At 40.3% G+C, this 71,670-nt stretch overlaps 4 protein-coding genes and 1 pseudogene across 8 annotated transcripts; 2 read left to right on the plus strand and 3 right to left on the minus strand.

Annotated features, from left to right (window-relative positions):
• Positions 1–11,381: 11,381 nt before the first annotated feature.
• LOC122004031 lies at positions 11,382–12,322 on the minus strand (annotated as a pseudogene).
• Positions 12,323–16,137: 3,815 nt separating this feature from the next.
• LOC122006751 (protein YIPF1 homolog) lies at positions 16,138–20,540 on the plus strand. Its single transcript, XM_042562361.1, has 6 exons — positions 16,138–16,305; positions 16,387–16,429; positions 16,513–16,593; positions 16,681–16,870; positions 18,689–18,956; positions 20,219–20,540. The coding sequence occupies exons 1-6, from the start codon at positions 16,234–16,236 to the stop codon at positions 20,423–20,425; spliced, it is 861 nt and encodes a 286-aa protein (XP_042418295.1). The 5' UTR covers positions 16,138–16,233; the 3' UTR covers positions 20,426–20,540.
• Positions 20,541–24,025: 3,485 nt separating this feature from the next.
• On the plus strand, positions 24,026–30,530 carry LOC122006752 (ABC transporter G family member 36-like). 3 transcript variants are annotated; one of them, XM_042562363.1, is made up of 23 exons: positions 24,026–24,434; positions 24,511–24,631; positions 24,747–24,835; positions 24,954–25,038; positions 25,138–25,297; positions 25,385–25,461; positions 25,558–25,611; positions 25,734–25,824; positions 25,892–26,193; positions 26,279–26,560; positions 26,647–26,963; positions 27,047–27,207; positions 27,315–27,418; positions 27,507–27,663; positions 27,739–27,971; positions 28,046–28,378; positions 28,442–28,732; positions 28,813–28,896; positions 28,967–29,115; positions 29,200–29,427; positions 29,508–29,679; positions 29,748–30,002; positions 30,094–30,530. In XM_042562363.1, the coding sequence occupies exons 1-23, from the start codon at positions 24,094–24,096 to the stop codon at positions 30,349–30,351; spliced, it is 4,344 nt and encodes a 1,447-aa protein (XP_042418297.1). In that variant the 5' UTR covers positions 24,026–24,093; the 3' UTR covers positions 30,352–30,530. The 3 variants fall into 3 exon arrangements, with proteins under 3 accessions (XP_042418297.1, XP_042418298.1, XP_042418296.1); XM_042562364.1 differs by having other exon boundaries at positions 28,982–29,115; XM_042562362.1 differs by having other exon boundaries at positions 28,046–28,732; positions 28,982–29,115.
• A 149-nt stretch (positions 30,531–30,679) lies between these two features.
• Positions 30,680–39,730, minus strand: LOC122006753 (serine/threonine protein phosphatase 2A 57 kDa regulatory subunit B' kappa isoform-like). 3 transcript variants are annotated; one of them, XM_042562367.1, is made up of 4 exons: positions 39,595–39,711; positions 39,450–39,495; positions 38,066–39,357; positions 30,680–31,192 (listed from the first exon to the last, which is right to left on the minus strand). In XM_042562367.1, the coding sequence occupies exons 3-4, from the start codon at positions 39,230–39,232 to the stop codon at positions 30,824–30,826; spliced, it is 1,536 nt and encodes a 511-aa protein (XP_042418301.1). In that variant the 5' UTR covers positions 39,233–39,357; positions 39,450–39,495; positions 39,595–39,711; the 3' UTR covers positions 30,680–30,823. The 3 variants fall into 3 exon arrangements, with proteins under 3 accessions (XP_042418301.1, XP_042418300.1, XP_042418299.1); XM_042562366.1 differs by having other exon boundaries at positions 39,442–39,495; XM_042562365.1 differs by having other exon boundaries at positions 39,450–39,730.
• A 4,524-nt stretch (positions 39,731–44,254) lies between these two features.
• Positions 44,255–49,004, minus strand: LOC122006755 (protein NRT1/ PTR FAMILY 8.3-like). Its single transcript, XM_042562368.1, has 5 exons — positions 48,834–49,004; positions 46,793–46,883; positions 46,342–46,559; positions 45,717–46,252; positions 44,255–45,238 (listed from the first exon to the last, which is right to left on the minus strand). The coding sequence occupies exons 1-5, from the start codon at positions 48,891–48,893 to the stop codon at positions 44,431–44,433; spliced, it is 1,713 nt and encodes a 570-aa protein (XP_042418302.1). The 5' UTR covers positions 48,894–49,004; the 3' UTR covers positions 44,255–44,430.
• Positions 49,005–71,670: the final 22,666 nt, after the last annotated feature.

A 71,670-nucleotide genomic window follows, 5' to 3' on the forward strand; every position in this document is an offset into this window, starting at 1 on the left:
ATTCACTGATTTAAAACTGATACAAAAACCAATGCAAGCTTCATTGAACATCGACAGCAGATGTGATTACATCATTCTTTACAGCATGCACAAACTGAAATCAGCAACTTCCACAGTTTCCAATCTGTCATGCAATGTAGATCATTTTGACTTCCAAGTTCAAACTCTTCAATCACATTCCATCAGCTACATTTCTAAACAATCTACCTTAAAACCTGCTACGAGTTAAGCATGCATGAACTATGGAAGAGATTGCTGGAATTCAACATTGCCTATGCAAACTCAGCATTACAATTCCAAGATCCCAATTGCCTTTTTTAAATCTGTTGCTTGAGATTTCTTCACTAATTAACCACCATTTGTTATATAAATCAATTCAGCATTATTTTGTTGCTTCTTTTGTCAAATTCCTGAAAGCATTCCAGAACTTTGATAATAGAATCTTAACAAGTCACTGATTTCAGCATTAAAGTGTAACTACCAATTCCAAATTCTGCATTCCTTAAGTGACAAAGATGAACAGATTCAGTCCTTCAAGATCTGGATTCTGATATTGTTGCACATATGCAAGAAGCAAAACAAAATTCATAGTCCCACCAGGCGTGCCATCAAGTACTTAGCTACTCAATTCCAGAATTACAGCAGCTAGTAGCAAGACAGAATTCCAACATTTCTAAATCCATTTCAGCAGCTCCATACGTATGCATTTCTGTTTAAAAAATTAGCTCCACATTTTTGTTCACTTACAGCAACAGATTTCATCAATTCTTGCTTCCAAACCAAACTTCTGATTTTGATACCAATTTGATACATCATATTGAGCATGGACTAATCATCAGATATACCATTCTTACTTGTCAATTTCTGAACACCATCTCAATCCAGCAACTTTTCTATATTCATCACAGTAGACTTTCAGAAATCACATTTCAATTTCAACTCAATTGTGATTTCAGTTCTACTCACCACATTTGACATATCTACTACACTTGATTTCAACCTCACAGTTACTGGATTTCTCAACTTTTGTTAATTCTATCTTCAGCTCTGCACTTCAATATCCCTGCATTAGCACAAAAAATTCAGCTTGAATTTTACTTCCCTGTTACTGCAATACCAGTCCAAGATCAAAGCTGCAGTTTCGGTTAATCTTCAGTTTTTCAGCTTAATTCTCCTAATTGATATCCATTTTCTTGCCTTAAAGTCTTGAAAACTCTGGAGAAGAAAGTTAACCATTTATTAAAACTAACTTAGCAACTGGATTTCAAGTTTTTCTAAGAACCAATAGCTTTGAACTCCATTCTGTGCAGTAAGCTACAGATTCCAATTTCTTCTCCCCATTCTGAACTTTGTATCAATTTATCACTGTTTAGCCACAAGAATTTTCAATACTTCTTCATCTTGTCTCTTAAGACCCTTTACAATGCATAATTGAGAAGCTTACCATATTCCAGCAGCTCTTGCTCATCTCAATCCTCTTCTCAAATTGGCACAGAATTACCAAATTACTTGTGCTGTAAAATTCTGCAATTTCCGAATTTCCAAAGATTTATCTGATTCAGAGGTTCAGAATTCAGTTTCAAAACCTCACTGTTGTACTTTCATTTCAATATCATTCTATTGGCTATTTAATCTGAGAATATGAATTAGCAACGCTTGTTTCAAACAAATCACACAAATTATGAATTCAGATTCAAATTCAAGCTTAAGAAATCCATGTATATCTAGCTCCAGAAATTCATATTCACAGATACTCAAACTCCACTTGTGCATTTCTGTTTAAAAGCTCAGCTTCACACTTTTATTCACTTTCAGCAACTTGATCACAGAATTCAATTTTGTTTTCTGACCAACAAATGGGTTGAAAATTGGCACTAATTCCTTGAAACTCCAAATTCCTTGATAACAGAAAATAACTTCACAAATCTGCATCCATGATCTCAGTTTGCAATTCTGTTAAATTCCAGCACTTTTATTCCAGAATTCAGATACAACCAAAAATGCCTCCAGAAACTTGGTTCACAAGCTTGGTACAAAACAACTTAACTCATTGTCATAGTTTACTCCTTTAAGCAAACCAATTATAACTCTTTGGATTAAATTCCATAACTAAGAGTTGAGGTAATTCAACTAGCTTGTGAAATAAGCTTGTGTGATGAAAAACTCAGCTAGCTGATACTCTCATTAAACAATGAATTGAAGAACTCCTGTCACTACCATATCGTGCTCAAAAATCAAAGATCAATCTTCATGAAGTCCTCAAAAATATTCAAGACCTCTGATTAAATCCAAATCCTTCCCCCACACTTGAAATTTATCCATCTCGAACAATCCACTCATCAAGTAAATCAACCAAAGCTCTCAATTAAAGAATGACAAGCAAAGATGATCAAAGATTAAAGTACTAGATGAGAATGTTTAAAGAAAATTGTGAGGAAAGAAATTAGAATTTGTGATGGCACAAGAATGACAAAATCCTTCATTACCACATATACATATGCTATTGTGATTTTGAAAAAAAAAAACTAAGCAAGTTCTAGAGTTTCAATTGCTATGAGTGCATGACACACAAAAATATAATAGTGATTAGGCTTAAGGTGGTTCTCTCTAGGTAATATTTATGCAACAAGCTCAATCAATCAAAATGGAATTCACCACCAAATTAACCAATATCATGCAAGAAAAGTATCCAATCATGTAAAATGACCTAAAGTTGATGATCAAATTTAAGAGACTTTTACCGTCTTAAAAATATTACTTAGAAAATTCCCATGGAGACTTTTATTCAAATGAAATGCTATATACTAAACAAAATGTAAAATTTGGAAGCAAAGTGTGGAAGTAAAATGCAAATGCAAAGTATGAAACTAAAGAAAGTTGCACAAAAAGAATTTATTAACAAAACATGAATTAAAAATTGCAAAAGCAAGTGAAATTGGAACCAACTCCCCTTTCATTCCGGTGGTCGAAGAAGATTGAGAAGAATAATCCATGTCGGAAGTGGAGTATCTTTGTCTGCGATTAACTTCTTTTTATTGATCATTTTTCCATTGCAAATTCTCTCTGGAGGTCTGAGGCGGTTCAGTGTAATCATCCACTCCGGAAGCTTATGTTCTCCTACAACATTAATCAAAGAAAACCTCTCCCACACGCATGTGGGGTAAAAAGAAGATAGGCGAACATTAGTGTGGGTATAAAATATATCAATGAATGAATCACATCTAATAAAGTCTACAATTGGTACCTCTATTGAATTTTCTGATGAATCACAAAAAATACTCACCTTGTCATTTTGAACGGTACCTAGAGTGGTGATTGTTACCTCCTTTTCATCATGATATAGCTCAAGCTCTTGTTCTTGTGAATGTTCATCCTCATGTAGTGATTCTTGGGTACTTGGCTCCGTAGCACAAGTCCCTACACTTACATCTTCAGTTCTTGGTGGTTCTTGAGGTAATGCTTCCAGTAAGCACTCCCCTACACTTAAATCATCTTCCACAATTAAATTTTCACTTCCTGCATTATTCACAATATCTAGAGCAACATCATTAGTAGAATCAAAAATATTTTCAACTACATCATCACAACAATAAAAAGTACTTAAAGAATCAAATGAAGAAGTAGATGCAGTGTCAGGCCTGACAAGATCTCCACAATCCATCTCTTCATTGGCATTTTGTGTTTGTAACTGATGAATAGATGATGTAATCTGATCTAACTGACTCTGTATATTCTGTATCCTTGAGAATTGCTGCTCTTGATACTCATTCATTTGTTGCATAATCTCCTTGAGTCTCCATGTTGATTCATCCATCTGGGGATTGTTTTGTTGAAAAGATTGTGGCATAAACGATGTTGAAACTTCTTGGAACCCATATGAACTCTGGAAAGCTGTATATGGCTCAATAAATGGTCCTTGTGCATTTTCATACCTGAAACATGAATTATCCACCCAATTAGTATTAAAACCATTAGAAAATGATTCATACCTATTTTGTTGATCCATGTTTGGGTAAAACTGATACTCAGGTTGAAAACACTGATAATTCTCCATTCCACCTCCAAAATTCTGAAAGTATGAATTCATGCTAAAGAAATCTCCTGTTCTTCACTACAACACTAAAACTCAATGTTAGAAGACTCTAGAGCATAAAGTTTCAAACACATGATAATATGAACAGTAAAAGCACTTAAAAATTCAAGAATAAACCAACATGAAAATACAAAAAGAAAATAAGCAATCAAATCAATCAACATGCTAACAAATAAAATCACTCAATGATCAATCTAAAATAAACACACATTGCTAGTTATGTTCCCCGGCAACGGCGCCAAAATTTGGTGTTAATCATTTTCATGTCACTTGGCACATCAAATTAATTAAAATTGAAACTCATTTAACATAAAGATAAGCGTTGTAGCAACGAGTCCCAAGTCGTATTTTTTTCCAAGGGCAACTAGTAAGTGTGTTTGTGAATTCTTGTCTTGGTTCCAATCAAAAATCTAATTTCAGTAACAATAGATATAATCACCAATCAAACGTGTAGAAACTAAAATAGCATTCCATTCACCTTTATAATCAACATCATCAATTAAACTCACATGCTCAAACCAAAGAATGTTGAATAATAGTAACAATCAAAACTTAAACCAAGCATACAAAACCTTAAACAACATATTCCAGTGATAACAGATCTAGTGTAGATATCAAAGTCAAGCTAACTAATTAACCTCTACTAAACTAACTAATGTTAATCAGATCTCCTACTTCAAATCAGAAACTAATTTGCAAACCAATTGAAAAGTTTAACAAGATTCGGATTGCAAATACTAAACAATATTAGAACCGGGATTTCAAGTAAGAAAATCAAACAAAAATGAGATTGCAAGAAAACGTATCAGATCTGAAGATCTGATAATGAACATGAACAATTCAAAAGCAAAGATAAGTAAATCTAAAACCTAAACATTCCACAAACCCAATCCGGAACCTAAACCCTCTACTCTGTTGTGAAAACAGAGTTGCCATCGGAACCTCCCATCAAGCACTCAACAACAAATCTATAACCTCCAGCTATTACCAGGGAATGATCACAGCTCCAAGAAACCTCCCTTAAAGCTCTCACTCGTCTGATAACCTCACCAACCACAGAACAAAGCTCAGGATCTGTGAATTGCAAATCAAATCGAGCGGCCACGTCGATCCAATGTAGCTGCGGAATGGATTGCGGAAAAGAATCTGTGACTCAAAGAAACCTCCCTCTGAGCTCAGTTGGATACGGAAAATCACTAATCGGAAACCTCCCCGATCAGGATTGCGGCGGTGAAACAAAACCCGAATCGTGGCTGAAGAAATCTCCCTTCCGCCATCCTCTGATCACTGGATGATGAACGCCGGCAGCTGAATCGCCTTCGGAGAAGAATCTAAGCTCATCGGATCTGGAAAGATGGAATGGGAACTCGGCGTCGCGGCGGAGAAGAAGACAGTACTGTAGCTAAAATCGCGAGGAAGCCGAGCCCAGGAACACTGTAGTTCCTCACTGCCTTTTAAACCACTTCAGTTCTGATCGGACGGCTGAAGATTCTCGGTGCTTGATCAACGGTGGAAAACATCTCAGATCTGGATCAAAAGGTACTGATCTTCATCTATGGTCCAGATCTACTCCTCATTAGGTTGGATGAGCCGGATCTTCAACGGATGGCTCAGATCTGCTTGATCTTCAATGGACGGTCCAAAACACTTCAAGGCTTGATCGCTTCGTTTAGCCTTAGATTTGAGCCCAAATGTGGCCTGATCTGATCGGGCCCATGACCCTTTTGATGCCTACAAAATAAGAATCAAATATTAGCACCAAATACCATAAAAATTAGCTAATTTGCAATTAGGTCCAAAATCAAATGCGATATTGAGATATGATGCTAATGTGAGATTAAACTATGAATAAACCAATAAAAACATGCATTATGATTTAAAATAATATAGCCAAAATCATGGTTATCACTGGGCCAGATAAATTAGTACTTAACTTCAAATATGTTTGTAAGTTGCTTAGGACGGTTGCTCGGGAGGTCCGATCAGCTCTTAACATCTGACCAACGATACAAAGCCCACTCGGCCAACCTAACAGGGTCACCGTTCTAGCTCTGGCCAACCATATGACTTAACTACTTGACTTCGACCTTTATATTAACTGATTCTCCTTAATTTAACTCTCGTTTTAGAGGATTATCTTTATCACCGTATCATTCTCCTTTCTACCCATCTCCTCCTAAACCTAAGGGAAAGAAGGTCCTCCTCCTAAACACAAGGTAAAGAAAATAACTCGTTCAACCTCGTGAAATGGAGAAAGTTAGGGTGCGTTTGGTTTGAAAAATATTTTCTATTTTCTGTTTTCCTATTTTCTGGCTCTGTTTTCAGAAAACAGAAAATGTGTTTGGTATGATATACTGGAATTCTATTTTCTGGAAAAGAAAACTGGAAAATGCGTTTGGTACGTTTATATTGAAAACAATATGCAAAACAATGAGAACCCAAAACAAATTGAATATTTCAGACATCATGTTTCAATAAAACGTTTTTCTCATTGACAATCTTATACGTGCCGTAATCGATTATCACATACCGTAATCACAGAGAACGAGGTAATCGATCACCTGATCGATTACCAAACTCTCTGTGCCATTTCCAGAATCATAGAGAACTTGGTAATCGATCACCTGATCGATTACCAAACTCTCTGTATCGCAAAAGAGGACCTTAATCTACTAGAGAGTTCAGTTAACTCATAAGTCAAGTGAAGAGTTCAAATAGTGCATGAACAACACTAATCAGAATAGAACAAACAGTTCAAATAGTTCAATACATAACATTAAAGCAAAGGCATGCATAATTTACAATAATAATGTGATAGATGTTTCTTCCACGTGATGTAATCAAAAAATAAAAATTATACCAAGGAAATGGTATTGAACAATGAAATTATAAAACAGATATAGAACATATTGTAACACAATATTCAATGGTAACAAAAACTATCTTTTGTATTCCTTCACAAAAATCAAGAGCCACAGATTGTAACAAAAAGCTTTCCATCTGAGCTAATTACAGATTGTAACAAAAAGCTTCCCAACCAAAATTCAAAAACAAAAAACAGCCAATTATAACAGTCATTCATAACAAAATCAAGAGCCATAAAAGGCTGAACCCAGACATTAGCTAATTACGGATGATGCTCCACATAATCATTCCACATATGGCTTGCAATGTCATCACGAATGTGTCCCATCTGAGCTGTTTGGCTTAGATCAATTGGAATAGGCTCTTGATCACCAAAACTATCTTCAACTCCAGACATGAGCATATCTTCAGATGAATACTCCATAAATAAATTATCCATTGCATGATGCCGACGTATGAAATTATGCACCGCACAACATGCAAGTGGAATTAATCTTTGGCTAGTAATTGGATAGTTTGGCATATCTTTTAAAATTCGAAATCTTGCCTTAAGCACCCTAATGCATCGCTCAATAATATTACGACATGTGTTATGCCTATAATTGAACAACTCTTCCTTCCCCCTTGGTCTGCCTTGCCGTCGATAATCTCTCAAGTGATACCGTTGACCTCGATACGGAGCAAGAAACCCCGGCATATTTGGGTAACCAGAATCAACCAAATAAAATTGATCTGTGATAGTATTTTTATATTAATTAATAATATAAAATACCAACATAAATGAATATATATAGAGAATTTTTTCTATTACTTACCATCGCAAGGTTTAGGAAAATGATTTTCATGCCTAGTCAAAGCGTCTATGAACACCCTTGAATCATTTGCTGTCCCCTCCCAGCCCGTATGCACAAATGTAAAAAGCATATCGAAATCGTATACAAGCATCACATTTTGTGTGATAATAACCTTTCTACCACGAAAAGATGTTTGAATTGATGTCGGTGCCCATGCCGATACGTGAGTTCCATCGATAGCTCCAAGATAATTCTAAAATACACAATGTCTTAGTAAAGATATGTTGTTAATGTAACTAGATACATTAGGGTAAAATATATACCTTAAAATATAGAAACCACTTTGGATTATGCAATATGTGAGGATGGACGCCATTGTGTTCATATGGTCGAATAATATGTGTGCCCAATGTACAAACAGCTCGTAAAACTCGTTTGAACCACTTGCTACAAGTGTACAATGAATGTTGAAATCGATCTGCACATATTCGATGTCGTGTGTTGTGCCCGATGATTAGTAAGAACATAGGGACACCTTCTTCAACAATAACTTTCTTTCCATCTTGTAATAGATTCATCTTTTTTAATGTCCTACAAAAATTCACGAACACATGTTTCGACATACGAAAATTATCAAAGCAAACTTGAGGGTGCCCATCAAGTATTTCTTGAATATACATCCTCCCAGTAAGAGATGACGTTCGACAAGGCATCCGATCAATAGATCTATGAAACTGAGTCATTTCATGAAAAAATCATTTGCATGGCTCAAAATAAGAAGCAAATTGATATCTGGGTCTAATTCATCATATTCATCATCAGAGTTTGAGATGATCTGCAATAAATCGATATTAAACTCAGCACACATGTATAAAATTAATTATGAATTGAGGCAAACCAATAAATAATTAAAATTTAAAAAGCATGACATAGTCATCAACATTAAATTTCAAAATATCAAATATGTCTTAAACATTCAATCCACAAAATAGCAAACATGTCTTACACATTCAAGTCACAAAATCAAAAACCATCATTACATAAAAAGTCTCCGGCTAGGTAATAAAAGCAATCCCCATGAACTTGTCAACATATGACCCTACACATGGTCGAGATTGATGCAATCCAACCATTCAACTCTCCTATTTGATGGAATTTTTATGAAAACCTCTTGTAGCCAAGGTTTACCGAAAGCTTCTGTAGCTTTTGTGTAAACTTGAGTAGATAAGTCATCCATCTGATTTAAAATCTGCATGCACATGTCTATAGAGTAAGGATCACTGAACCCGCTCGTTCCAGTAGAGGAAGAAATTTCTTGTTCGCGTTCTAACTTAGCAGCCCTCAAATCCAGGTATTTTTGCCTAGCAATAGATTCTTGACTCAGGTGTTGCAAGGTATCACTCCACTTGTCCATATAAGCATCATATTTTTCAATTTTTGAACGCTTAGGATCTTTACGTCGATGACTCTCAGTTGATTCTATACTACGATGTCGCCGATTGTTAGGTTCCCCTCCAACGTCCTCATTCTCGTCATCGACAACTTCAACATATGAGCTGACACCTCTATTAATGAATGCTTCTTCGAGCTCTCTCTCTTCATCAGATGTGGGAAGTAATTGAGTAGAAGCTCTATGCATATCACCAGTTGCAGTTGTCCTGCCGAAAATTTCACTAAGAATGTGAAAATGATCACATCCTTCCTTTCGTATTGACTTATACTCCTTTCTATTTTTCTGTTCCATTGATTACAAAAAAATGCATTTTATTATACATAAACATACAATAAAATTATATATTTGATTAAATATAAGTATTTACCAGATAAAATTCTGCCCACACTTCCTCTGGAGCATTCACTTTATCGGTGTCAGGATCTATTGTCACACCAGTATGCGCAAGCAATGCTGCAAAAAGACGTTGTCTTGTGCGTAGACGATTCCATTTACCTTTGAGCCTTTCTACACCATAATTCTTGTTCGTAACCTGATATAATTCTTTGTTGATCTCCTCCCAAACCGTATTAGTGAAGGTAGATGTTTGTAACTTATTGTGCTTCACTTTTTCATAAATGATATCGACAAACATGACAACATTTGTCTTTGACCAATCATACTTCTCAATTTCGATACTTGGATTATGCCCTCCCATAATGTAATCTCTAAAAATTGCCAATATTAAAGCCGACATAAAAATGTGTTTGGTAACATATATTAGAAAATGTAATACCCAAAGCAATACCCTAAGCAAGTTACATGCATGTAGAGAAAAAAAATTGGTATGTACATCCAAGTTTTAACCTTTTCATCTAGTAAGTTGATGCCCCAATGTAGAGAAAACAAGGCCTTGAGATTGAGTTGCAATAGACAATGGTACTTGTGATATGCATTGTTAGATATAAAGTAGATAAGCAATACTACTGAAAAAGATAAGCAGTATTTAAATGTGAGAGAATTTAGTTTATAATCACTTGCTCTTCACTTGGTACTCTCCTTCCATCTCAAAATATTGTTGCATGCCTGTTCTAGTTTGTGTGCTACTTGGTAAAACGTTTCCCTTTATTAAATTAATAATTTGATACCTTTTTGGGTGTATTAGGAATTTAACATTGAAAAACTGCAACTTCTTGAGGCTGATAAAAAGAAGATCAGGCAAGAATATGAATGAAAGCAGAAGCAAATTGAGATTCGTAAGAAAATGTAATGTGCCTTGCATCTTCATCCCAAACCTAGAATTTTGGGATCAAAATAGGAGAATGAATCCCAGCGAACAGAAAGAGTCCGTTTGCACAAGAACAAAAAGAAAATAAAGGAAGCAAATAGAAGAACAAAAAGAAAAATTTTCCTTAAAGAAGAACCAAAAGAAAACAAAGGAAATCATGTGAAGAAGCTTACGCCAAGGGAACGAAGAGGCCGAGTCACAGTGAAGTGGGCACGAATCGGCGAACTCAGATTGGTTTGGAAAAGCATGGAGCAGGAAGCAGCGAAGAGGAGGAGAAGACGACGAAGAACATGAGCACGAACCGGAGAAGACGGTGGAACGGGCTTGAGCACGAAGCAGCGAAATCATGAATGAGGAGCTGGATCGGCTCGAGCGTCGCCGGCGCCGCGATGAAGAAGGGGAAAGGGTAATCGACGTCGCGAGAGAGGGGAGAAAGAAATAAAGAAAAGGAAATAAGGGAAAATGGTAACGGGGGCAGCGCGTTTTCTCATGGAGGCAGCGCGTTTTCTTATTTTCCATATTTCAGCGTCTTTTCCCATTTTCGTTAGAAAATGATAAAATATCGTTTTCTATTTTTCTAGAAAATGATTTTTCATTTTCCAGAAAACGAAAATAGAAAACACACAACAAACAGCTATTTCTAGAAAAAAAAAAGATAATGAAAATGAGAAAATATTAAACCAAACGCACCCTAAATTATATTGATCGAGTGGCTTTTTAGAGAAGAGTAATTTTATTTTTCAACAGATTATTCCATAAAAATTCGATCTTAATTCACATGGAACCTACCATCTAAGTATCAACTGACTATGCCAGCGGGGCTATAACGAAGGTTTATGAATCAGTTTCTTCGAGTTGTCAACATTATTTGGTGACAATATTTGTCAATTTTGAAGATTAAAAATCACTCAATTATATATATTATTAAATCTTAGCACAGGAGGAGTTATCGAATAAGTCCCTGGAACTAACCATAATTAACTATTAACGGTTACAAGAGATCTCTGTCATCGGAGAATCGACCTGCTCCTCATCTTCCTCGTCGTCGCCGGTGATCTGGTCGAGGACGACGACGAGACCCATCGCGAACGCGGAATCGCAGTGCGGCTGAAGGTACAGCGAGAACACGTCCCTCCCCAACACCACGTGCGACAAAGCGTCCACCTTGCGCTTGATCTCAGCCACCACCACCGCTCTTCCTCCTCCGCTGCCCTCGTAGAGAAGCCGGCAGCAGCGCTGCGAGAAGGACCCCTCGATCCGGTACTCGTACGATTCCACCTCCACCGCGAAGCCGCCCCTGTCACCGCCGAAGATGGAGGAACGCCGCACCGCAAAAAGGGGGCCGCTGTCCCTCTTTCCTCTCCCCGAGGAAAGCCTCCCACCGCTGATGCAAGCTCGGCAACTGCAGGAGGAGGAACGAAAGTAGGGAAACAATTAAGGATCGATTTGAATCTCAAATCTAAACCAATCGATATATCGGACCTTGCGGCGGAGGGTGACGATGGGCTTGCCGGAAGGATCCATGAGCAGAATCTGGCGGTCGGCGAAAGCAGGGGAGCCACTGCGGTCATAGGTGTCGACTCGGAAGACCATATCTCCGGTTGCGTGGTCGTAGGCTGCAAAACCATCGCCGCGGAAGAAGAGGGAGGTCTTTCGGATCGTCAGCTCCCGCTCCGCCTGGCTACAAAATCTCTCTCCGACGACCGCCGCCACCTCAGACGCTCCCAAATCGGCCTCCATTCCGAAGATCGGGTGATCACAGGAACAGAAAGATGGATCAAGAGTGAGTTGGAAGGCAGAGAGGGGAGATGCAGACACGCAGTGGTAATATGAGGCTGTGAAGCCATGGCTACTCTCCGGATACTGTGACGCAGTGTGAACAAAACTTTAGGTAAATGGCCTGCACGTGAAATCACGTGAAGGTCCCTAAGCTAGTCGTGGGATCCCATGGATAGAATTATATAGTTTTTAAAGGATAAAAATAAAAAAGTGGTTTTTATTTTCAGATATTTTATTTTTTAAATTTAAAAGATTGTGTTATTTTATTTTTTATTCAGAAATTTTTTTTATGCAATCATTATTATAATAACTTTAGCCAACATTAATACAATTGAAACAGTGTGAACCAAAATTACTCTAAATAAATTTAGTAATTGTTCTATATTACCATAATTTTAAATAAAACTATTGTAAGTATAATCATTTTTAGTATAATAGTTTTGATTAAAATTTATAATATTATTTGATCAATTCTAATTTTAACTAATTTTAACTAAAATTATTTGCAAGAATGTTCTATTATTTTTAGAGATAAAAATTAAGATAGATGCCCCTTTTTTAAATATAAATCGTGGTTTTAATAAAAAAATAAGGTACATTAAAAAGTTATTGGATTATATTGTAAATATTATCCAATTATATTGAGAAAATTAAAAGGAGGCTTCATAAATCATCAAAAAGTATTTTTTAAAAAAAAAAAAAACAAATTGCCTCTCATCTGGTAATTTTATCATGAAATTATCCCTTAATCTAAGATTGTTATATAAGCCATCAAGTAACTTCTACTGCAATATTAACAGATTTAGCAATTAATATTTTGGTTATTAATCTGTCGTTAACTGTCATTAGTGATTGATTAACGACCAAAAACTTAGATTACTAAATATTTGATCGTCCAATAGTGGAGCTAGCCAAGATTATCTATCTGAGTTGATCCAAATTGTGGGCAATCAGCGCCAACGCAATCATCTCGGATTACCTTCCTCTTTCTCTGATGTTTTTATTTCCACTGTAAATATGAGTTTTTCTTCTACTCGATACCATTGGTGTCGAGCTACAACCTAGGTAAGCCATTACCTAGCTTTGCTCGTGCGATCGCCAACCGGGTTTAGCGACGGAAGTTGATTTTCGTCACTAAAGTAGCGATGACAAATTTATTTCCATCGCTAACAAAAACATTACAAATACTAACACAGTTAGAAACTAACAAACCAAACACATATCAACAAGCCAACATAATTACAAATTAACGATACATTCAACATTCATTATATCAATAAATCATCCTATATGATTTAAAAACATTCCAAATATTTCCATCATAAAAACAAACACAGAGTTCAAATACAATATATGATCATGATAAAAAACTAATACATTCATCATCGTCGCATCTCATCATTCGATCATGCAGCAAGTACAATAAAATAGATTATTATAAAATATAAGCACATAGTGACATGTTCACTACATTTTTCTATTTTGAACCAAACTTTACTCATATATGAATCTAAAGTTAAACTAAATATACATTAATCTAAAGTTAAGTTATACACAAAGTCAGGGGCGGATCTAGAATTTTAAATTTAGGGGGGCCGTATGCTAAGTGACAAAAATAATTATCGTCAAAAATTTGTACACCCTTGAACAACCTCCGAATTCTCAATTTATCACTGAAATCGAGGTCAAAATTTACCTAGAAATCACTGTCCTAGGTTATCGTGGTTGACAAGACAACAATAACGAACAAGTTCAAATGTAGCTCCGACACGAAACAAGGGCCAACGACCCTTCTCAAGTTGCGATATTACTTCAAGATTTTGATATCAAACTACCAATAGAAAATTTAGGTTGCGGACTTTCTAAATATATAATCAATTTTGAATTCTGGCGATCGATGATGCTACAATTGATAATGAAAGCAACAATAATGATTTTGGTGTGTATTGGAAAAGATCGAGATATCTAGCCATAGGAGAGAAAATGCCTATATCATAAATTAGAAAAGATTTCTATATAGTAATAAACTAATAATATTATTACTAATAATATTTGTATATAATTAATGATCAGTAGTTTCCTTTTGTTAAATTTTATTTTTTTTTCAACATAATTCATACCCGGTAAATTAGTTTCCTTTTGTTAAATTTTATTTTTTTCCAACATAATTCCTATCAGGTAAATTAAAAAACACCCCAGAAAAATATTTTTCTCTAAAATTATATAGCATATTTAATAAGTATATCATCATTATATTAAAATATATTAAAAAGGAAGATTAATTTCATCATCTTGTACTCCTTCACCATTCTAATTATATCTGTATACTATATATATATATCCTAGTATATAGAATATAACCATGTATATATATCCATATATAGGGAGGATTTACATGGAGACTTGGGGGGCCATGGCCCCCCCAAGCCCCCTTGTAAATCCGCCACTGCACAAAGTCCAAACTATTTATAGAAAATACAAAAACTAATAAACATAAGTTTAACATATTTTAAAAAATATATATCTTAATGAAAGTTTGGATATCTGATAGTGATAGAATATATCTTTATCTATATTATTCCTTAAAAAATATAATACAATTAGAGATATATATAGTATCAAAAATAACAAAATTATTTTATATTTTTTATGAATTATAAACAAAAAAGCTAAGTCAGCATAGTTCATTAAGCTACTTATCAGTAGTGTTCAAGTTCTGAGTCTCCTGAGAGTTAAAATCATACGGTGTTGTAAAAGTAGAAGGACTCATTAATGAAATGCAAACGAAGAATTCTTGTACATGTCCCTCTACTGTCGTCTTGACTTGATTATCAATCGACTCCTCTATTGTTGTGACTTGATCCTTCAATTTTTTATTTTTTTTTCTTAAATCTTCCACTCCAGTAGTTGATGAAGAGCTGGGGCAACCCTTAACCCTAGGAGGCATCACAATATCATATACAACTTTTGCTAAGAGCCAATGTAGATGAAGTGTCTTTTCAACCTCGTAATAAATATCATTTAAAACATCGATGGATAGAGTAGAGTCTATAACTCCTCTCCTTATATAGCATGTTGAGACATATGTACAATGTATAGTAATTACTGGATAACTTTCATACATGTAGAAACTATTTGATAATTGCTACAATGTATAGAAACTATTTAGTAACTACTTACAATGAGTTTAGGATTTATGATTTTGATTTAGGATATCTGAATATTATTATATCAAAAATAATTTATACAATTATTTTAAAATTATTTTGATGAAGTTTAAATAATTTTAATTAAATTGGTAAAATATATTTTAATATAATAGCATTCAAATATCCTAAACCCTAAGTCATAAATTCACACTAAATATGTTTGTAGTAGTTACTAGGCAACTTTTATACGTTGTGACAACTATCGACTATCTTCTTCATGTTATAGTAGCTATCGGGTAACTTTTATAGGGTATAAATTTTAAATCATAAACTCATTCTAAATACATTAGTGTAACTACTAGTAGCTTCTATACTTTGTATCCGCTATCGAGTCATGTTTATACTTTGCACAGTATAAATTTTAAACTCATTTAATATATATATATATATTTTGGTAGTATTAAGTAGTTTCTATAAACTACGTATAGTTGATACACGTTGCTCTCCCATAGCTAATACTCAAACAAGAGATAATTTTTGAAAAAAATCTTGAGATTGACACTCATTTGATTTTATAAGAAGAAAAAAACTCATATTATGTTTCTTTTAATTTAGAGCACCTGTTTATTTTTGCTCAATTATATTTAAATGCGGTATTGATTGATGGACACCGGTTTGGTCTGATTCGAGCGAGATATTTATAGGTCTCGTATAGTCGGGTCAACTCCGACTCGGTCTATTTCTTTTCGAGTCTTCTCCTCGTCGTTGGCTCGTTTCTGGACTGGATCTGGAAAGCTTTCCTTCGAGGGCGAGTTCTCCGAAGAAGAGCGAAGATGATGTCGAGCGGCGGATACACCTCCATCGGCAACGACAACAGCGGTGGGAATATCTCCGGATCCGTTCCGGTACAGTATGTCTTTCCTCTTCAATTCCTCTCCTCTTATCCTCCCGGATCTGATTCGATCTCGTTTGATCTCCTTTGCCAGGCCGTTGTCTCCGGTCCGGATCACGTCGCCCTCAAGTTCAAAGGTACAATTGACCCTAAGAATGACAATCTTCTGTCAAATTACTATCTCAAATCGCTATCCTCTTGCTTGGTTTCTGTGCTGCAGAGTCTAATTTACAGACCTTTCCACCGACTTCGGATTCTCAGGGCAAGATTCCTGTCTTCCGTCCCCCTTCCGATGCTGACGGTACCTTTTCTTTCGTATTCGATCGTGTTGTTTCTGGAAGTGCTTTCTCTTGGATTCTCATTAGGAACCGGGGTTTTGATTTGGTAGATACATTCTCGAAGCCTGCGCATGGGAGCTCCGATGAACCTCAGCAGTCGGGATGGATGCATGCGTTCACTGTGGGTGCTTACAAACCTTATTTCGATGTCGATACTGCTGACGTTCTGGAAAGGATTAAAGATTCCCTTTTCCCGTTCAGAGGGACTTTCACTGAGAAGACATCTGATAATCCGGATCTGTATGTGCATTGTTTTCATTATATGACTTTCCTCTAATATGCTGGTTCAATATTTAGTTACTAGCTATTCCTGCCTTCTCACGCTAAATGTGGCAAATTCGTCCAGTTAACTACTTTCATGTGAAACCTTTAGGTTCGTTTCATTATGAATTTTTCAACCATCATCTCGTTATCATTTTGTAACATAGGTCTTATCATTTCTTAGGCTTATGTTTCCTTTATGCAACTTGGATGTTTGAAAAACAATAGTCATTGCATAGCTCTACTTCACTGAATGAATTGAATTCTGGTTAAACTTTATGGCATATGGAAAGGTTAGAGCTTAGCCCATGGTATTCAAATATACAGAAGTTATGTTTACAATTGTCACTGCGAGACTAGTAGGCTTTGGATGATGGTGACTTATGTTTGACCATTGAGGATATCATGCCAATTCATGTCAACGAAGTGGTCCACAAACTTCCTTAGAGATGTTCTGCCAATGTTCTCTAATATGCTCTAGTTTATACACCTATGTCGAGGTTCCCAATCAGATAGATGAATTACTCATAAACTGGCACATTTCACATGCCACCAGCAAACCATGAATTATTCATAAACTGGCTCATTTCACATGCCATCAGGAAACCTTCTATCCTGCCTTGGAGTTGGGGCTTGTCAGCATATTCCCATGGAGCTTTTTTTTTTTAGATTGATGGTGCTGGATAACATGTGTCAGGAAGATAACAGATACCAACACTTCCCTCCTATTGCACTTTGGTAACTTGTTGAAGGGATTGGGAACATTAAAGTATTTCAGCTTCTAATTCAACCTCTCATTTTGTCATCCAATAATTTTAACTTGGAAGTCAATCACTATTAGAAAATTGGTCAATGGATAAAGCAAGATCCAAAGAGAAGAATTTGCCAACTAATAAAGCTATATTTAACTATATAGAGTTTCATATTGATTTACTTTTGTATTAGGATTATCTAGCCAGTCGGGACAGTTGTAGTGAATATCATGTAAGTGCCTATGCAAGCAGAGTTGTAGTCCCAAGAGACAAAACAAATTCAATTGCTTCTTTGAAATAATAAAGTATTTAGATTTTTGGGCATTTGCCCTCAAATTTGACAGGTATTCTGTTAGAAATGTCAAGAAAACTTAACCAAGCGGTATAGCACATATTTTTGAAATGTGATGCAAGTATTTTCCATATAATAAGCTAACCGACTATTGAAAATGATACTGTAGTATAACCAGGAAGAGTTTCAGTTCCCCTCCCAAACTTGCCAAAAATTTCATTAGAATTCAAAAACTATCAAAATATCCCCAAATGCTTATCCTTTAGTAAATGTTGAATGCCCTCTGAAATTCAACATTTCCAGACCACCCTTGGACAGGAACATTCTACATAATTAAGGTAAATTCTAAGGTCATTTTGTAGTATTGCATCTCTGAGGTTGACCACAAAGGAACACTTTGGGGGAAGCAAAATGTGCTTTTGATCTAGAAATACATGAACTTCAATGTAAAAGAATTTTCATTTCATTTGAGATTCATTTGTAGAATTGAATCGGATATACTGGGGTTTGTGGTCTTTGGATTGTGTATTAGATCCTGATTGTCATTGTAATTTTCAATCCATCAAAAACCATCTTGTTAGTTCTAAATCTGACGCTTTTTAAGTTTCTACTTTCTATATTTGAGAATATTTCATCTCATTGTTTGTGAACATACACCCTTCTTTGTTCTTGAAGCCTTTCAGCCTAGATGAGATGACCCAGTTGCAATACCAATAAGTCTGTGGTTTTAACTACTTTTGCTACCTTTTGCAGATATGGTCCATTCTGGATATGCACCACTTTGATCTTTGTGGCAGCTGCCATTGGCACATTTGTCACATATTTAGCACACAAGTTGCAGCATAAAGAGTGGGACTATGATATCAATTTGGTCACTTGGTCTGCTGGTTTATTCTATGGCTATGTCACCTTTGTCCCCCTTGGTTTATTCATCATACTTAAATACTTCTCAACACCATCTGGTCTTGTTCAACTTTGGTGTTTATATGGCTATTCCTTGTTTGTATTCATTCCTGCTCTGGTAAGCTATATGTTTCATTTATTTATTGTTTCTTCTTTGTGTATTTATCATGATTTAGACTAAGGATCATTCATATTATTTGATTTTAGAACTTCTTTGCATCATTGCCATAGCTTACATCTCAAGTAGAGACGAGCAGAAATACCCAACTTTTCTGATTCAACCTGAAAATAAATCGACTTTAAACTCCAGTTTTTTTTTGTTTTTGAGAATTTCAGTGTGATTTTCAGGTTTGTGTATGAACATCAAAACCTAGTACACAGCCTGGTTCACTTCAGTATCATAATATATACACTATATGTCATGTATATCATAAACCATGTCATATATATCATATATGATATATCCTATTGTATGTACCATGGTCCATACATACACAATATACTATATAAATATGTGTGAGGATATTCTTTGGTTCTTGCACTGAATAACACAAACATCTGACCCAAATTGAACCCAAAAAATTGTTTTTTTTAAAAAAAAAATGGTTCCATCGTGAGTTTTTCTTTTTCTTCTTTTTTGTTTTTGGCAATCTGAATCCTTTGTGGTTTGGTTTTGCCAAACTGAACTGAAAAAATAGGCTTGTTCTTTTTTGTTTCTTTCCCCATCAATATTTTTTTTGTTTGGATATTGAGATAGGGTTTCTTTCTGTTACTTGAATTGTTTTGATCCAACTTGATTCAGTTTCACCCCTATTGTCAACCTCTCTCGAGTTATGTGAAGGTTCTCTTTCCTTGCTATTGCTATCTTAAAGCTCTGATTGGGTTTCAAGTAACTGATACTCTATCCTTGATCGTTAAAATAGATCAATCTGGTCCATGTTTATAACCTTTTCTGTGAGCACAACCGAGATCATCGACAAGATACTCAAGGAATTGAAAGCTCAGTAGTACCCCTCTCGTTAATATTTTGAGGAAGCAATCTATTAGTAGCTACAATTCTCTTTTCTATATGTGTTGTTCCATATAATGCCGTAGATGCTTAAACTTGGATAGGTCTTCTTAGTCACAACCATTGGATAGTGTTCCAGATCGATTCGTTAAAATTTATACATCTAAAGTATTTAGATTTTTCATATGTTCTCAATCAAAGGATATATGCCCTTGTGTGAGGTTATTGTAGCCATAGCTCCTATTATTACATCAGTCTTAATGTTGCTCTATTAGTCATTAGTGTATACTAATAACAGATTTGTTTGATTACATTAGAATAAAAGTTAGCTCATGACTATTTTGTTCATCTGTCATTATTGTGCATTGCAGTGCCTCTCCATTGTACCCGTGGAAATCTTCAGATGGGTGATCGTCGGCATTGCAGGATTCATGTCTGCAACCTTTGTCGCACTTAATCTTCGCACACACATTATGTCATCTGGAGATAGGTGGTTCCTAATCGTCGCCGGAATATTTCTGCTGCAGTTGGCCCTTGCTGTCGTCTTGAAGCTCTACTTCTTTACAATCACCGTATGAACAAGTTAACATGGTAGTAAATATTGATACTTCAGTCTATGGTAGGATGATTGCAACAATCATTTTGTTCGACCATTTTCATATATGTTATTCAGTCTCATTCATTTCAATTTCAGCTTCCTAATCCAAGCTCATATGTTCTATTGATTAAACGTAAAAAAAAATAATAAAAGAATTTTGATTCCTAATTGTTCTTTTCTAGCATAACTTAGATTTTTTTAATAAATAAATAAATTCAAGCATGATGTTTTTCATGGAATGCAATTGACTTCTAGTCCCCATCCAAGAGGGGATAAGTGTGTCTAGCTTACCTTGTCCCCATTTTGACTCGAGTCTCATGTAATGCAATTGACTTACCTAGTCCAACTAGTGTTAGCCCATCCAAATTGCCTAATTTATCGATTTGTCCAACTCCCTTATCTTGTTGTGCCCACTAAATTGGCTCACCCATGTCACTAAGCACATCCAACATGTATAGCTCTCCTAGTCCCTTATCTAATGTGTTTGATCACCTAATTTGACAAACTCAACTTCTATGTGCATTTCAGATTTAAATGTATATTTTTATTTAGAAAAAAATAAGAACTAACATTATTTGAATACATAAATAAAAAATTATTTTTACTAAATATGAAACCATATCCCTATTTATATTTTTAATTTATTTTTCCAACTAAATAAAAAGCTACTTATTATATTTAACCGAACAAGACAATTATTATTATTATTATTATTAACCAAATCCCCGAAATCCCATTTATTTGGTTGACAAGTTGTAACACATTCTAGAGGATTAATTTAATGATATAACTAGCGGGTCACGTCCGGCACGTTTTTAGTTAAAGCTTATGCCTTGATTAACTATTAATCTTCTTAAAGATATTATCATTAACTTCCATTTTTTTTTATTTTTGAAAATAATTTTTTTGATATTTAAAATTTTGGATCTTGTATTTTTTTGACAAACTTATCCAACATATATTATTACGCTAGACCACTGGACGATTCTTTGTCATCTCATCTAGCATGCCCATACAATTAAGCTACCTGATTTTTTATTTCAATCGTCACACCTACTTGATTTCTTGACCAATTTGACAAACCCATTTAATTTGACTATCTCAGATTACCCTAATCAACCAATTTGACCAATCTAGTGCGAGCAACTGATACAACTCATCGTTCAACTCAACTAGTTCATCTAGCCAATCTAGCCCAATTTGATCAATATAGTCTAACCAATTGATGCAACTCATTTGGTTCATTCAATTCAACTAGTCCATCTTGCCAACCTAGCTCAAACTAACCATTTGACACGTCAACTCAACTAGCCCATCCAATGCGACAAGTGTGTCTAGCTCACCTTGTCCCCACTCATTCTATTCGACTCAACAAACTCAAGCAATGCAATTGATTTATCTAGTTGAATTAGTATTGGCCGTCCAAATTATCCAATCCATCAATTTGTCGAACTCGTTTACCTTATTGTGCCGACTCGATTGGCTCATTGATGTCACTTAACACCCCTGATTTGATCGAATCCTCCAACAAGCATAACTCACTTAATCCATTGTGTATCTTAATCTAATTATTTTTTTAAATTAATTCAAGTATCCAGCTATTCAAACTAACTAATTCTAAAGATGATTCATCCGATTCTATGAAATTTTTTCATAACTACACGAATAAATCAGAAAAATGCTATGTCCCCTTTTAACTAATTGATTTGATTGATAATGTATTAGATATCAATTTAGCAAACTCAACTCTTAAACATTAAAAAAAACTAAAAATATACATTATTTGAATATAATAATAAAGAAAGAAAAATTATTTTTACTAAATACAAAACCATATTCCTTATACAACAAATATTTCAAATTTATTTTTGCAATTATATATAAAACTTCTCAACAAGATTTCATTTATTTAGTTGACGAATGGTAACACATTCTAGACGATTAATTTAATAATGTTTCATGCATTAATTGTTTAATGCATAAATTTAATATGATCCTTCAGTTTTGTCCAATTAAGATTCCTTGACTGATACATTCAAGGAATTCATTAGTACATTTTGCTACAATTAGTACATGCTTAATCCATTAATTTTAAGCAGATCAAATTTTCTGTCCTTAAATTTCTCTGTTCCCGTGTCCCGTCGATCGGACGAATCAGATTACATCTTAAGACATCATGACATCTTTAAGATGTATACAATATCCTCGTGATCTGTAAGGTATCCTTGAGATGTAATATGGTCCGTCCGATCGGCAAGGGGACACGGGGACAGAAGAATTTGGGGACAGAAGATTTGATCTCAATTTTAAGATATGTAGCAATAATTTCTAAGAATAAATTGGAATAACCATATTTTCTCAAAATAAAATTCACTAAAATGAAAACGAAAGAAAAATAAAAAAGACCTCTCTTATTTTTCATATGCTAATAAGGCTTTATTCAATATTATTATACCAATTTTAGTGAAAGTTGTTTTAAGACACTCAAATTTATTAGTTAAAAATAGTTTAATATTAATGAAATTTATTTAAATATGAATTTCAAATCACTCCAAATTATATCCACACCTTCATTTTTGAATTGGACGGGATCAGCAAATTTTGAACAGATTAAGAAATTTTTAAATGTGAAAATAAAAATTTGAAGGTAGAAAATAAAATTTACGTTTTCTCCTCTCTGAACCGGAAGGTTGAGAGAACATCTCCATTTTTATGACCAGAAGATGGAACATTCATATGATCGGATCATGACCGTAATGATTTCTTCTTGTGTTCACCATCCCCTCTAGGTTATAGTTTGATTTAGAAAGGGTGATCGGAGGCCACCAATGGTGGACAAGTGGGCAGGTTGTTGGGCGAGCGGGGGTGACTTCCGACCGTCCTCTCTGAACCAAACTATAACATGGAGGAGACGATGAACCTAGGAAGGGATCATAATCAATTACGATCGGATCGCGATCACGATCTGCCCACAATTATGAGTGGTCAATCCCCTGTTCTATAAAAAAATGATCAGATAATTGATTGTGTTCCCTTCCTGAGTTCACCGTCTCCTCTATGTTATAATTTAGTTTAAGGCGGCCGGACGCCACCAGTGGTGGACAAGTGGTCAGATTACTGAGTACCAAGCGGGGTACCCTCCGTGCGGCCTCTGATTTTTTTCTTCAAACCAAACTATAATTTAAAGGGGATAATAAACTCAGAAAAAGATCACAATTAATTACAATCAAATTACGATCACGATTCCATCATAATTATGAGTTATGAGTGGTCCATCCCTAATTAAAAAAAAAAAACTCTCAAGAAGGTTAGCCCCTGGTACAGTGGTGGCGGTTCCAACATCAATCTACCTGACCTGACGTGGATCCTTCTCTACGTGTTTTATATTTTAATGCAATGTGATGCTTCGTCAATCACCAAATCTGAATCTTCTCTAAAAGCGCACGCTTGCCATTGTTAGCCACTGGTTCTGATCTCAGCTCTGACCATGGCCGGAAGCTTCATCCACGGCAGCTTCTCCTCCACTCTTTCATCTGTAGCCCACGCGATAATAAATGCTCCATTGGGCCCTTATAAGTTCGACTTCCAAGTTGCAATCTTTGTCAGGGGCCAGGCTTCACCAAAAAGGCGTCGTTTTGGGAAGAGGAGATGGAGACGAGCGAGGTGCACCGGCTGGGGAGCATGCGGCGGAGCAGCTCGGTGTGGCGGAGAACCGAGGAGTCGGTGTTCTCGCGGTCGTCGAGGGAGCGGTCGGCGGAGGACGACGAGGAGGCGCTCCGGTGGGCGGCGCTGGAGAAGCTGCCCACCTTCGACCGCGTGCGCCGCGGCATCCTCTCGCTTCCTGACGAGGGCGGCGTCGCCGGGCTTCGGGAAGTCGACGTAGGGAAGCTTGGGTTCCAGGAGCGGCGTGCTCTCCTCGAGCGCCTCCTCCACGTGGCCGAGGAGGACAACGAGCTCTTCTTGCTCAAGCTCAAGGACCGCATCCAACGGTCAGGAATCTCTCTCTCTCTCTCCTGGTGTTGCTTTTTGTCTGCTTCTAATTTTGTCCTGTTCTGTTGATTCCAGGGTGGGGCTCGACCTGCCGGACATCGAAGTGAGGTACGAGAACCTCACCGTCGAAGCGGAGACCTACGTCGGCGAGGGAGGATTGCCGACCATCTTCAATTCCACCATCAACCTGCTCGAGGTATAAAGATTCACCTAAAAAACACTTGCATCTTAACTTTCAAGAGGAAGAGCGATTTGCCACTAACCCTTGCGCTGGTTCTTGCTCTTGTAACATTTGTTTTGAAAAAAAAAAGGGTTATGCAAATCTTTTGCGAATACTTCCAAGTCGAAAGAGACCTTTGTCGATCCTTCACAATGTCAGTGGAATCATCAAGCCTCGCAGGTAATTTCTTCTACTTTCATCTCTCATCACAAAAAACAGAACAAAAAAAAACCTTTTTTTAACTATGATTCTTTCTGAATTCTGACCAAGACGCTTGATTGTACTTGATGATGACCAGGATGACATTGCTCTTAGGTCCTCCTGGATCAGGAAAAACCATATTGTTGTTGGCATTGGCCGGAAAGCTCGACTCTGAACTCAAGGTAAAAGGAGGTTTATATGTTGTTCTTCCATTTACACATTACTGCATCAGTCTTTCTTATTAGCTTGTAACTGAATTGTTAACCAAACAATAATGGTAGACGACGGGAAAGGTGACCTACAATGGCCATGAAATGCATGAATTTGTCCCTGAACGAACTGCTGCCTACATCAGCCAGTATGATCTTCACATTGGTGAGATGACAGTTCGTGAGACGTTAGCCTTTTCCGCTAGGTGTCAAGGAGTTGGCACTCGGCATGGTAAGCGCCGCCTAATTCAAGGGGTTGATGCCAAGGAATTGGTACTCAGCTAGTTTCGAATGAACTTTTTCTGTCAATAACTTGCAGACATGTTAATTGAGTTGGCTAGGCGAGAGAAAGAAGCAAACATTAAGCCAGATCCTGACCTAGATGTTTTCATGAAGGTTAAGACTTCCTACCTGTCAGTATATATTGCTTCTCTATATCGATTGAACTAAGAGAATTTAATTGATGATGAAATCTCTATAATTAATGATCAGGCATCTTCAATAGAAGGACAAGAAACCAATGTGATTACAGATTATGTGCTCAAGGTACATTACTGCCTAATATAGTAATGTTCTTTGAGATATTTGATTCTGAACACCTAAGATAATTCGTGCGAGAGCAAAATAGTTTAGCAATTGTCACACTTGTTTGTTCTTTGAACTTGTAGATACTAGGTTTGGAGGTTTGTGCTGACACCATGGTTGGAGACGAAATGTTGAGAGGCATTTCTGGCGGGCAAAGGAAGCGTGTTACGACAGGTAGAACAAGTGCAGATTGAATTAATGTCTGCATTTGTTTGGTGCTTCCTGATATTGTTTGATTTAGGTGAAATGCTTGTTGGACCTGCAAGAGCTCTATTCATGGATGAGATATCAACCGGTTTGGACAGCTCAACAACTTATCAGATAGTAAACTCCCTCAGGCAATCTATTCACATTCTTAGTGGAACCGCCGTTATATCTCTACTTCAACCGGCACCGGAGACCTATGACCTCTTCGACGACATCATTCTTCTCTCTGACGGGCAAGTTGTGTATCATGGCCCGCGGGAGAATGTACTCGAATTCTTTGAGTCTATGGGCTTCAAATGCCCGGAGAGGAAGGGTGTTGCAGATTTCCTACAAGAAGTAGGTTTGCGGTCAAATGGTTCGATTCAATTGATTTATTTTCCTTCATATCTAAAGTTAATAGTGAATTTCATTTGGTGCAAAGGTAACATCGAGGAAGGATCAACAGCAATACTGGGCACGCCATGATGAGCCTTACAGATACGTTCCTGTAAGAGTATTTTCTGAAGCATTCCAATCGTTCCATGTCGGTTGTGCCATTGCAGAGGAAATTGCTTCCCCATATGATAAGAGTAAGAGCCATCCTGCTGCTCTTACAGTCACAAAATACGGGGTTAGCAACAAGGAATTGTTAAAAGCCAACATTGACAGAGAATTATTGCTAATGAAGAGAAACTCATTCGTCTACATCTTCAAAGCAATTCAAGTGGGTTTAGTTTTTCCCTACTTCATTGAATAGCTTCTTCAGTTTGATGATTAGCATTTTTATATAATTTTGTAACTTTTCTACAGATTTCCATCATGGCGCTGATTGCAATGACAGTCTTCTTCCGTACTAAAATGCACCGTGATTCAGTGGACGATGGTGGAATATATATGGGAGCACTTTTCTTTGGAGTGGTCATGGTCATGTTTAATGGTTTCTCCGAACTCGCCATGACCATTTTAAAGCTTCCTGTTTTTTTCAAGCAAAGGGATCTCCTATTTTATCCGGCATGGGCATATGCAATACCGACATGGATTCTTAAGATTCCCATTTCCTTCGTCGAAGTTGCAGTGTGGGTTTTCACAACGTATTATGTCACAGGATTCGATCCAAATGTCGGAAGGTAAGAACTTGAAAGATGAACTCTGAAAAAAGATCCATTTTATTCTCAACAAAGTAACATATCTAGAATGCCTCTCCTGTAAGGTTGTTTAAGCAGTATCTGCTGCTACTGGCAGCAAATCAGATGGCATCTGGTCTCTTCCGTGCCATTGCTGCAGTATCTAGGAATTTGATTATTGCAAATACCTTTGGATCCTTTGTGTTGCTCATTCTTCTTGTGCTTGGTGGTTTCATTCTTTCTCGACGTGAGTGATGATTCCTTAATTTTTCTACTTTTTGCATATCTATTTGCGCGCGTACATTAGTATCATGGCTCAGAAACTACTAATTGATATTATCCCATCTGCTATAGATCAAGTGAAGAAATGGTGGATTTGGGGTTATTGGATCTCACCGCTAATGTACTCGCATAATGCAATATCGACAAATGAATTCTTAGGACATAGCTGGAGTCATGTGAGCACGCTTCTACTAACGGTATCCGAGAAGTCTGTAACTTCGTTGAAACCTTTAGCTAATAAATGTGTCTTGTGTTTCGATGCAGAAACTTCCACAGGCAACAGAGTCACTCGGAGTAATAGTTTTGAAATCCCGTGGAGTTTTTACCGAAGCAAAATGGTATTGGATTGGATTTGCGGCTCTAGTTGGTTATATTTTTGTGTTCAATGCTCTTTTCACTGTGGCACTTGCTTATCTAAAACGTGAGTACATTCTCCTTCATTCAATGTGCTCTATGACTTCAAGTTGAATTCTAATCGACTATCTCACATTTGCAGCATATGGGAAATCTCAACCATCTCTGTCTGAAGAATCATTAAATGAAAAGAATGCCAATCTGACCGGGGAAGTTGTAGAACGATCATCTAGAGAAAGGAATTCTTCTAGTCATTCTTTGGAAAACATCAATACAATTGCATCTCTTAATCGAAACAAGAAGGGAATGGTGCTTCCGTTCACTCCGCTCGCTCTCACGTTTGAAAATATAAGATATTCCGTCGACATGCCACAAGTATTTATTCATTTAGAAAAGTAGTTTATCAACTGTTTCATTTGAAACCTTTTACAATTTTGTTTAAACTTTAGGAAATGAAAGCTCAAGGGGTGGTAGAAGACCGTTTGGAACTTTTGAAGGGTGTAAGTGGTTCTTTTAGGCCCGGAGTCCTGACTGCTCTAATGGGTGTGAGTGGTGCCGGCAAAACAACACTAATGGATGTACTAGCCGGTCGCAAAACTGGTGGATACATAGAAGGAAACATTACTATATCTGGTTATCCTAAGAAACAAGACACGTTTGCTCGCATATCAGGTTACTGTGAGCAAAATGACATCCATTCTCCCCATGTGACGGTTTACGAGTCTCTTTTTTATTCAGCATGGCTTAGGTTATCTGCTGATGTTGATTCTACAACTCGGAAGGTTTGTCCTCGACTAAACAGACAAGCCAATATTAGAAGTCTAATTGAACATGAACTCTTGCAGATGTTTGTCGAAGAGGTGATGGAGCTTGTAGAGTTGACACCGCTCAGAAATGCACTTGTTGGACTGCCCGGAGTAGATGGATTATCAACCGAGCAACGGAAGAGGCTCACTATTGCAGTGGAGCTTGTTGCCAACCCGTCCATTATATTCATGGATGAACCGACCTCAGGGCTCGACGCAAGGGCTGCAGCCATTGTCATGAGAACTGTTAGGAACACTGTGGATACGGGGAGGACTGTCGTGTGTACTATCCACCAGCCCAGTATCGACATATTCGAAGCTTTTGATGAGGTGATTAGTCCTCAATATTTTGCACAGTTTGTTTGGTAGATCCTAAGACTTATCTGTTTCTCTGCTTTTTCAAATTGTAGCTCTTCCTAATGAAGCGAGGCGGAGAAGAAATATATGTTGGTCCACTCGGCCGCCATTCGTGTGATCTTATAAGCTACTTTGAGGTAGGTACTGGAAGAAACATACTTAACTTAGTAAAAGATTGACAGGGCAGCAACAATTGGCAATGATAAGTTGATCGTTCGCAAGGGAATTAATGGCGTGACGAAGATAAAAGACGGTTATAATCCCGCAACTTGGATGTTAGAAGTGACTACACAGATGCAAGAAAATGTACTAGGTGTTAATTTCAGTGAAGTATACAAGAGCTCAGAGTTGTACCAGTGAGTTTTCTTCTTGCCCCCAATTACATTTTCAAAAATTCTCGATTTGAGTATGTTGTATGTGAATTGTCTTGCCTGGTATAGGAGAAACAAGAATCTGATAAAGGAGTTGAGTTCGCCTTCCCCAGGTTCAAGTGATCTCTACTTTCCGACTCAGTACTCTCAGTCTTTTATTGGGCAATGCTCGGCGTGCCTTTGGAAGCAACACTTATCGTATTGGCGGAATCCTCCATACACTGCAATGCGGTTTTTCTTTACGGCCATCATAGCTTTGTTGTTCGGCTCTATATTTTGGGACCTTGGCACCAAAAGGTAAATCCTTTTTCGCAATGTGAGATACCTAACAAAAAGATTGCAAGGTTATGAATTTGGACAAAACTTCACAATTGCAGGTCTAGGCAACAGGATCTATTCAATGCAATGGGTTCGATGTATGCTGCTGTCCTATTCATCGGGGTACAAAATGCTTCGTCAGTTCAACCGGTTGTGGCCGTTGAACGAACAGTGTTTTATAGGGAAAGAGCCGCAGGGATGTACTCGGCTTTGCCATACGCCTTTGGGCAAGTGAGTATCTCTGAGAGTATTCTCTATTGCAAATATAATTGGTTGAGTTAGTAGTCTTTCATTCGCAGGTTACAATTGAAATTCCATATGTTTTGGTACAAGCATTGATATACGGTGTGATAGTCTACTCGATGATTGGATTCGAGTGGACGGCCGCAAAGTTCTTCTGGTACCTGTTCTTCATGTACTTCACACTCCTCTACTTCACATTTTATGGAATGATGGCGGTCGGGTTAACTCCCAACCACCACATTGCATCCATTGTTTCTGCTGCCTTTTACGCGATATGGAACCTCTTCTCTGGGTTCCTTATCCCTCGCCCGGTAAGTTAGAAACTTCAATCACTTATCCGTTGGGTATGTCTTCAAAGTATGAAGTAAACTCTCACATTTGTTTCTTCTTTGTTTTTTACAGCAAATTCCGATATGGTGGAGGTGGTATTACTGGATGTGTCCGGTTGCTTGGACCTTGTATGGATTGGTCGTGTCGCAGTTTGGAGATGTGCACGAGAATCTTGAAGATGGTCCCTCTGTGTCAGAGTTTGTGAGAAGTTATTTTGGGTTTAGGCATAACTTTCTAGGCGTGGTAGCAACAGTCATCGTCGCATTTCCTGTGCTTTTCGCGTTCCTCTTTGGCTTTTCGATCAAGATGCTCAACTTCCAGAGGAGATGAAAAGTTATACATATATCTGAGAACCAACACCTTGGAGATTATAAAGATCAGTCTTTCCTCTATGCATGTATCTATAGGTATTTTGCTCTTTTGTAATAAATGTAGAGATATGAGAATTCGCCCACAAAAATTGTTTATTAGAAACAAATGAATCCTAAATAAACAAGTATCTTCTTGAACTTTCATGAACAACCATTTTAAATCATCATAAAAGTCTCCATTGAAACCCTCTTTAGAAATGAACAAGAAAACCTCAAAACAACAGAAGTAACTAAATTTTAAAACTGAAATGATCGAGCATATCTACAGAGAGAAATAAATCAGCAAATGCTCTTCAACGACACCAAGCACATAGAAAGGTTTCAATTACTTACAAGCATTACCATCAGTGAGGATTTCTGACTAGTGATATGAAAACAAATCCCAACACTGGGATACATTAAAGCCACTTTCTTCTGGTTTTCTAATATTTTCACGAAAGAACAGCAGCTATCGAAGGGGTGATTGTAGGTCTTACCAGGACCGGCGTGTTCCCAGTCACTGACTGGAAGGATGCAATAGTCTCCAGACGCTCCCAGATCATCCTCCGCGTCTCCTCTGTTACCTTTCGCTTCTCTTCGTCCTGATTATGTTGTCTTTCACATGCTGTAAAGAGTTCTGGATCCATCTCTGATAACATTTTCTTCACGTTTTGTGTTAGGTTAAGAACAGCTTGATTCCAGTGACATTGGATGTTCCTCTCTAGGGCAGGTAAAATAAGTGGCATGATTGCTTGCCTATTTTGCGAAACCAGATTAATGACATGGTCATTGTTCCACAAGAATAGGGCTCTCTCAGCGACCTAAAAAATGTTTACAAGTGATTAGATAAGTTATTCTAAAGAAATGAAATAATAATAAAAGTGGGTGCTGATCTTATGAATGATGACTTGGGTTATTTAGAACATTTTCAGGCTACTTTTTTCCAAACCAAGCAATGTTTCCACTAATGATATAAACTTCACTGTAAAGATAAAGGTGAGTAGAGACTTTTCTAAGAAAACAAGAAAATTACTGGAGAACACATGATATAAAAGAACAAACAAGTTAAAACCCAGGCAGTATAACAAACAAATTTAACAAGTAAAAAAACCTAAAGAAGAACTCCAAGTAAATATGTTTAGGTCGGTCGAGAAATTTGAATAAGACAGTAAGCTTCAGTCCCATCTTGTGGTTGTCTTATACATTTTCATGAGGCTGAAAGGTAACCTCTAAGCATATGCATAAATTCTCTCAAGAACATGTTATTTACCATTAAACCAAATTCACTTACTGCTATTTAACTAGTGCGATGATTCTGTCAACCGAAATGATTGAAGGAAATAGAGATGAGGACAGAATCTTTCCATCTGTTTTCTCTTATTTTATTTCAGGAATAAATGGAGGAAAATTAAATTTACAGATCTCATAAAGACAAATAGACAGTAAGTATCTCTCTCCATTCAATTAAGTCTAAGTAAACTGTACAAAGTAAAATCTAAAATCTCGTGTATTCGGGAACCACGAGTTAGGCCTTTATATAGAAAAGAGCAAATTAACCAAAAGACCAAACTACCCCTATACTTATTCTAACACTCCCCCTCAAGCTTGAGAATATAGATCATATACACCAAACTTGTTACATATGTAGTCAATCCGAGGACCTCTAAGTGATTTAGTGAATATATCTGCTAGTTGATTATTTGAGTTGACAAAGCTAGTAGATATTTCTCCAGATATGACTTTCTCTCTGACAAAGTGACAGTCAACTTCAATATGCTTTATTCTCTCATGGAAGACTGGATTTGAGGCAATATGCATAGCGGCCTGGTTGTCACATATGAGTGACATTTGTGTAACCTCTCCAAACCTTAATTCCTGAAGCAACTGTTTTAACCATATAAGTTCTTGACTAGCAATAGTCATAGCTCGATATTCTGCCTCTGCACTGGATCTTGCCACAACATTATGTTTTTTGCTTTTCCAAGAAACAAGGTTACCTCCGACAAATATACAAAATCCAGAAGTGGATCTTCTATCAGAGGGAGATCCTGCCCAATCTGCATCAGAATATCCCACGACTTGAGTATGTCCTTTGTCTTCATATAGAAGACCCTTTCCTGGTGCACCCCTGATATATCGAACAATGCGAGTCACTGCATCCCAGTGTTCTTTGCATGGAGAGCTAAGAAACTGACTTACTACACTCACTGCAAATGAGATATCTGGACGAGTGACAGTAAGGTAGCTTAGTTTCCCTACCAATCGCCTATACCGTTCAGGATCTGAAAAAGGCTCCCCCTGATTTGGTAGGAGCTTGACATTAGGATCCATGGGATTGTCGACTATCTTTGAGTTTAACATTCCCGTTTCTTCCAAAATATCCATCGCATACTTCCTTTGGGATATAATGATCCCATCTTTAGACTGTGTCACTTCTATCCCTAGAAAATATTTGAGTTTGCCAAGATCCTTTGTCTGGAAATGTTTGAAAAGATATTGTTTTACTTGTGAAATTTCAAGATGATCATTACCTGTGATGACAATATCATCAACATAAACCACTACATAGATGCAACCAGTAGACGAGTGGCGATAAAAAACAGAATGATCAGCCTCGCTTCGAGTCATGCCAAACTGCTGAATTACGGTACTAAATCTACTGAACCATGCTCTGGGTGACTGCTTGAGACCATATAAAGATTTCCGCAAGCGACATACAAGACCAGAAGATCCCCCTGAGCAACAAAACACGAAGGTTGCTCCATGTAGACTTCCTCGAGCAGGTCACCATGTAAGAATGCATTCTTGATGTCCAATTGATGAAGAGGCTAATGGTGAATTGCAGCAATAGACAGAAAAAGACGCACAGAAGACATCTTGGCAACAGGAGAAAAGGTGTCTCCATAATCCAATCCAAATACCTGAGTATAGCCTTTAGCAACAAGACGAGCCTTAAGCCGATCAACCGTGCCGTCTACACTAATTTTTACCGTAAACACCCATCGACAACCAACCACTGACTTCCCAGGAGGTAGAGGAACGAGATCCCAAGTCCCACTGCTCTGTAAGACACTCATTTCATCAAGCATAGCTTGTTTCCATCCTGGATGAGCAAAGGCATCACCTGCAGTCTTTGGAAGAGAAACAGACGACAGGGAAGACAGACAATAATAATAGGATGGGGAAAGACGATGATAGCTTAAAGAAACATAGTGAGGAGAAGGATTACGAGTGGAACGCATACCCTTTCGAAGTGCAATAGGAACATCAGAGTCAGGAGATGGGACCGGAGGAAACGACGAAGGACTTGGCTCCAAAGATGTGCCCACAACAGTGTCAGTGTTGGTCGGCGGCAAAGCAGAACGAGGACGACGCTGATAAACCTACAAAGGAGGAGACGAGGCCGGAGGTGATAGAGGCGCCTCCGGAGGGTAAAAGATAGTCACTGGTGCAGGTGGAGAGGGAGAAACCTCAGCCTGTGAAGCAGAAGGACCAAAAAAGGAAACCGACTCAAAGAATGTGACGTCAGCAGAGATGAAGTATCGACGAAGAGTAGGGGAATAACACTTGTACCCTTTCTGAGACCGTGGGTACCCAAGGAAGACACACTTATGAGATCGGGGAGAGAGTTTGTCAATGCCGGGATCAAGAGCATGAGCAAAACAAATAGAACCAAAGACCCGAGGTGGTAGAGGATGAAGGGACTGGTGTGGATAAAGTACCTGATGAGGTATTTTACCCTGGAGAGTGGAAGAAGGCATGCGATTGATGAGATAACATGCAGTAAGTACGACATCACCCCAAAACTGATTAGGGACATGAGAATGGAGAAGAAGAGTTCGAGTGGTTTCAAGGAGATGACGATTCTTGCGTTCAGCAACCCCATTCTGTTGAGAGGTATGAGGGCAAGACGTGCGATGCAACACACAATGAGATGTCAAGAAAGTACGAAATTGAGTAGATAAATACTCGCGTGCATTATCACTTTGCAAAGTTCGAAGGGAAATACCAAATAGAGTTTTTATTTCTAGAAAAAAGGATTCAAAAATAAAAAATAATTCTGAACGATCCTTCATCAGATATAACCGTGTACAACGGAAAAAATCGTCTATAAAAGTAACAAAATACCTTGACCCCATTGTAGAAGAAACACGACTCGGACCCCAAATATCAGAATAAACCAAAGCAAAAGGAGGCATAGCCCGACTCTCAATACGAGGAGAAAAAGAACTACGAACATGCTTACCTAATTGACACGGCGCACAAGATAAAGACTCTAAGTGAGAAAGGCTAGGATGTAACTGTTTCAACTTATTAAGACCTGGATGTCCTAACTGAGCATGAATAAGAAGTGGAGATGCCGCCGCCGAACCAACAAAAGAGTGTTGTTGAAGCCGATATAGGCCATGAGATTCACATCCGAAGCCAATCATCCTCCCCGTACTCCGGTCCTGTAAGGAAACAGACGTGTTAGTAAAAGAAATGACACAATCAAGAGATCGGGTAAGTTGACTTATCGACAATAAATTAAAAGGAGCGCCGGGAACATAAAGAACATTATGAATTGAAAGAAATGAAGAAGGATGAACAATACCAATACCCTGGGATTGAGTTTGGGAACCATTGGCCATAGTGACCATTGGTAAATTATCAGAAGTAGTGAGAGAGGAAAAAAGGAATTTATTACCAGTGATATGATCGGTGGCCCCCGAATCAAGAACCCAAGGACCCGAAGAACGAGATATGCCAGCAAAGGAAGTACCAGCGTCTGCAATGGTAGCAGTGGAACCCGAAGTCTGTCGATCCTCAAACCATTTCAGAAAGTCAGTATAAGAAGATATTGAAGTCGAATCAGGTGTTAACTGTGAAGTGGAAGCTGAAGGAGCAACAGAGCTCCGAACAATCTGAGCAGCACGAGGAGGACGACCATGTAAACTCCAGCATTTATCAATCGTGTGTCCCGGTCGGTGGCAATGATCACACCAAGGGCGTCCTTTGCCACCCTTGCAAGGTGGAGGTCCTTTGTGTCGAGAGACCAAAGCTGACGAGTCAACAGGAACAGAAGAAGGCATCGTCAAAACTTTGGCCGGGACACGGAGAAGAGTCGCCCAGGTATTTTCCATGGTAGCTTCTGTGGGGCTGCCCAGGATCTGGTCACGGACATGAGAATAATCTGTGGGCAGACCATATAAAGCCAAAGACATAAAAAATTTCTTCCGATTTTCAAGCTCTTCAACAGGATCGGCCGCAGGTGGGAGCGGTTCATTGAAGTCACAAAGAAGGCTAGACACTGAACCCAGATAAGTCGACATTGAATCCAATCTGATGGGCGCTGAGGATGATCATGAGATCTTCACAAACTTGATAGAGTCGTCGAGAGGTGTTTGTAAAGAGTTGTTGAGCTTGTGTCCAAACAGCTTTGCAAGTTTTGTGAGTACGGAAGACATTCCTAAGAGATGAATGGATGGTGGCTCGGATAATACAACATAACTGAGCGTCAACCTTCTTCCACAGAGGACGATCGGCGACTTGAACATCTTCTTCAGTTTGAGTGAGATGTGTCTCATAACCCTGTCCAACAAGCCAAAGCTCAATGTGAGATGCCCAAGAGATATAATTTTTACCATCCAACTGTTCGGAAGAAAGAGGTGCAGTTATATGGTTGGTAAAGATTGAGGTATCTGGCTTTGGGGCGCCAGATGCAGCCATGAATAGAGCTGTGAACCAGACGGATCTGTTTTGGAAAGGCTTTTGTCAGGAGAACCAACAACGGCAGACAGCCAGGTAGGAGGGCTGGAAAACAGGGCAACCAACAACTTAAATCTCCTTCAATCGCAGAATGTTTTTCAGCAACCTCATGAGCCAACTGGGTAATCACATGCTCCAGTTTTGTGCCAATAGCAAGCAGCAGAATCAGAGGGATGAATGATATCCAAAAGTATGTGTGCCAACCATTAACATTCAGCAACAAGAAAATGAAGACAAACACCCAGAGATACCAACTTATACCAGCGGCAGAGTACTGGTTGGAGGAGAACCAGCGGCGGATCGCCAAAAGATCGCGTTTTTCTCCCTGCGCAGCGCAACTCGCGAGAGAGCGAGAGAGCAGAAGAAGCCTCCGGCCGGAGAGAAGAAAGAAAGAGGAGGTGGCGCAGGGAAAGCTCGCGGGCGGGCCCTAGCTTCGTGTGAGAGCAGAAGGCGGCGACGTCGCAGAGAACAGAAGGCGGCGGCGGCGTCGCAGAGAACAGAAGGCGGCGTCGGCGGCGCAGAGAACAGAAGGCGGCGGCGGCGCAGAGGTGCTGCGAGAGAGGCGCGACGAGGGAAAGCTCGCGCCGTCGTGAGGTTGCGTCGTGAGGCAGCGACACAGCGGCGCAAAGAAAGGAAGTTAGGGTTGGCTCGGGAGGGATAAGGAAATTAGGTTTAGGGTTTTAACCTCGCTCTGATACCATGTACAAAGCAAAACCTAAAATCTCGTGTATTTGGGAACCACGAGTTAGGCCTTTATATAGAAAAGAGCAAATTAACCAAAAGACCAAACTACCCCTATACTTATTCTAACATAAACAATAAAAATGAAATAAAGTGGATATGAGATAATATAGTTCATTGTTTTCGTTTTTCTTCACTTACCTATTTCATTTTCCTTATATTTGCTCCCCTCCAAATAAACACAACATACGAGAGATTCTGGACTCCCTCTCTATTTTCCTTCGGGATGCATAAGTAATCCATCCAACATCTGACAATACTTGGCATACAATATAATGCAAAACTCAAACACAGATGTATGGGGAAAAAAACTCCTTGCTCAACAGATTGAAGGAGCAATAAAGACTGTTTATTTGAATATGACATATAACATTGGCTGACATCCTATACTTGTTATGCTCTTTAATATCAACTATTTTTTAAATGCTAATTAAGCTTCTAAATTAATTGCTAGACTCTCATGGTGAGACAATGTGGATATCTCCTCCTTTAATATAGCAGAATTATCTGATGGGGTGACATGTGCGAGTTCCTACCAAATAATGTAACCCAGAAGAGTATGTGCACAACTTATAGCCAAAAAAAAATATAATTGGTGTTGCAAGGCTGTCATTGGCACACATTATCTGAAGCAGTATAATTTGCTCAATGCTAGACAAAGAATTTTATGCAAGTCCCAGAAACTTGTATGAAGAACTTAGGTTTAGCAAGATCCCAATTTACATTTCATATCCATGACTCAATCTCAAAATTGACCAGTCACACAGAAGAGACAACTCTAAAGAAAACTGTGGACAAGAAAATACCACACAATGATTTTGTTTGTCTCAGAAATTGCTGACAATGAGCACGGAAGGTTCTAGCTAGAATTATAAATGTTATCCACTAACAGATCTACTGTTTGAGACATACATGAAACTTCACACGATCGTTGGAGAAACTGGTAGACAATCATTTGGTTTGAAGAACATGGATAAGACTACCATGGAGATGTACGTACAAACAGATTACTTGAGCTCATTCTACTTTTAAATTCCTCACATGTGATCATTACCAATAAAACCAAAAGTTTAGGGGTAAAAAGTAGACCTTTTGAAATGTACTGTAAGCTCATGCAACCTAGAAGAAATCATAAAATATAGATAACAGATATTTATGTAGAAAAGGAAAGTAACAACAGAATTTGGGGACAAAGTTTTTATCACCTGGAAGTGGGAGTTGGTGACACATAAAGCAATTCTCTGGAACAATGGAACCACACAATCCAGGGACTCCACCGTGTTGGTAGCCTCCAATACTTCCTCCAACTCACTCAAAAACATAACTTCCTTCTGACTACTTGTTATTGGCCAATACTTCAATAGGCCCTTTATCACCAAATTTATCAATTTAGGCTCTTTCTCCACAAACTGTGCCACACAGCACGTTAGCTGCTGAAGATAAACCCCTAATGTCTTTGGTTTATGAAGAGGTAGCAGAGCCTTCACCAAAAAGATTTTGTGCTCCTCTTTCAGTGGCAGTGCAAACCCACTGATAACACTACCAAAAACCTCTAGTAATTCTGCAATTCCATTATGCTTTTCTGTTTCAAACACAAACCGGTAAAATACATTGCTGACTGCTTTTCGGATGAAAGGGCGATGCACCATAAATTTTCCATAGATTCTGTGCAAGATGGTTTTCAAGCAATCCCTTTCTCTGGGGTCCTCAGAATCAAATAGATCAAGCAATTTCACGATGAAGAAATGATCCACATATTTCTTACCTATCTTAGCATCAAATGATGAGGACTCTATGAACTTCAGTAACAAATCATAAACAAGTTGCAAGTGGGGCCATGCAGGATCGAACATTGGTTCTTCCTCTTCAGTCTCCCCACCGCTAGTGCTGGTTCGTGAATTTGGAGGGAAGGCCCTAAACAAGTTAGCAGCAAACATTTTACAGCTAGCAGAGATAACAGGTTCAATGAACTTAGACGTCCCGGCATCAACATAGTCGATGAGGTCTAGTAGCGCCTGCCGTTTCATTTCCTTCTCCGAGGAATTCTTGTTTGGATCTGAGAAATCAAAGATAGCATTACAAAGGTTCAACTTGCTGAGGAAAAGGTTCTGTTTTTCTGCAGCAGGAACATCTCTGAATGTAAGAAGAGGTTCGATGCTGGTGACAACACTGGAAGGGAAGATAGCGGAAGCTGTCCTCTTCGTTGTGGTTGCCCGGGAGGGAAGCACACTACCACTGCCTGTCCGCTGGATCTGGTTCCCGTCACCCGAAGGCACACCATCATTGCCTCCATGTCCACGAATCGAACCCGAAGAAGTATCAGATTTGGAGGATTTTCGAGGTATTTTACTGAGGAGTTGCTTCCACATCATGCCAGAATGGGGACGGCAGTCAGTTCCAAGTACACAAAATCAGGGATTTCGATGGTTGACAAACCCAGTGAACCCTCACTCAATTCGGCAACAACTACACTGATCGGAACAACTTCCACTTTTCACTGAAATGTCGAGACAAAAGGCACAATGGCTAATATTTGAGATCAAAAGAAAGCATAAATTTCGAAGCTAAACACAAACAACACCTGCCTACCAACGGAGATCGCAAACCCTAAACAAATCCAAGCCCAGATCTGCACCTAGAAGCACGTCCAGAAAAAGTGGCGCAGATTACAGTCCAACCAGCAGTGGAATCTCCGGAGACAGCAGCACTACGAATTTTCCGGGACGAAATTTACCGATCTGGCGAGGAAGTCTCGATGCGAAGAAGAATTCGAAGCTCCGGAGACGGATTCTCACTCGAAACGAACAGATTGGAGCCGCCTTCGATCTCCGCCGCTCCCCGAAGACGAAGCCAGAACTAGGCACTGGAAGCCAGAAATAGGCACTGGCGGAGTGAGAAGCAAGTGCCGCCGTCTCAAATGGACGGCAACGATGAATCTCCCGTATGCTCGTATGCTACGAAAAGCATCTGAACCGTTGGCAAAATATCAATTTGTTACATTTGGGGTCCAATAATTAAAATAATTAATAAATCATTTTATTAAAAACTTTTGAGTATTTTATTAACGCAGAGGGAAGGGAAGTGAAGGGTCAAAAAAGGGGAAGGAAAATTTAAAACTTTGTTTCCCCCTGAATTACGGAAAAAAACAGATAAGGAAAGATAAGTTTAATCTTCCGAAAGAATTTCTTACGTTTCGATTTAGGAGGGTGTAAGGAAGGATAAAGAAAATTAAAAATAGTTGTGTTCTAATTTTATCCTTATTTTGTTATATTAATTATAAAATTATTATTTTAGATATTTTTTATGTCGTGGCGAAAAACATTCGCACCGCTCGACTTGTATCGTCCAACGCTTGTACTCCGTCGACATCGACTTTCATGCCAACACCAACTTCAACGTCGACTTCGATGCCAACTTTGATGCTGACTTCGATGCCAACTTTGATGTCGACTTCGATGTCGATGTTGACATTGACTTCGACGCCAACACTAACTCCGACGCCGATGCCGACTTTAAAAAATAAGTATAAATGTTTGAATGTGTAAGTCTTAACCAATAAATATATATAAGATGTACTAATTTTTTACGCGTAAGCTTTTAACAAAAATGAGGATAATTTTAAAACTTTATATATTTAACTTTCATTGTCCTCACTTTCCTCCCAAACATGATAACACGTGTTACGTTATGAACTTTCCCTCCCTCCCAACAACAACAACTAAGTCTTTTCCCACTAAGTGGGGACCGTATGAATCCTTTTACGCCATTGAGCTCTATCTCCTATTATATCATCATCTATATTTAAATAAATTTTATCTTGTTTTATTGTTGCTAACCAAGTCTTTTTTAGTCTTCCTCTTCCTCGTTTGATATGCATGTTTATCATAGTTTCACATCGCCTAACTGGAGCATTTATTGGTCGTCTAAGTACATGTCCGTACAATCTTAAACGTGTCTCTCGGAGTTTGTCCTCAATAGATGCAACTCCGACTTTCTCTCTAATGCTCTCATTCCTTATTTTGTCCATCTTCGTATGTCCACACATCCACCTTAACATCCTCATCTCTGCAACTCTCATCTTATGTTTATGTGCTCGAGTAATAACCCAACATTCAGCTCCATATAACATAGCAGATCTAACAGCAGTTTTATAGAACTTACATTTAAGTTTAAGACGTACTTTACGGTCACATAAAACACCCGACGCTCCCCTCCATTTCATCCATCCTGCTTGTATTCTATGTAAGACGTCTCTCTCAATCCCTCCATCATTTTGTAAAAATGATCCTAAATATTTAAATCTCTCGGTTCCGGGCAACTCGTCCTCTCCTATCTTAACAATTGTTTCATTACTTCTAATATTGCTAAACTTAAATTCCATATATTCTGTCTTTAATCTACTAAGCTTAAAACCTTTTCCTTCTAGTGTTTCCCTCCAAGATTCTAGCTTAGCATTTACTTATTCACGTGTCTCATCTACCAAAATAATATCATCTGCAAACAACATGCACCACGATACTGTGTCTTGCATGTGCGCAGTGAGTTCGTCCATAATTAGTGCAAAAAGATAGGGACTTAGGGATGATCCTTGATGCAACTCTATCTTTATTGGAAATGCTTCAGTTACTCCGCCTGAAGTCTTTACTCTGGTCGTTATATCCTCATACATATCCTTAATTAGTTCAATATATGTTACGCTAACACCTCTCTTTTCTAAAATTCTCCATATAATTTCTCTTGGAACTCTATTATAAGCTTTTTCTAAGTCAATGAATACCATGTGTAGATCTTATTTTTGCTCCCGATATTTTTCAATTAATTGTCTAAGGAGATGTATAGCTTCTATTGTCGATCTTCCAGGCATGAATCCAAATTGATTTTTTGTCACTGTAGTCTCCTTCCTTAATCTTTTTTCTATTACTTTTTATCAAAGTTTCATAGTATAACTCATTAGTTTAATACCTTTATAGTTTACACAATTCTGTATGTCTCCCTTGTTCTTATATAAAGTAACTAGAACACTTATCCTCCATTGATTAAACATTCTTTTCCCTCCCTCCCAAATAAGAAAAATATAAATACTTTATTTTCTCTTTCTTTTTCACCCTTCCCTTTCATTCCCCTTTCGTTAATGAACTTTAGCTCACCCCATCTAAATAAAGGGTAAGGATTTTCTTAAAAGTGGTACTCTATTTTTATTTTTACTGAAGATAGGAGTAATCCTATAATAATTTTTCCATCTATTTTAACTCTAAATTAAAATTAAAAATATTATGCTAAATTTTTTTTTTAATTTTCTGATAAAATAAAAAAAATATTATTTAATTATCAATTTTTATATTTATTTAAAAAATATCATTTTATGAAAAAAAATATAGAATATTTAAAAGTCATTTCTAAAAAAGAAAAAAAATACATATTTAAAAAAAAAAATCAAACAGGACCTCAACTTTTTTATTTAAATTGAATCAACTTGAACCTAATCAAATTGATCATGAAAAAAAATAATTAATCTATTAAAGAAGTTTTTAATGATCTTTTTTTTAAAATACCTCATTAAATTTCTAATGACCTTTAAATTTATTTATATTTATAATTTTAAATTTTTAATAATTTTTTTTTTAAAATACAACATACTTCATTCTAGAATTTATTTTATTTTTTATTTTCATAATCCAAGTATCTCATCTAATCCTAAGGTAATCAACTTACTTCCACAAAAAATTTTCACCTACTAAAATATATATATATATATATACACACACACGATCTAATGCGGCCAAAACATATTTTTTATTCTCTTTCATCTGCATACAATTCTCTTCTGCCTCTTGTATGCAAGGTGATGTTTGTTTATAAAAATCAATATCAACGTGATACTGATTTCTACAAACTAGCACCAACAATAAATGAAACCAACACCAACGTTGGTGCAGGTTTCAATAAACCAGCACTAACAACAAAAGAAACCAGTATAAATGTTGGTGTTGGTTTCTACAAATAACACCAACAACAAATAAAATCAAGTGGGGCTTAATTTTACAAACCAGCACCAAAGTGGAGCTAGCCTTTAAATATCAATTTCAATATGCTGGTATTTAAACACCAACACATTAGAGTTGGTTTGTACAAACTAGCACTACGTTGGTACTGATTTCAACAAACTAGCACGAACAACAAATAAAATCAGTACCAACGTTGGTGCTGGTTTTATTTGTTGTTAGTGTTGGTTTCATTTGTCATTAATGCTGGTTTGTTGAAATCAACACCAACTGTGGTGCTGGTTTATACAAACCAGCTCCAACGTTGGAGCTGGCTACAAACTAGCACCATGTGGTGCTACTGGTTTGTAAAAACCAGCTCCATTATGTTGGTTTTTAAAAATTAGTTTCATCTTAGTACTGATTTATAAAAAATAGTATACAAATCAGCACCACTTTTCATGTAAGAGAGAGAAGAGGACGGTATCTTGCATGTAGAAGAGAGAAGAGAGTTGTATGCAAATGAAAGAGGTATTAAAAAAAATTGATTTTGACCGCGTCAAATGATCACATCAGTGTCACCCTTGGTCGCTCACCTAAGGATATGCAATGTAAAATTATTTTTTTTTTCTCTCTCGCTATATATATACATACAAGAATAATACGACATGCACAACTTACCCTAAGCAATGGTGGATAGCAGTAGATGACATCCAACATGGATGATGTGACAGGGCTAAATTTTTTTTAAAAAAATTTTTTCTTTCATCTGTATACAACTCTGTTATCTCTTGCATGCAAGATGGTGTTGATTTATATAAATCAGTATCAACGTGATGCTAATTTCTACGAACCAGCACAATAACAAATGAAACCAACACCAACAACAAATGAAGAGGACGGTATACAAATCAGCACCACTTTTCATGTAAGAGAGAGAAGAGGACGGTATCTTGCATGTAGAAGAGAGAAGAGAGTTTCAACAAACCAGCACCAACAACATTGGTGTGTAGAAATGAATTTTAACTAATACTAACATTGGTGTTATTTTTAACTAACGCCAACATTAGTGATAGTTTCTACAAACTAGCACCAACGTTGATGTTTATTTTATATAAACCAACACTACCTTACCTGTAGAAAAAAAAAGAAGAGGGCAACATCTTACTTGCAAGAGAAAGAAGAGAGTTAGTTGCATACAAATAAGAGAGAGATTAAAAAATTTAAATTCTAACCATGTCAGATGACCACGACATACGTCGTCCTTGTCGCTCACCTAAGGATGTGCAGATCTAATGACACCACGCTCACCTAAGGATGTTGTGAATTAAAATTATAAATTACTGAAAATAGGAGCAATATCACAAGATATTACCCTTGGATAGCAAAAAAAAAAAAAAAAAAACAATTCCATTGCAACAACTTATCGTGAATGATAACCAAACTGTGAATGATAGCCAAACTGCTAACTACATCCATATGCAATATCATGCAACCACAGAAAGCTTTGAAAGCATCTACTTTGAGCAGGTTTTACGAATCAAACAAGGCATTTTTAAGTTCTCGAATCGATAAGTTTCCTCAACACATTAACTGTCTGAGATAGCTTTCTTTAGGGTGTAGTTCTTTGCGAAAGCAATATAAACAAAAAAGTTGACCGTCGAAATCACTGCCAACACCAGGAAGTAGTAATCCAGATGCCCTTTGTTTAAATCGTTTGAGATCCACCCTGGCTGTCCCCCTCCCGATGTTGCAATTGCAATGAATGTGATGATGAATGAGTTCAAGTAATTGCCTAGTGACATTGAGAAGAGGACCATGGCTGTGCATATGCTCTTCATCCGGTCGGGTGCCTGTGCAAAGAAGAACTCAAGCTGGGTGATGTTATTGAAGACCTCCGAGCTGGCTAGGACAAAGAACTGCGGGAGTTGCCATGCGATGCTCAAGGTTTCATTGGCTTTAATACTCTCCAATCTCTTGCTCTCGTTGTAAGCAGCAGTAAGCATTGCTAGGATGAGTAGAAACCGTCCGATTCCCATCCGCTGTAGCTGGGAAAGACCCATTCCATTGCCAAAATACCTCTTGGCAGCAGGGGCTATGATGTTGTTGTAAACAAAAACCCATCCCATGACACTTATGATTTCAAACGAGCACAGGGATGCAGGAGGGATGGAAAATGAACCGACCTTGGTGTTCATTGCACTCCCTTGCTGAATGAAGGTGGTAAACATTTGCGCAAACACGGCTGCATAGATTATACTGTTAGCCCAGATTGGAATCAGACGTAGGAACATCTTCAACTCTTCAACTTGAGTAACGGTACATAGACTCCATGAGCTCTCGGGAGAACCATCTTTCAGATCCAGGGCGGAAATGGTAGCCGCTTTGTCCAAGAACCTGGACACATGATGAGAAATGGCAAAAGACATTTCATTCTTTCTCTTGTAACATCAGAACTCAGAACCAAATAAATGAGAAAACAAATAAATGTAAACATTGAACGAGATGTAGAAGTATAAGATGATCTGATTGTTGTAAAACATAATGTAATTAGTTTTCAAAGTCTGATTTTGTTGCTACTTTTTACACCTTTTTCCAGTGATAGTCCTTGATCCCTTCTTGCTAGAGAAAAGGATGTTGAATAAACAAAGAAGTATAGTCTGACTATTAATTTCATTACATATGAAATGATTGCCTTCGTATGTTCTTATCAGAAGCGTTAAATAGGTAGAACAAATAGTTCACCTAGTCATATGCCAAGCTAAATCGAGCAAAGTCTACACAATCTAATAACAAAATGTATCTGTAAGTAAAAACTCTAACTTGCAATGTTTCTCCAAGCATATTCTTAAATATAGATGGCAGGTGAAATAACCTGAATCCATTTGAATGTGGTAATCTCTGCTGCCCTCCATTCGATGAGTCCTTGTTCACCTCATACAAGAGACTGCTATCTCTGGGAATCTCAGCACTCCGTTTCTTGTAGGAAGCTACAAGAACCTGAAGAATACTTTGCAATGGACTGCCACTTGGCAACCGGAGCCGATAATGTGGTGTGCCCAATACAAAAGCTGCTAAGGCGGCTGCCATGCAGAATGTTGCAATGCTATATCCAAGTCCCCAACTAATATTTTCTTGTATCCAAACTATGAAAGTCATCGATGTGAGAGCTCCTAAGGTGATGCAAAGATAAAACCAACCAAAAAAAGCTCCTTTTTTCTCTCTATCTGATGGATTCTCATCATCGAACTGCTCTGCACCAAAGGGGAGAAGTGCAGCCTTGACACCTCCACTTCCAATGGCAACAAGATATAACCCACAGAAAAGAAGGGTAGTTGTTGACTGGCATGTCCCATCCTCGCAGAGCTTTGATGATGCCGAAAACGCAGAGGAAGTGATAGTAACCATTCCCTAACATAACAGAATAGGGATCTTATAAATGTGAACTATTTTATAAGGAAAACGATTAACAAAGTAATAGGGCCATATATCTGACTTACAAGAAGATACACAACAAGGGAGATCAATATCGTCTTGTAATTTCCCCAATAGGTATCAGCAACAACAGCTCCAAACAATGGTGTCAAGAAACATGTTCCACTCCAAGTACCCACATTTGCTGCATTTGCAGCATTGTTTCCATGCAGTACAGTATGAAGATACACAATCAAGTTTGCTCCAATGCCATTAAAGGCAACGCTATCCAAATATTCAAATCCTACAAATAGAGTACATATTTCATGAATTGATGAAACTGTAGACTAATAGTGAAAAAACTATATTGCATAATAGAAATATTATGCCTACCAACATATGTCATAAGTTGAGACAATTATCTCTCAAGCATGCATGAGAAATGGTAAAAGCTATGTAGCATCGCCATGATAGGTATCAATAAGCATTATAGTAGAAAATACAAACTATGTTAGTTGAGAATGTTTGAAATCTTACCTAAAATAATTCCTGGTGCTTTTGAGGCACCAGGTCTATAGTGTGATCGAGGTCCTCGCAATTCATTCTCAGATTGGATTGAGGCTGCATTCTGAAAGCACAAATGCAATTAGTGGAGTAACTACTCATCTACTTTTTTATAAAAATAACGACAAAAAATCCTAAGTCATCTTCATCTCATACTTTATTGGGCAAAAATCAAAAGAGCATCCCTTATTTCATTAATCATTATCATTAAAAAGGCGTCTCATTTTAAAAGGGCACCCTATCATATTTTTCCATAGAAAATGCCCTTAATCCAGCGTTGTGGTAGGAGCTTTAACTAAAACACTACAACAGGAGCAGCTTTACGTTGTAGTAGTTTTGATCAAAATTGCTCTGCATTATAGCAATTTTACCCAAACCTACTCAAATTAGTGTTCCAATAGTTTTTAGCCTATTTTGACCTAGTTGCACCAGTTTTGATCAAAGTGGAGCAATTTAAACCAATATTTAAGCAAATTTGAGTTTTGACAATAACATAGTAATTTTGAGCAAGTTAGAGCGTTGGAACAAAAGTATTTTTTGAATAAAAAATATAACGGAGAACCTTTTTGTTTTATTTTTTCGAAATGAAACACCCTTTTGATGATAATGCAAATGCAGGAGACCCTTTTGACTTTTGCCTAGGGTGGCAATTTCTGACCGGGTACGAAAATACAACCCAAATCAAACATGAAAAATCAAGTTAGGGTCGAGTATTATTGGGTTCGGGTCGACATGATTAACACGATTAATAAACGGGTCGGATTAGGGTCAACCTAAAATGACCCAATTACAACTCGCGAACCCATTTATAAATACTTTCGTATTGGGTTTAGATCGGATTCTGGTTGGGTTCGGGTTAAAATAAGCATATTTTAATAAAATTGATCTTTTCGGGTCGGGTTCGAGTTGAGTTTGGATTAAGATAAACATATTTTTATAAATGGGTCATTTTGGGTCCGGTCAGGTTCGGATTGGATTCGGGTTGTGGATCATTTCAGGTCGAGTTCGGATCAAATACAAATAAATGGATTGGGTTCGGATCGACCAATTTGACCCGAAATATTAATTAGGTCAGGTTCAGATTTTGATGTTCCAACCCGTCAACCTGCCAACCCGAACCCGACTCGAATTGCCACCCCTACTTTTGCCCTACTTTATTAAAGGGGAAGATCCTAGTTAATTCCTAGCCCCAAAATAGTACTATGAGTTTATATATACCAAAAAGAGAGCAAGGACAACATGCAATTACTTCATTTATCTACTAAACTCAGCCTCAGTAGAAGTATTTTTTGTATTCCTTTTCATTCAAGATATGATATTTTGTGTCTAGCGACAACATAAAATCAAAACATATGGCGACTTTGCCAACAATATTCTTTGCCACACTTACAATAAGCACTGCCGTGTTTTTGATACCCATGACAATATGCAACACTAACCTCAGCTTCAGTGAAAGCTGTGTTCATTTCCTTATCAATTCACATCTATTTTTGTGTTTAGAAAAAGACTGAAAAGAAAAAAGGTTTTTTTTTCCAGCAAGAACTTTTCATCCCATAAACATAAGCACTAGAAGCTGTACCTGTTATAATCATGTTGTAGCAACGCTTATGCGAAATAACAAACCCTATTTTTCTTTGACCAATCTGGAACCAGAGTCGCTCCATCTTTTTTAAAAAAAATAAAAAATAAAATGTACAAGAGAGATCTTAGCATTCTAGAGTCATGCACAGCCTGCGACGAGATTTAGCAAATTAGCAACAATTCACTACATCTATTTCTCACCAATTCAAACAATTGTGGTATCTCCCTCCAAGATCCATCTTTTTATGCCCTAGTCAAATCATTCAAGAGGAAACCGACCCACAAACCCACCCCTCCAAAAAAACACTTCCAACCACAGATCTGAAGAATCCCAAAAAGAAACCTTCCATCCTAGGACAAAATAGTGTCTTTTTCTTCTTGTAAAATGCAACGACAAGCAGCAACGAAAATAACTCAGAATTCAAGCGATTACCAAAGGGAGCAAGGGTCTTCCTTCTCCGCTCTCCAACTCCAAACCCTCCTCTCTCTCCATCGCCTTGCCGCAGCCACCTGAGATCTGGAATGGAGAAGCAACGGAGCTCGCCTACCTCTTCTACTTTACAGTTCGACTATAAAGCCTCCTTGGTTGACCCGTGATAACTCTCTTCCGAATGGGCACGTCTTCCCGCATACTGGCTCACATGAGAGAATAATTTGATCGTCCGATAAAAATATTCACGAATCATATAGCGACACGACGTTTTCCATACGCTGATGCATGACTAATGCAGAGAGAATTTTCTGCGGTCGAGACGGGCTGCGGAAGGGATGCAATCGAGCCGCTGGTATTTAGTCCGGTCAGTGATCTTTTGGAAATCGACGGTCAAGATACTTTCCTTCTAAATCACCAAATGAATAAAATTCAATGCTTATGGTTATGACTTTTAACGATATATTTTATGACTTTCCAGAACATTGTGTTTTGCACCTAAAAGTGGATCATTTTGCAAAATGCCACAAAAAATTTATGGGCAAAAAATGGCGCCTACTTTCATTATGGGTCTCCCATTTGATCATTTTGAAAAAAAATTTATTAACATATCATTCTACAAATATAATTCTTCTTAAATTCAGTACATTAAATTAGAATTAATATATATTTTTTATAGCACGATTCTTTTTACACCTAAATTGGATAAAAAATATATTATATTTTTTTTAAATGTTCCTCAATTGGATAAAAAATATACTAGATTTTCTTTAAATGATGTTGAATTTAGGAGAAATTATATTAAGTAGGAAAAAAAATATGCTCAATTTGATAAAAAAATATACTCGTTCTTTTTTAAAGTACTTAATTTAATAAGAATTATACTCATTTTTAGAATTTTTGTATTTAAAAAATATGCGGAGCAGTTTTGATAGAAAATATACTCGATTCTAGTTTAAAGTGTTGAATTTAAGAGTAATTACATTCATTTTTAAATTTTGTATACCTAAAAATTCTGAGGGACAATTAGAAAGTCGTACTAATTTGATAGAAAATATACTTGATTCTAGTTTAAAGTAATAAATTTAATAAAAATTATATCTATTTTTGAACTTTTTGTACCTAAAAAATATGAGGGCTAATTTTTATAGAAAATATATTCGATTCTAATTTAAAGTGTTGAATTTAAGAGAAATTATACTCATTTATAGACTTTTTTATCTAAAAAATCTGAGGGGCAATTAGATAATAATATTTATACGAGAGAGTTGAAGCAAATAAAAATTTACATTTAGAAAATGAAAACAAAGTTTTTTGGATGCATGCAAAGTTTAACATTGTGATTAAAGATTTTTCTCTAATTTATCATTATTTTTATCTCAAAAATACTTTTATTTCAACTTGTATTTATAGCCAATATATACATAATTATTATAACATAGAGTAAATTATTTCAATTTAATTAAAATTATTACGTATGTAATATTATCATATCAAAATATATTTTATTAACAACTCAAAATTACTTAAACTTATACCTATGAATTTCATTAGACCGGGAAATGAGACAATAGAAAAATCTTTTTGGTCTTCCAATATCAATTGGTTGATTGTTTCGCTCCTGTATCTTCCAAAAGGGAAAAAGTTTTCTAAGAGTTGTTTCATGGATCTGCAAGAAAATACTTGGGTTCTCCCAATAAATCAAAAGTGTATGTTGGATCGAGAAGCGCTAGAGGGGGAGGGGGGGGGGGGGTGAATAGCGCTCGTGGCTATTTCTTTCGATTATCGAAAAACTATCGGAGTTGAAACGTTCAGCGGAATAAGCGGAAATAAAATAAAGAGACAACACAAAGAGACAGGTCGATTTTACTTCGTTCGGAGCCTAAGGCGACTCCTACTCGAAGGCCCGCGATCCTTGATCGCTTTCCGTGGGCAACAACTATAAGCACGATAAAAATATTACAGACTAATTACAATTCAAAGCAGTAAACAGATTATACCGACAACAAAAACTAAATCTGAAGCTCCGGGTTGTCGGGGTGTCGTTGCAGCACTACGGATCGAGTCGTTAGCGACTGTCGCAGAGATTGCTTAAGATTGTTATATTTGAAAGTCGCACTCGACCCTTCTTTTATATGGTTCCGGCGCTGGATCCCTTCCGGCGCACGGAGTGTGACGTGGCCAACCAACCAGGATGCTCCACGTGGCGGCAAGGATAAAGTTTGGTCCGGGCGCCCGGACCTCGTGCCTCCCAGGCGCCCGGACACCTTTTTCCAGCAGGTTCCTCACCGCAAACAAAGGTTAGTCCGAGCAAAATCCCCAGGCGGTGTTAGAATAAGATAAAACATTGTAAAGAAGAATTGACAGTCTTCGGATTGTCTCGAATTTCCAACCGGAAATCCTAGGTCGACCCGACGCCTACTGTTCCCTCTACGGGAAACGCGTCCTCACCTACTCCTCTCAGGAGATTTACCTGTTGCCAGTCGATCCTCCAGATTGACTGGACTTTTGCTTAGCACTCGACGCTTCCGGACTTCCTGCTGGACATCCGCTTCCCGGCTAGTCTAGTCTTTCACCTGGTTCGCGACACCAGGACTTTCCACCTAGGGTTACCACCCCCTAGGATTTTTGCCTGAAACCATCGACCTGCTAAGACTTTCCGCATAGGGTTACCACCCCCTATGACCTAGGGTTACCGCCCCCTAGGGTTTTCCCTTTGCCTAACCGCAGCTAGGACTTTTCTCCACCTAGGGTTACCACCCCCTAGGACCTAGGGTTACCACCCCCTAGGGTTTTCACCTGCCTAACTGCAGTTAGGACTTTCCTGAAACACTCAACAAAGCTGTCAGATCACAAAACCCCTTAACTTTGAATCCTTTGCCATTATCAAAACTCGGGTTTGATCGTCGGATGCTTCCCGCACCAACAGTGTATCATGCCTAAATCTAACCGGAGTTCACAATGGTGGAGGTGGGGGAAGCGGATCGGAAAAATAAGGGAGTCTAGTTGTAAGATATCTAATGAAACCGTAGCAGGAATTGAGATCTTATTCAAAGAGAAAGATAGCAAATATCTGGAGGTTCCAATCTAGGTGGGTCAAATCCTTCGGGACTTGATTTGGTTGACTTTCATTGAGTTTAGTTAGCTTCGGATGAGATATGGTCAATTCAATAACACTCATTAGAGTATCTATAATATATTATTATTATAACACTCACTATCTCATCAAAAAGTATAGGGTCCACTGTCACATACTCATTATAACAATATATCTCTTTCATCCACATTCCTTTTAACATTAGCACTCATTATTTATGGGTCCCACCATCCACTCAATTATCTTAAAATTATATTAGATTAAATAAATATATTTTAAAATATTTAAATTATTATTTTTTTAATAATAATATTTCTTTAAAAAAACTATTTTTAAAAAATAATATTTAATTTCTACCATTTTAGCATCTTTGAACGCCCCATTCTCTCTCTCCTGTGAGTGGACATTATATTATAATATCCACTCACAATGGAGAGAGAGTATTAAATGGCCATTGTATTAATGGAGAGAGAGTATTAAATGACCATTGTATTACATATGCTCTTATATGACTCATCAGGGTTACTTGGTAAGGTTCCTCTAATACCTAAGTCGTCATGGAGCCCAAAATAATATAAAACAGAGAAATGAGGTAGAGCATGGATGTAGAAGGGAAAGAAATTTATGGTAAAAAATTATTTCGGAGCAAGAAAAGAGAAAGGGTGAAGAAATCTTTTCCTTTGCATTCTTGTTTATCTTGATAGAGGAAGGTAGATACATGTGATATAATTTTGTAAATAAAAAAGGGTGTATACATCATTTTTTGGATATATGGTGTAATTTTATGAGTTAAAAAATATACATGCGTAATTTTGTGAATGAAAAAGGATACATGCGTTATTTTTTTCCCATCCTTTGTTTTCCGTCTGATTTTGAGGTGATCGATTTTACCTCCAAAACTATCCGTTGATGGATTATGTTTTTCTTCTATAAAATTTTTTTAATGAAGTAAATGATAAAAAAAAATTTACTGTGAAATTTTTTTCTTGATTTTACTTTCCGCTCTTCCAAATAAATTGACCATGAAAGATCTATCTCTGGGAGAGAAGTCAAAGGATACATCACATTAATGACCCTTCACTCGCTATGTCTCATCGCTCACCATATTCCTGTGTACGCTGAGAATTTGGAAAGTCTAAGACGTCGGAAGTTGGAGAAGTCAGGAATCAGGAGGTTAAGGAGTCGACAATCAAGCAACCAAGAAGTCGGGCACTTGGGATGCACGCTCAGGCATCACCAGTTGATGCTCGCGACTAGAGCCGTCAATTTGGGTTGGGCCCGTCGGGTTGACCCACCCCGCCAAATAATTTAAGCGGGTTGGGTTGAAATTTTATCAACCCAAGTCCGTCGTGGGCCGACCCGCCTAGGCCCGCGACCCGCACGGGTCGGCCTGCTCGGGCTTTGGGTTGGCCCGCGGGTTGAAAAATACATGTAAACTAAGTTTTAGGTCAATTTATTATCTTTCTTTGTTATAATTTTGAAATAAAAATAGTACTTTTTATCCAACATAAATACTCATTTGTGTTCATTTATATTTAAAATACATGTTTATGTATACATTTAATTGTAGAAAAGTTTTTCGAAGTAAAATGTTGAAGATATGAAATATTTTTTATTTTTTTTAAAATTTTTGATGGGCCCGCGGGTTGACCCGTCAAACTCGCAACCCACCTTAGAATGGGTTGGGTTGGAAATTTCCCAACCCGCCAAGTTGGCGGGTTGGCCCGCCCCGCCAAATGGTTAACCCGTCATGGACCGACCCGCCCCGCCACGGATTGACCCGTCTGACAGCTGTACTCGCGACAAATTGAGAATCGGGAAGTCAATAGTCAAGCAGTTCAGAAGTTGAAAGATCAGATCTTGCCACAACTCCCACATTGACTAAATCCCGACCTTGTCACATGGTGAAGCACTCAGCACGGGGATCCAAATCTTACCTCGGCATCATGTTGTAATTATAACTATTACACATGTAGCTTTTACAACTAAACGGACAGGGATCCTCTGGTTCCTGATCCCTGAATTAATCATGATCCCTTGCTCATTCATTGGTTGGATGAACTGTATCTCATCTGTTTAACAGGTGGGGTTCAATCCACTCATCCAATGAATGAATAGGACCTTTTCTGATCTAGAAAATTCTGGACCTGGCCTCTGGGTTGCCCGGGCCTACTATAGTATGGGTTGTGCTTGGAGATTACCATTGGAAGACAACATACAGAATTACAGATGTATATGGATGCTATGGCAATAATACTACGATATGTAGTTGTTGCAATTGAGGGAAAGCAGAGTCAATAATCGAATTAAATTAATTAAAAATTAATTTAACTGATTTAACTTTGATTAACCAAATGTTACGACAACAATTAATTGAACCGAATTAAAAATTAATTATTTCTGTTAATAAAAAAGTAACCGATTTGCTTTAAAAATAATAAAAAATATATATACAAATTAATAATTAAATTTTGTTTTTTTATAATTCAGCTTAAAATAACAAAAATTATAAATAATATTAAATATAAAATATTAAACAAATATTATAAATTATATATAGAACTTAATAAATAAAATTCAATTTTTTTAAAAAATAATTTAGTTAATTTATTTTTTTTAATAAAAGTCAAAATCGAACCAAATTAACTAAAAACTAAAATTTTAAATTAACCAAATCAAAATTTTAAAATAAATCACTTGACTAATTTTTTTGATTTAACTGAAAAGTTACACACCCCAAATTGTGACATCTTTATAGAAGTGTTCAGGGTTTTGGTAGATGAAGTGTAAGTTAGAAATTAATGAAGTGTTTGGAGAGGGAAAAGTCGGAGGAAATGGTGAAAGGATGAATACGATAATCGTTACGATTATCTCTTTCATTCCATAAAAAAACACTCTTTCAAAATTTCACTTAAGCATAGGAGATACCTCGTCAGGATAGATGAGACTCTTCAACCTAGTATAATAGTATTGATCTTGGCAAGAATTTATCTATTAGAAATACAATCAAAATCTCACATTAAAAAATATATTAAAAAAATCATGGATTTAAAAGAGATAAAGATATTTCTATTGGTATAAGACATTTTGGGTAGAGCATAAAAATAAAATCATGAGAACTTAAGCCCAAAGTGGATAATATCATATCATTATAGAGATATGTGATTTTTTTGATCCCAACAAATAGTATTAGAGTCATGATCCAGATTGGATGTCATGTGGGGTGACATTGAAAGAAGTTGAATGGAGGTTCGAAGCATGTTAGGATTGTTGGGTCACTTCAGAGGAGGGTGTGAATAGTTTCTCGCGCTTCGATGATGATGATCTGTAACGGAATTGACTCGAAGCAAGCTCCCAATGCTAAATCACGGATTTACTTGATATCCACCTCAAGAAGAGGTGACTAATTTAAGAATCCACATGGTGCACACTCTTCACTATGAACATAAACTCCTTCTCGAAACAACCGGAGGTGGAGAAACCTCATATAAGACTCTTACAAGTATACAACTCAAAACAAGACGTAAATATATGATAATACAAATGAAAACCTTCTTGCTTGATCTCTTGTAGCTTGTAGATGCCTATGGACCAGTTGGAAAGTATAGCAACACTTGTCTTCCAAGGCTCTAGGTCCAACAAATAGTAGCGGAGAAGATGGAGTCAAGAGATGTCCCGTTTGAACCTCATTGTCACCTTTATATCCGCGCGATCTAGGGCTCCCAATCAATTGGGCCTCCTCCCAATCAATTACCACGTCAGATCCTAACGATCCCAGCCGTCCAAAACCTGCATCCTATACAACGGTCATATCCCAATCAATTGACTAATCGATTGGGTGTAGCTGAATTGATCAGCTGATCAATCCAGAGGCTTTCTGTGATTTCACATAAAGCCCAAGAATCGATTGACCAATTGATTCTAGCTTTTCCTCGCGTCACTACGAGAAATCTAACCCCAATCGATCGGCTAATCAATTGGGAACCTCTCTATGCTCGTGAGAATGTCTCCCAATCGATCACCCAATCGATTGGGACCCTTTTTCTCGCAGCACTCTCCTAATTGATCAGCTGATCGATTGAGCTCTAGTTCAATTGATCTCCTGATCAACTTGACCAACCCTAACTTGTCTAACTCAAGTCTAGGGTTCTCAAACCTAACATTTGGTTAACCTTGATCTGTTGGAACTTCGTCACCAAGTGTCCGGTCAATCCTTTGACCCACTTGGACTTTTCTCTTCGTGCCAACTGTCCGGTCCTCCTGGACCCACCTGGATTTCTACGTGTCTGGCTTCACTCACCAGGACTTCCTTATTGCCTAGTTTCACTCATTAGGACTTTCACCAGGATTTCCATCTACCTAGCTTCACTCACTAGGGCTTTCACCTGACTTCACTCACTAGGGCTTTCACCTGACTTCACTCACTAGGGCTTTCACCTGACTTCACTCACCAGGATTTCCCATCTACCTAGCTTCACTCACTAGGTCTTTCACCTGGCTTCACTCACTAGGAATTTACCTTCTATTTGACTTCACTCACCAAGACTTTCCCTCCAAGTGTCCGGTCAATACTGACTCACTTAAATTTTCATCTTCTGCCAACCTTCCCGTTGGACTTCTCAGTCAAGTATCCGATCAACCTTAACCTACTTGACTCTTCTTCATACTAAACTGGTCAACCTTGATCAATCTCTCAAAACGGACGATTGCTACTGCAATCTCCATACATTGTCAAAACAATCTTCATATATTATCAAACATCGAAATTCACACATTACGACTCAAGCTTGAGCCAATTCAAGCTTAGTCAACCTGGTTGATCCGGGGGTAAAAATGGGGGACCCACAGATGGGGTCCCGTCCGAGCGGAACCAGAGATTACCCAGCCAAAGGGTTGGGTCTCCGACGCCAAAGCAGGAGAACCGGAGCCGAGTGGCCGAGCGGAGGTATCCGCTCGGCCGAGGACATAATGGCCGAGCGGAGGTGTCTGCTCGGCCGGAATCGTGGAGAGGGAACAGTGATTAGCCGAGCGGCCTATTCGCTCGGCTCAGGATATGGTATGTCAGCAGAGGCATGATGATTAGACCTGACGCAAGATGACACTATTAAAGGCCCCACCATCACGTCACGGAAAGGTTGATACAGTAGCAGTATGGTCTTATGGATGCCCTTCTGACAGGCCCACACCTAGGCATGGTCGAAAGCAGGTGATCGCTTCGAATGGTGTGCCCAGGCTCCTTCGAGAGGTCTATATAATGCCTCCACTTCTTCAACCGGAGGTATGCAAATCTACATTTTCTAAGCCACTTTCTTATTCCTTCGCCTAACTTGAGCGTCGGAGGGCCGTTGCTGGGACACCCCCCCCGGCTCAGTTTTGTTGCAGGATCGCCGGAGCATCGTGCAGTTAGTCGGAGACTCACATCAGCAGCAGGGGAGCGCCACGTGCCTAGCGTCCGTTGGTTCAGCATTCGGACAGGATCAATTTGGCGCCGTCTGTGGGAACGCTCCTGCATCCGAACGGGAACAATGGACGAGGCTGGATGACAACACACGGTGACGCTTTCCACGGAGGAACTCGACGCTCTGGTCGAAATTAGGGCCGCCAAGCTTGTGGAGCAAAAACAGAAAGCAACAGCCGAGCGGCCGGAGCAACAAGCAACGTCTGCGTCTGGTGGCCGAGCAGAAGCACCGCAGGCCACCGTTGCATTTCATCGGGCTCTATTCCGCACCCCTGAGGCCGTACCAGCTCATAGAGATAGAGGATCTTCTTCGGATGAAATGCCTAGACGAGATGATAGAAAGGGGAAAGCCCCCCGAGCGGACGCATCACCCGAGAGGATTAATCGCCAGTTTTCAGAGGCTATTCTGCGAGATCCTCTGCCGAAGCACTACGTGCCCCCGACGATCGGCGAGAATAATGGGACAACCGACCCGGATGATCATCTGGGTAAGTTTGATAATACAGCTACACTCCATCAATACACAGATGGAGTAAAATGCCGAGTTTTTCTTACCACTCTCTCGGGATTGGCTCAACGATGGTTTCGGAGGCTGCCGGACGGATCTATCACCAGCTTCAAAGACTTCCGAACGGCCTTCCTCCACCACTTTGCAAGCAGTCGGCGATATCAAAAAACCAGCGTTAGTCTGTTCGCCATCAAGCAAGAAGCCCGTGAATCGCTCCGAGCTTACATCCAGCGATTCAACAAAGTGACGATGGATATTCCAACGGCCACATCGGAGACCATGATGAATGCCTTCACACAAGGCCTAGTGGATGGGGACTTCTTCCGATCGCTCATCCGAAAGCCGCCCCGAGATTATGATCACATGCTACACCGGGCCAACGAATACATCAACGTGGAGGAAGCGCAAGCCGCCCGGAAAAAGGAAACTCCAACCGAGCGGGCACCTACTCATGCTGAGCGGAAACAGCACACCGCCCATCAGCCGCCCAGAGGACCGAGGGCCGAAGCAAGCCGATCCCCCCACGCCAGATCACACGTACAAGAGGTAGCTGCCGCTCGGCCCAAGCCAAAGAAGAAATGGACCCCGATGTTTTGCTCCTTCCACCGGACGGATACGCACAACACAAGGGATTGTCGAAGTCTTCCCTTCGTGGCTCATCCTGTACCTAGGCATGCCGGACGACGGTCGCCCTCAGTCGACAGGCGACAGAGAACACATGAAGCCGATCGGACGCGAGCTGATAGGCCACAGCAGCAACAGACTCCTGATCGGCGTCATTCTCCAAGGCAGGAAAATCGCCGAGCGTCCAGAGAACGGTCCCGAACATCCGCTCGGGAAGAGGAAAATAGAAGCAATACTTCCCGAGGCGAGATCAACGTTATTGCTGGCGGGCCGACCGGAGGAGACTCCAACCGAGCTAGAAAGGCGAGCGTCCGGCAACTCCAGATTCATGCAGTCGGCTGCAGCCAAGAGCGGGCGAACGGACCGGAAATCAGTTTCGGACCAGGGGACTTGGAAGGAGTCGAAGTACCCCACGACGATGCCTTACTCATCAAAGCGGTAATAGCCAATTACACTATTCACCGCGTATTTGTTGACACAGGGAGCTCGGTCAACATCATATTCAAGAAGGCGTTCGATCAGCTGCAAATTGATCGAGCCGAGCTGCTGCCCATGACGACCCCGCTCTACGGGTTTACGGGCAACGAAGTTCAGCCGGTCGGACAGATTCGGCTGGCTACCTCGCTGGGAGAAGAGTCGCTCAGGAGGACAAGGACAATAAACTTCGTGGTGGTCGACTCTCCCTCGTCTTACAACGTAATTTTGGGACGACCGGCGCTCAGCGAATTCTGAGCGGTCGTCTCAACCTTCCATCAGAAGATCAAGTTCCCCGTGGAGGACAAAGTGAGAGAAGTACGGGGAGATCAGCTAGCAGCTCGGCGTTGCTATATAGAGATGATCCGAGCAGAAGCCTGTTTCGCTCGGAAGGCGCCCCGGGTCGAGGTAAACGCCATCACTGAAAAGCCACCCTCTTTAATTTATGAAGAAAAAGAGGAAGTGCAGATTCACCCCACCCGATCGGAGGCCACAATCTTTATAGCGTCCGATCTGGAGGAAAAACAGAAAGAAGAACTGATCCAATGCCTCCAAAGGAATCATGATGTCTTCGTCTGGTCGACACACGAGCTGCCCGGAATTTCGCCGAGCATAGCGCAGCACGAGTTACATGTCCGACCGGACGCTCGGCCAGTGAAGCAGAGAAAAAGGGATTTCAGTGCCGAGCAGAATGCCATCATCCGGGTGGAAGTAGAGAAACTTCTGGAGGCCGGCCATATACGCGAGGTACAGTTCCCGAGCTGGCTGGCTAACGTAGTATTAGTCTCCAAGCCGGGCGGCAAGTGGAGAGTCTGCATCGACTTTCGGGACTTAAACAAAGCATGCCCCAAAGATTTTTATCCCCTGCCCCGGATAGATCAGCTGGTGGACTCTACGGCCGGTTGCGAATTAATATGTATGCTCGACGCTCATCAGGAATATCATCAAGTGCCGCTCGCCCGGGAAGATCAAGAAAAAGTAAACTTCATAACGGCCGACGGCACTTATTGCTATAATGTGATGCCGTTCGGACTGAAGAATGCGGGAGCCAGATACCAGCGTTTGATGAATAAAGTATTCAGAGAGCAGATCGGGCGGAATCTAGAAGTTTATGTGGACGACATTCTCATTAAGTCCGTCCGAGCGGCCGATCTCTTCAAAGACATGGAGGAAACATTCCGAACGCTGCGCAAGTATGGAGTCAAGTTAAATCCCTAGAAGTGCATGTTCGGAGCAAAAGGAGGGCGTTTTCTGGGGTATATAGTGACCGAACGGGGAATCGAAGCAAATCCCAGCAAGGTGAAAGCTCTACAAGATATGCCGCCCCCAAGAAATACAAGGGAGGTGCAGCGTTTGACTGGTCGGATAACCGCCCTGTCTAGGTTCATCTCCAAAACCGCCGACCGGAGTCTTCCTTTTTTCAAGATCTTACACAAAGCTACAAAATTTCACTGGGACGAAGAATGCGACCGGACGTTTGAAGATTTGAAGGCATACCTGAACTCCCTCCCGATATTAGCCAAGCCGACTGCGGGTGAGCCACTTCATATGTACTTGTCTTCAACCGAGCATGCAATTGGCTCAGCTTTAGTGAGGTCGAGCGAAGAGCAGCCGGTGTATTTTCTGAGCCACATTTTAAAAGATGCTGAATCTCGTTACACCGGGCTCGAGAAGTTGGCCTTTGCTCTGATTCTAGCCGCTCGGCGCCTCCGACCATATTTCTTGGCTCATACCATCATTGTCCGGACGAACAGTCCACTGGGAAGGGTACTGTTAAATCCAGAAGCGTCCGGACGGCTCATCAAATGGACTATAGAGTTGAGCGAATTCGATATTCAATACCAACCCCGTTCGGCAATCAAGGCACAATCCTTGGCAGATTTTATCACCGAAGTGCAAAGACTAGAGCCAGAAGCCATGTGGAAGATATTTGTGGACGGATCGTCCACTCGGCTCGGAAGCGGGATTGGAATATTATTGCTCTCCCCTGAAGAAGAGAAGATGCACTTATCCGTCCGGCTGGATTATAGGGCTACAAACAATGAAGCAGAGTATGAAGCCCTCATAGCCGGCAGCACGGCATGTGGGAGCCGGTCGGGTGACACTTTATTCGGATTCACAGTTGGCCGCTCAGCAACTTTCTGGCACCTTTGAAATCAACAACGCTCGGCTCAAACTCTACGCTGAGGCCTTTGAAAAACTCAAAGCTAATTTCCGAGAGGTTCTTATCCAGAAGATTCCCCGAACGAGGCAGCCGATGAGTTGGCCAAACTAGCAAGTTCTATAACGCCGGTCATTATCCCGAAGCCAATTGAACAAGTATCTTTGGTGGCACATGTTGACCGGATGGAAGGCCCCATGTTTCCGGACGACTGGAGGACACCCATCACAGAGTTCTTGCGCTCGGGCGCCACACCGACCGATCGGGATGAAGCCCAGCTGCTCCGGAGGAGGGCCGGTCGGTTCACACTCATCGGCGATCAGCTCTACAAGAAGGCTTTCTCTCGCTCGCTGTTGAAATGCGTGAGCTTGGAAGACTCGGCTTACATCCTCCAAGAGGTACATCAAGGATCGTGCGGAGGACATCCGGGCGGACGATCACTAGCTAAGAAGATCCTGCTAGCTGGGTACTTTTGGCCGACCTTACAAATAGACGCCGTTCGGACAGTATCTGCATGCCTTTCGTGCCAGAAATATCACAACTTCTCCCACCGACCGGCAGAGGAGATGAAGGCATCGACCGTTTCATGTCCTTTTGATCAATGGGGAATGGATATTGTGGGTCCATTTCCGATGGCGACCGGGCAGAGGAAATTTTTGCTGGTGGCGGTCGATTATTTTTCCAAGTGGGTGGAGGCCGAGCCGCTAGCCAGGATCATCGAACAGATGGTCAAAAAATTCATCTGGCAACACATCATCTGTAGGTTCGGTATCCCTCGCCGATTGGTTTCCGACAATGGGCGGCAATTCACAGGGAAGGTGCTAGAAGATTGGTGCAAAAGCTACGGCATCGAGCAACACTTCACGTCCGTGGCTTACCCCCAAAGCAACGGTCAAGTCGAAGTGACCAATCGGGAAATTCTCCGTATTCTGCGCGCTCGGCTCGACCACTTGGGAGGAAGTTGGCCGGATGAAGTGTCGGGCGTTTTATGGGCCATCCGAACGACTCCTAAGGAAGGAACGGGCGTCACACCTTTCCATCTAGTGTACGGCGGTGAAGCGGTCATTCCGGTTGAAGTCGGCGTCGAGTCCGTCCGGGTCCTATGTTACGATGAAGGCAACGCCGAGCGGAGGAACATGGAGCTGGATTTGGTTGACGAGGAGCGAGCCAAGGCATCTGTTCGGCTGATGGCGTACCGGCAACGGATGAAGCAAAACTACAACCGGCGCGTCATTCCCAGATCATTCTAGGTCGGCGATCTTGTCTGGAAGAAAGTCAAGCCGGTCGGCGACGTCGGCAAGCTTGAAGCTCCGTGGGCAGGTCCCTTCAAAATCATCGGAAAGCTCCGCTCGGGCGCGTATTATCTGGAGGATGAAGACGGTCGGCAGCTAGATAGGCCGTGGAGCGCGAACCACATCCAGCCTTACCGGGCGGGGTGAAAGGTGTGCCAATGTAAATCATCCTGTGTACTTTTTTCGACTGAATACTTGAAATGCAGAAATGAAAAATCAAGAGAACAAATATAAGGCATCGTCGACGAGAAAACGAAGGCCCCGAGCCGTTCGGCCGGAGGTAAATTATTCATGCAAAATGCTCAAGGACGAAGGCCTGAGCCGTTCGGCCGTGCGTGCGATATCCTTCATCGGCACAAAAAAGCGAAGGCCCCCGAGCCGATCGGCCAGGAGGTGTATATATTTAGACTCGTAAGCGAATGACCCGTGCTGTTCGGCCGGGCATAAATATTGTTCGAGCGCAGGATATGATACGAAGACCCAGGCCGCTCGGCCTGGTAAGGAGTTAGCCCTGAAAGACCGACGAGCTCCGTCGTTAAAGATCGAGAGCCGCGCCGACCGGCTATAAATATCCACGCCGACGAGCTCCGTCGTTAAAGATCGAGAGCCGCGCCGACCGGCTATAAATATCCGTGCCGACGAGCTCCGTCGTTAAAGATCGAGAGCCGCGCCGACCGGCTATAAATATCCGCGCCGACGAGCTCCGTCGTTAAAGATCGAGAGCCGCGCCGACCGGCTATAAATATCCGCGCCGACGAGCTCCGTCGTTAAAGATCGAGAGCCGCGCCGACCGGCTATAAATATCCGAGCGGAAGACCGACGAGCTCCGTCGTTAAAGATCGAGAGCCGCGCCGACCGGCTATAAATATCCGAGCGGAAGACCGACGAGCTCCGTCGTTAAAGATCGAGAGTCGCGCCGACCGGCTATAAATATCCGAGCGGAAGACCGACTATGTCGTTAAAGATCGAGAGCCATGCCGACCGGCTATAAATATCCGCGCCGACGAGCTCCGTCGTTAAAGATCGAGAGCCGCGCCGACCGGCTATAAATATCCAAGCGGAAGACCGACGAGCCCCGTCGTTAAAGATCGAGAGCCGCGCCAACCGGCTCTAAACCCTCCGAGCGGAAGACCGTCTAGCCAGACGTTAAACCGTAGAGACGAGCCGGCGTCTATAAATCCCCGAGCAGAAGACCGACGAGCTCCGTCGTTAAAGATCGAGAGCCGCGCCGACCGGCTATAAATATCCGAGCGGAAGACCGACGAGCCCCGTCGTTAAAGATCGAGAGCCGCGCCAACCGGCTATAAACCCTCCGAGCGGAAGACCGTCTAGCCCAGACGTTAAACCGTAGAGACGAGCCGGCGTCTATAAATCCCCGAGCAGAAGATCGACGAGCTCCGTCGTTAAAAATCGAGAGTCGGTCCGGCGACTCTAAATACCCCGGGCGGACGAACGAATATCAGAGAATAAGAAACCGCGGAAACCACAAGTATTAAAACATTTAGGCCCGCTCGGGCGTTGGTCCTTCGATACTTGGCGTTTGTTAACTTCACACAGGCTAGATACGTGCAGAGCGAGTAGGCCCTCCCGCTCGGACTTTGTTTAATGGGTTAAGCTGATCGGCCGCGTGACGGAGAACACTTAGAGCATGACTAACTCTAAGCATAAACGTTAAGCAAACAGAAGAATATTATAGATAATGATCAGGAAGACGCAAGCAAAGACATAATTGCATTAAAGGGAAAGCATGCCGAACGGCAAGTACAAAAAGTTGCGCTGGGCGTAAGAAATGCAAAAACAAGAAAGAGACGAGGAACACTCTTCACTCGGGGTCTTCGAAGTTGAAGAAAGCGTCCGGGATATCGTCAATCATAGCCGCCAGATCTGAAGAGGGAATGCTCAGGTCAGCAGGAAGGTGCCTCCCCTTCTTCAAGTACGCCATGGTGACCTTTGTTGGAGCAATCTAGGTGCCCTAGGTTTTGATGTTTGGGCAAAGGTTTAAGTTAGATTTATTGTTGTATTTGATATGCATTGTGAGTGTGCAGGATACAAGTACAACAAGAAAAGTCCAAGTGTGATCTTGGCAAAGGAGGAAAGTCCAAGAATGAGTCTTGGCGGTGTAAGTCCAAGTATGTAGTCTTGGCAACGTAAGTCCAAGTGTGACTTGACAATGGATGAAGCCCCGGAGGTGAGGAGCCTCTTGGCAAAGGAAGACCCGACAATATGGACAAGGCCGAAGGAAGCTCCAGAAGGCAAGACGTGAAGGATGGGGAGACATCCGAGGGACGCGAGGCTGATGGAGGAGGCTAGAAGGCTAGGTCTAGGTTGGTCGGGAGAGAACGAGTGCTGAGCGAATGTACTCGAGGCAAAATCCTAAAATTAGGGTTCACTGTAGCGTTACTGTAGCAGTACTGTAGCAGTCGACTGATAATTGTAGCGGTCGACTGATGCACTGTAGCAGAGAGCCGTTGAGATAGCCGTTGGCACCAGTCGACTGGTGCATTGACCAGTCGACTGGTAACGGGCAAATCAGCTTTCTGATTTGCTCCAAGCTCTATAAGAAGGAGCTTGGGATGACCGGCCAAGGTGACGAAATTAGACTTGGTTAAAGCCTAATTAGTAGTCACCAAAGTGCTCAAGAGATCTTTGTGTGCCAAGAGGTCTTGGTTGGAGTTGTGGTGAGGTTTCTCCACCCACAAGGAGGTTGAGCTAGCCGGAGTTTGCCGAGGACTAATCCACCTTACGGACACGCCGTGGAGTAGGAGCAAGTTATCTCCGAACCACGTACACGCCTTGTGTTAGGGTTTGTGTTTGGTTTGTTGTCTTCTTCCTTCTTGTTTTAGGTTAACTTTCGTATTTGTTAGTTTGCTTTTGTATTCCGCTGTGCACTAACATTATAGGAAGTAAAGTTTTGGGTGAGACGCTATTCACCCCCCCTCTAGCGGACGCCAAGGTCCCAACAAGTGGTATCAGAGCTAGGTGAGCTCTTGTTGGACTAATCGCCAAGAGAGCGGCTAGAGGAAGAAGATGGAGTCGGAGGGACCTCTAGGATGGGATATTCGAATCCCACCTCCATACGATCGAGATGATTTCGAGTATTGGAGGAAGCGGTTGGAGACTTGGTTCCAAATGGATTGGAACCAATGGATTGTGTTGGAGGAACCGTTTGAAGCTCCAACGGACAAGAAGGGAAAGCGTCTTCGACGTCGATATTGGACCGATGAGCAAAGGGAGCAATCGGAGACGGACAAGGAGATAACTAGAATTTTAATTAATTTATTACCTCCTAATGCGATATTGAATGTAGGTGAATACGAGAATGCAAGTGACCTTTGGAAAAAGGTAATTACGCTTCATGAGAGTCCTACACAAATCCAAGAAGAGGAGGAACCCAAGGAGAAGGACTCATTGGTCCAAGAAGAGAAGGACCAATCGAATGTTGACACGAGCTCAACATCCGAGGAGGAGAAGGAAGATGAGGAGGTATCATCCACATCTTCAAGGGAGGAAGAAGTGGAACCATCCACATCTTCAAGTGAAGAGGAAGAAGAGCAATCCAAGGAAGAGGAGATCTTGGAAGCTCAACCCTCCACCTCAACTACCAAGAAGAGCAAAAAGGACCACATCAAATGCTTTGAGTGTGGTAAGATGGGGCACTACAAGAGTAGGTGTCCTTCGCTCAAGAAGGTAAAGGAGGTAAACCCTAAACTCACTAAAGTTAATTTAGAAACTAATGTGAGTTGTAGGAAGAAGAAGGAGAAGAAGCACATTAGGTGCTTTACATGTGGTGAGTGGGGTCACTACCACACAAATTGCCCAAGGAGAGGAGAGCTCAAGAAATTGGCGCACTTGAAGAAATGGGAAAAGAAGAGGAACACAAGTCAAGGGGGAGCTTCAAAGGTAAAAGGGAAGGTAATTCCTATTTTGAAGCTTGATCCAAGCTCTAATTCTTATATGCTTGTTAGAAATAATGTAGATTATTTACCCAAGCATAATCATGGATTTAGGTATAATGATAGGAATAGGGTTAACACGGTAGATAACCCTAAGAAATTATACACTAAGGGTAGACCTATTAAGACCCAAACCACTTTGCCTAAGAGAAGGAAAGTGGGTGAAAACCTAAGCATTAATCCCAAGAAAGGGAGACATATGCCTAGGAAGGTGGGTAGGTCTAGGCATGTCCAAGGTGGACATGTTGACTTTAGGGTTAGAACCCTAGAATTAGAAAATCAAGTCTTGAAGGCAAAGCTTGAGGAAATGGAGAAAGTCCTAGAGAGGTTCATTATTGGACCTAAAGGGCTTGACATGTATTTGGGTAGTCAAAAACCTAAAAATGTCAAATTAGGTCCCTCCAAGACCAAAAAGAGGTCAAGTGCTAAGGTAGCACATGACATTGGTAAGGGAGGTGTGACCAAGGATAAGGGAGAGTCATCTAAGGCCAATAAGAAGGAATATGCTAGGGTGGCATATAATTATGGCAAGGATGGGATGTCCAAGGTTAAGGACAAGAAGAAATTAACCAAAGACAATGTGTCTAAGGTTAAGAAGGTGAGTTTTGTAGGCCAAGTGTCACCCGAGGTGCACCGAAGTGGCCTAGCCATAGTGGATGAATCACCAAGGGAGGTGACTAAGGTTAAGATTCCTAAGGTTAGGAAGAGCCTTTGGGACCCATGGTAGATGGGTTATCAAATGTGCCAAGTGGTTAGGAGACGGACTTAAGTCTCTAACATAGTGGGTTGACACAATTGAGTTGAGTTTCATGCATAGAAATATGAATTGGGTTCATATTGCATGAAAATTAGTTTTTGATGTAGAGATGCCATATAAACTAATGCTAGTAATGCATTATGGTTTAGTATGGGCAGATACATCAAGAGGAAGCCAAAACTAGGACTTTAGGTCAAGGTTTAATTGAACCATTTAGCTAGTTTTGAATTTTGTGTCAATCTTGGGATCTGTGATAAATATATTTTTATATATATTTTTCCCAAGTAGACATGGGTACAATAGACCTCTCCACAAAATTTAGGAATTTTTGGAAGTCTGTGGAATTTCTGGTGCATTTCTGAAGTTGGCCTGAAAAGGCTGATTTTTTCAGAAATAGGGTACCAGTCGACTGGTACAGATACCAGTCGACTGGTAACAGTGTTTTTGAGCACAGAATGTTTCTGTAAGCTCATTTTGTCGATACCAGTCGACTGGTAACAGTAGATTTCGACCACAGAATGTTTCTGTGAGGTTCTGTCGAAGGGGGCAGTCGACTGGTACCTAGTTCAGTCGACTGATACCAGTCTAAAAGTGTTTTTCGACATTGTTCTTGACCATGTCAACTCGTTTAAATGTATGATATCAATGGGGGATAAATACATGAGTTTATGGTCAATTTGGATGACATGTTTTCAACAATTGGGATATTGTTGGAGCTCTTTTTGATGTATGGCAAAGGGGGAGAAGTCTAGGTTTAAGTGGGAAACCTATACACCTTTGCAAGAAATCCTAACTCAAGGGGGAGCTTAGGTAAAGGGGGAGCGATTGTTTAGGTAAAGGGGGAGAAGTTTACCTTTGCGAGAAATCCTAGCTCAAGGGGGAGCTTAAGTGAAGGGGGAGCCTAGGGATTTAGGTTCCATTATTTATGCATGAGTTGATTTGCATATTTATTTGCATATGTATTGCATTTATGTTTCCCTAACTTAAACAGGTTGCCAAACATAAAAAAGGGGGAGATTGTTGGAGCAATCTAGGTGCCCTAGGTTTTGATGTTTGGGCAAAGGTTTAAGTTAGGTTTATTGTTGTATTTGATATGCATTGTGAGTGTGCAGGATACAAGTACAACAAGAAAAGTCCAAGTGTGATCTTGGCAAAGGAGGAAAGTCCAAGAATGAGTCTTGGCGGTGTAAGTCCAAGAATGAGTCTTGGCGGTGTAAGTCCAAGCATGTAGTCTTGGCAACGTAAGTCCAAGTGTGACTTGACAATGGATGAAGCCCCGGAGGTGAGGAGCCTCTTGGCAAAGGAAGACCCGACAATATGGACAAGGCCGAAGGAAGCTCCAGAAGGCAAGACGTGAAGGATGGGGAGACATCCGAGGGACGCGAGGCTGATGGAGGAGGCTAGAAGGCTAGGTCTAGGTTGGTCGGGAGAGAACGAGTGCTGAGTGAATGTACTCGAGGCAAAATCCTAAAATTAGGGTTCACTGTAGCGTTACTGCAGCAGTACTGTAGCAGTCGACTGATAATTGTAGCGGTCGACTGATGCACTGTAGCAGAGAGCCGTTGAGATAGCCGTTGGCACCAGTCGACTGGTGCATTGACCAGTCGACTGGTAACGGGCAAATCAGCTTTCTGATTTGCTCCAAGCTCTATAAGAAGGAGCTTGGGATGACCGGCCAAGGTGACGAAATTAGACTTGGTTAAAGCCTAATTAGTAGTCACCAAAGTGCTCAAGAGATCTTTGTGTGCCAAGAGGTCTTGGTTGGAGTTGTGGTGAGGTTTCTCCACCCACAAGGAGGTTGAGCTAGCCGGAGTTTGCCGGGGACTAATCCACCGATGGATTGAGGGATCGTCCAACTTACGGACACGCCGTGGAGTAGGAGCAAGTTATCTCCGAACCACGTACACGCCTTGTGTTAGGGTTTGTGTTTGGTTTGTTGTCTTCTTCCTTCTTGTTTTAGGTTAACTTTTGTATTTGTTAGTTTGCTTTTGTATTCCGCTGTGCACTAACATTATAGGAAGTAAAGTTTTGGGTGAGACGCTATTCACCCCCCCTCTAGCGGACGCCAAGGTCCCAACAACCTTGACCGCCTCGGCGAAAGTTGGGGAGACGTTGCCACCGAATTTTGCGCCGAACCGCTCCGAGCGGAGGTATTCTTGGCGCGCTGCTGCTAGGCGACTCGGCTCTCCCTCCTTATATTTTCTGAGCGCCGCCCGGGAGGCAATTAGCGAGTCTTGGAGAACTTTCTGGTCCACCTCCGCTTTAGTGCGTTCAGCTGAGCGCCCATCCCGTTCGGCAGTTAGTTGGGCTTCCAGCTCCTTAGATCGCTGATCTAGGGCTCAGACTTCAACTTTCATCTTGTCCATATCAGCGATCGCCCGCTTCTTCCGGCTACTGGCCCGCTTCACGTCTTCGTCGCGCTTCTTCACCAAGCCTTCAAGTCGAGCCACCTCTGTAGCCAGGTCGGTGGACTTCTTCTGTTCGGCCTCGCGGGCTTGTTTCTCCCGCTCGGCCGATCGACCCCCCGAGACTTGGAGTTTTTCCATAAGATCCTCCAGCTCGGCCAGCCGATGGCTAGTGGCGATTTGCTAAGCCCAATGCTGTAAGGGAAATAATAAAATCAGGAACCAAACAGTAGCATGGCACAGGAAGAAAAATGAACCTACCTGAGTGGCCTGCTGCATGTGGTTATCGCCGAGCTGCTTGGGCGTCATGAGGGCCACCCGAATCTGGGCGTCCTCGAAAAGTTTGGCGAGCGGACCCGTCAAGGTAATTTCATGAACGGGGCTCGATGGCCGATCGGCAGACAATAAATATTCCTCCGATGGGAATCGAAGGGTAGTCTTGATGGTCGGGTGGCCGGCCGGCACTTCTTCAGCCACAGTCGCCTGGCCCGAGGACTCCCCTATGGTTGAAGTTTTGCCCAACCGTCGTAAGCGACGATGAGTCCGCGGAGGAGTGCCAGAGGGCTCTGCGGTGGGCGAGGCCACGGGGGTCCTGATCTGCGACGGCGTGAGATCTGGAGAAGCGATCTCGATCGACGCCTGTGGTTCGCCCTCTTGGGTCGGCGGAAGGCTGGAGTCTCTTCGACGTTTCCGCCGAACTTCCAGTGGTGAATCCCCGGCCTGGGGGACTCCCAGCTCGGCTGGAGCAGAGGAAACAGGATCCGCCTCAACCTCCGTTGAAGCGGATGGGGCAACTTCTGTTTCAGGGGCGGACTGCGCCCCCCCTCTCCTGCATCTGCCGGGCGGCTGGGGATGAGACCCACCTCGGCGAGTTCTTTTTTGGTAGCCGCCTCAATTTCCACGGCCTTCAATTTCAGATGATCGGTAGCCTTGGAGCGCCACATGACTTCAGCTGCAGTGGAAGAAATTAAAATCAGTTAGACAAAAAAGGCGAAGGGAGTAAAGAGTCCTTACCCATGCGGTAGGGGAGATTGGCCCGAACGGGAGATAATCCAAAAATGTACAACACCCCCTTGAGAAGCAACTGGTCGATCTTGTACCACTGACCGGACAAGCAATTTGCCGCATGAAGGTAGGCCGGATTGCTTCTGAATTTGTCGAGCTCCGGCTGGGTCGGCACAGCGGTCTGCCATTTGGTTCGGAATGCTGGCCGCTCGGGAAGTCGTATATAGAAGAAGAATTCCTTCCAGTGCTTGTTGGAGGTCGGCATGTTCTCAAAAAATTTGAAGCCTATTCTACTTTGGAAAATAAAAGTACCCAACTCGGATTGTTTGGGGTAGAAGAAGTAGTGGAATATTTTGGGGTCAAGTGGGATACTGTGCAGCCTAAAGAGGACGACCACCCCGCTCAGTAGCCTAAAGGAATTCGGCACAAGTTGGCCGAGCGGGATGCGGAAATAATTACAAACTTCTAAAATAAATGGATGGGTAGGAAACCTAAGGCCACCCTGGAATTGGTCCAGAAAAAAACAAATGGTACCGATCGGCGGGTTATGGGGCCGGTCGGTCGGGTCGGCTACAACTATTTCATGGTCGTTCGAGATCCCGTAGGTCCTAACAACGCGCCGGGCGCGCTCCTCATCGAACCTACTCTCCATACTCGTATACCATGGACCGTGAACATGGGTAGCGGGTTCGGAAGAGCTCGCCATCTCGAAGAGACAAAAGGACAGCAAGAAATCGAAGGAATAGGAACGAAAGAGAGGTAAAATGAGTAGGGAAGACCTAGTAAGCGAAGAAAGAAGGCTCACTGAGAAGAAGACGAGCGGAAAAGATCACCGATGAGATGGTAGCCGCCGAAAAACAAGAACTGGATCGCCGAAGGTCGCAGCAGCAGAAGAGTCAGGAGGACAAAGCACGAGCAAACGTGCGATAGAGGAGGGGGACTGAGGCTTTATATGGCCGAGGCCGATCGGCCTCCACCGTCCAATCCAGGTCACGAGAAACAAGGACGCCATTGGGCCGTCCATTTCAAACGGTGACGTCCCATCATAAGTAACGCTGCTGCCACGCAATGGTCGACGCGTGGCACTGAGCGATCTGGCGCATTTA

This window comes from Zingiber officinale, chromosome 7B (assembly GCF_018446385.1).
Source record: "Zingiber officinale cultivar Zhangliang chromosome 7B, Zo_v1.1, whole genome shotgun sequence".
Classification (NCBI taxonomy): domain Eukaryota; kingdom Viridiplantae; phylum Streptophyta; class Magnoliopsida; order Zingiberales; family Zingiberaceae; genus Zingiber; species Zingiber officinale.

Excerpts from the sequence above, each read along its gene's own strand:
- LOC122006751 (XM_042562361.1), top strand. The coding sequence starts at position 16,234 with ATGATGTCGAGCGGCGGATACACCTCCATCGGCAACGACAACAGCGGT. Across the intron at positions 16,306-16,386 it reads ATATCTCCGGATCCGTTCCG|GCCGTTGTCTCCGGTCCGGA; the intron begins GTACAGTATGTC and ends CTCCTTTGCCAG. Across the intron at positions 16,594-16,680 it reads TCCCCCTTCCGATGCTGACG|ATACATTCTCGAAGCCTGCG; the intron begins GTACCTTTTCTT and ends TTGATTTGGTAG.
- LOC122006752 (XM_042562362.1), top strand. The coding sequence starts at position 24,094 with ATGGAGACGAGCGAGGTGCACCGGCTGGGGAGCATGCGGCGGAGCAGC. Across the intron at positions 29,680-29,747 it reads TGCCATACGCCTTTGGGCAA|GTTACAATTGAAATTCCATA; the intron begins GTGAGTATCTCT and ends TTTCATTCGCAG. Across the intron at positions 30,003-30,093 it reads GGTTCCTTATCCCTCGCCCG|CAAATTCCGATATGGTGGAG; the intron begins GTAAGTTAGAAA and ends TGTTTTTTACAG.
- LOC122006753 (XM_042562365.1), bottom strand. The coding sequence starts at position 39,232 with ATGATGTGGAAGCAACTCCTCAGTAAAATACCTCGAAAATCCTCCAAA. Across the intron at positions 31,193-38,065 it reads TCACCAACTCCCACTTCCAG|GTCGCTGAGAGAGCCCTATT; the intron begins GTGATAAAAACT and ends AACATTTTTTAG.
- LOC122006755 (XM_042562368.1), bottom strand. The coding sequence starts at position 48,893 with ATGGAGAGAGAGGAGGGTTTGGAGTTGGAGAGCGGAGAAGGAAGACCC. Across the intron at positions 46,560-46,792 it reads AGCACCAGGAATTATTTTAG|GATTTGAATATTTGGATAGC; the intron begins GTAAGATTTCAA and ends CTCTATTTGTAG. Across the intron at positions 46,253-46,341 it reads CCCTTGTTGTGTATCTTCTT|GGAATGGTTACTATCACTTC; the intron begins GTAAGTCAGATA and ends CTGTTATGTTAG.